The sequence below is a fragment of the Dreissena polymorpha genome, chromosome 13, assembly GCF_020536995.1.
Source record: "Dreissena polymorpha isolate Duluth1 chromosome 13, UMN_Dpol_1.0, whole genome shotgun sequence".
Classification (NCBI taxonomy): domain Eukaryota; kingdom Metazoa; phylum Mollusca; class Bivalvia; order Myida; family Dreissenidae; genus Dreissena; species Dreissena polymorpha.
The window spans coordinates 35,772,762-35,844,850 of NC_068367.1; the positions used below are offsets into that span (position 1 = coordinate 35,772,762).

The window sequence follows — 72,089 nt, forward strand, 5'->3', positions numbered from 1 at the left end:
TTTCTAACTAGATGCATTCAAAGTCTACGTCATATGCTCGTGATAGACCTGCAAACAACTCCGTATATCAACACCAATGACCTGTATATGCAATACCGTATGGTGTTATTTTGATATTTTATAACTGGCGAATCTAAAGCCCTACTTCCCGTTAACATTTCCAAATTTACAATAAACGATTGCATAGAGATTTACATGTTAATAAATTGTAAATGCAGGTTTTCTACATAAACTTCTTTAAGAAACTGTTTGAGTTTTTGCTACTGCTTAAAACACAGATTTTTCAAGCAAAGACTGCACTTGCAATCGATTTGTTTATTGCCATACATTGTGGTAACGCGTGCTTTATCATAATGGACAATGTAATCTTTCGGGGCGGGCAGCATAATTGACATTATCAGCTGAACGAGAATCGGATATTTTTTATATCAAATAATAATACAAGTCGAATGTCGGTTGATTTTTTAAAAACGTGTCAAATAGATACAGCGTGGTCTTAATAACTATTGTTGACCGGTACATGGTGCTAGTGTTCAAGATAATACCCGCCTTGGTTGTGAAATTCTGAACCAATATTGGATTTACATGTAAGAAGATTAATTAGTATAGAATAAAGACCAATTAAATGGGTAAATACCAGTCTGTTGTTGAAATTATTGACAATATTCGCAAGTACTGAGATGATACATTCTATAGTATTGACGTTAGAGGATTATTCACGAAACATATCGAGAAGGCCACCGGTAAGCAACGAACGAGTTGGAAATATCATCTACTTGCAATGGCAGAAAAAATATTGTTCCCCATCGTTTCTTAACCACGACCAAATAAAAAAACAATATTAAACTGTTACCGTAACGGACTCATACCATACGGTATTAACTAGTTTATACATTATGACGTCAGACGTCAATATCAAGGTTAGTATGCATGAAGCGCGGTTCCATATACACGACAGGAAACAGAAACCGATCTAAAAGAATCTCTGCAAATTCGTATATACTAGTGTTGCCCATATTTTTTGGAAATGCCCTCGGGGATTCATCGCATTATGGCCTCTCTACTTTGAGCTCTAACATTTGAAGTCTTAGCGTATTGCTATCGGGTGAAATATCGATGACATATTTTATGCACTAAGCATGTACTGATGCTCTCTGGATTTTCGCATTTATATCGTCGTAGTTTAATCAATTTAATGACGGTTAGTTAGCTGAGCATGTAACGACTAGCAGTTTGATTTTGGATGGTATTATGGGAATGTGCTCGCATTATAATATTGCGCTTGTTTTTGTTCTAACTGTTCTGTACAATCGGGTGTCGCCAAAAGCGCAGATGTGTAGAAAATTTTGCGAGTCTGCTGCTTACGATGAAATCAAACGTTATGTCATGCATTTCGAACAAAGAAAATGTCCGCCTACGGTCACGCCAATAAGTGTTTACAGGTCGGTAACTTCGTATTCAAAGGAAAATGCTTAGTCAACAGGTGAGATATAAGTTGCATTTGTTGTCACTTCTCTTTTATGTTATTAGATTGAAGAGTTTATATGTTCAGAGACGGCTGAGCCCTTGCTCGTATGCGACAGCAGCCCTTCTTGATTCAAAGGAAGGTGAACAATGGCTGTAGAAGAATTTCATAACCAATCCCACACAAGTTATCTTGCAACGCTTGGGATCGAACTGCAATCCTTTGATTTGTGGTCCATCGACCTGGTCAACAATTGAAACAGCTAATTGTATTGATCAACAAGTACAGTTACAAGTTGAAAATCATGTAATATGAGGCCTAATTTTGTTGGAATGAAAACTTAAGTCAATGTTTACAGCAATAGGATGTTTAAGCAAATGTTACTACTGTGTCAAATGGGTAGAGATCTTGTTATATGAGTGCTGACCACCAAATTTAGTATCATGTTTACACACACTGGAAAATGTCTTTTTTGTTTCTCTTTTATATTTGTTAAAAAAAAAATTCAACACATCATTAAATGTTAAATGCAGATGACATAAATGTGTTGCATATGTTCTTTTCATCTTTGATTGCATAACATTATTGTGTTATTGCTAATAGTGTTTATGCATTTGTTTGTAATATTGAAATGAAATGTGTTGAATTTTGTTAAATTTAGTTTCATGGTGCGAGCTTAAGATTCTGGAATCATGAAGACATTATTAAATTAGATGTAGATATGTAACTATTTTCTATAAATAGATATATTAAACTTATTTGTAAGTTTCCTTTTCTATACACTTATTAAAACCAGGTTATTAGGTTACCAGGTCAGCACTCATATAACAAGATCTCTACCCATTTGACACAGACCTGTAGTTTCAACTTTGTGAGGTCTTATTTCAGAATATCAATTTTTGTTTAGACTAAAGCATTTATATTAAGCAAAGCTCTTTTATTTTGAACTCATTATACTATCCACTTTTCTTTATAGGGCAGCGCTATGTTAGGAGTCCTTATGTCGGTCAGATTGTTTGTCAATTGGTCTGTCAGTTGACTACAGTTTATGTTATTGGTTAAGGGATTTAATTGAAACTTAAAATATGTCATCACCAAGCAGTTTGCCCAAAAAATAGTTTTTATTGCAGGAAAGCCAAATTAAGTTCTACTATTAGGTGCCGGATTTAAAGATTTAAGCATTTACTACTGGTGTTACTGAAACTTCAAATTCAAATTTCAAACTCTCGTGCAAAATAATGTACATTCCTTATATAATTTATATTTCAGATTTTCCAATCAAGTTCGACTTTGTTATATTTTTTTCTGGCTTCAAAGGTAGGCAGTCAGCGCACAACGTCTTGTACAAAGAGGAGATTAGCATTTTGTCTTTACACGTTTTAGGGGAGACGGATAAAGTGATCATGAAAGGTATGAATAAATCTTATAATTGCAAGGTTTTAATTTAATTGTAAATATAACATACCAGTGGTGTATATTTTATACCTAGACTGGGACGATATATATTGGCGTTAGGCTGTTGGCATAAGTTTGTGGAGCGAACTACTTCCACATTTCTTAAGCAATTGAATTAAAGCTTTTATAACCTCATCATCATTAAGTGTAGATGTGCAATCCACTTTTTACGATTCCAGTGATCTACACTTACGCCCTTAAATATAAACATGTATGAACTTTATGAGAATCACAGATTTGAAACTTTATCCGGGAACATCCAAATGAAAAGATGTTCATTTAATTGATCCTTTTCTGTGGTTTATCTGTGTAAAAAATCTGTGATTGAAAATTGAAAATTCACTGTTTCAAAATGTGGAAAATAACAGAGAGAAATGTTATTTATTTTCACGGTGAAATACAATTAAATGTAGGTAGGAGTCATGGCATTATTAGATCAACAATAAGTCTCCAGTTTAACCTTTTTAGGAAGAGATAGATCAGCTTAAAATTAAATGATAATTTGTTGGTTTTGGTAGATTTCGATCCATTTATCATTATCTATCAATATTTTCCACACATGAACACCTTTATATTCTTCAATAATTATATCAATTTCTCAGAGAACTTATGAGTTAAAGTCAATACCATACTGGCAACAACAAATATCCTCTCCATGGCTGTGATTTTTGAAACACATTAGGGGAGGAAAAACACTTTGTCTTTAGATGGTTCACCAAAACGTTTCACTTTATAAGCAACATAAATACTCCAAAACAACAAATATTTCGTAAAATATTTCGTAAAATAAAGTTAACCCTCAAAAATTCAGTGTACTTTATAGAAATAGCAAAAATGTTGGCTTCGGAAGAACGACAATCTCGCGTTCGCTCGTAGATGTTCAGATATCACCGCAGGAAATTGAAATTGCATATATTGTCACACAAGAAATAATAATAAGCATTTTGTATGTCGTGAAATCTATGTTACAAGACCACATCTAGTGTTGAAAGTTTGGCTATTGCTATAAGCAACACAGATTTATTTATGTCTTCACGTTATTTTTAGATATATTTTATGAAATATCGTTGATTAATGGGCTTTTAAGTTAATTCTGTAAAGTTCTGAAGTATTGCAGGTATGAAACTAGGATCATGTGCACTAAATTGGACCCTTGTATTTTTTGCGAAAACATAAGTGTGTACAAAACAAAACAAGGTTGAGCAATCATGCTCAAAATGTTTGTTTTTACCCCAGGTAGTGGCTGAACTATATTGGCATTGAGATAGTTAACATGAAAGGGAGAAAGTCACATCCTGAGCCTTTATCAAATCCGTTTTGGTTTGCAGAGATGAACGACGATCTACTGCAGTATTTCAAGGCACCTACAGTGTTGGAACACGAAGGAGGTCACTTCATACCAGTATCAGGTCTACAGAAACCAGTGTACACTGACTTTCTGCAGAAAAAGATGTCCAGATGATCTGGGTTGAACTGTAGTTGCATTGATTAGCGTGTAGCTTTAATTTGTTAACCTGTAATCACTCAGATACGAATTTTGACGTGCTTGTAGTGCCTTAGAAAATGAAATTAAATGTAAGACCTTTCTTTCCTATTTTCGAGTTTTAACTGCTTCATTTTCAAACCTAAGATACTGATGAGTATCATACTTCATTAAACGCTCACCGTCTGTTCCGGTTGTATGCTGGTTGCATGTAGCCATTTTCACTTTGCTTCTGAGTGGGAAAGATTCATCCGAGTAACGTATGATTGTAGCGCCGAGTTTTCAATACATACTGCTTATATACATGTATAATGTTTATTTGCAGAATCAATCGATTGCGTGCGGGTTTAAATATGTCGACCAGTAGAAGATAATTTGTTAAAGCAACACAATATTATTAATGAATTGCAAACAACCAATGTCAAACAACTGTACACGCCACAACAATAACTGTATTCAGCTCAAAACACAATAAAAAACAATACAAACGAACACGTTGAAGGGGGCTTGTACATCAATGAGACCTTGCATTGTAGCGTGTACTATTCGCTGCGATTGTTTATATTTATTTTTAAGTAAGATGATTTTTTTTCTGTAGCCAAACACAGTCCCGCAATGGCAGTTATTTGTAATTATGATCGTTGGTAGCCGAATATGTGTTGCAGTTGTCATAAAGTACTCGAACGAATCCTAGAAAATTTGTCATTTGACAATATCCTGCTTGTATGTCTGAGGAGATAATTAGGGCAATCAAATGCACTGAGAAACATTAACAATACACGGAAGTTTGGCTGTATAATACACGTGCATTAGCGTTCGGTAAACCGAAAGTTAATGGGGCCGCTAATGCTGCATCCGGTGAAAGTCGAAATTGATGGTACAATAACTTAAAACCTTATGTACCCATTTTCACTCACGACAGTCTCAACATATCACGTTAATAAACCCGCCAACCTTCTTTTAGATGATAGAAGATTTTACCCATTGCTCTTCCTAGTAACCCATGATTAAAAGCAACAGTTTGTTAAAACTACCTCATGTACGATGAATAAATGAATTATACATGAATTTATAATAGTAATTAAGGTGTAAACAGTAAGAAGAAGAAAATATTAGCACAAACGTGTGGTTATCTCCTCTCAAAAATCAAGCAAACATACCAATATCTAGTCGTTAGACATTTTTACAAGAATGTGTCAATATAAAACGGCTGTAAAGAAATACACAGTTTAAAAATAGAAGTTTTCTATGAGGCAGGACAAATTTAAAAATAGAACAATATTGTAGTTCCTCCGTTTAATGTAAACAGCTTCAATGACAAGGACGCCATTGTTTGCCACAGTCATATATGCCATAATAATGTTAAGGTTCAGAACTTAAGATGTTAAATAAACATTCAATACACATCTTTTTGCATACATACAAGTAGCACAAACTGCAAACAATTAGGATTTTCATCTAGTACGTCTTTAGTTAACGAAAGCAATCGGGCCCGAAAAAGTTAATATTGCTCACCTAAGCTATAATATTCAGAATTACATGTATATAGAGTTAATAAATATGTAAAAATGATGGATAGTTCATAATTATATCAAAGTGAAACAAACAAAATGTTGACATTGTTCCTACACAGATAAGAACAGAAATACCCACCTAAAACTTTTCATTGTAAGTACGTTTTCCATGATGTAAAATTAAGGGGAACTGTATCGGGGAAAGATTTGATTTGTTCACGTTTTTTCGTTTATGTATTAATTATTTATTTAAAATGGCACAGCAAAAAATAACCAAAGTCCTGTCTATAATCGGATCCGATCCACGCTGTAATAGCGCTAAACTTGATATCCCAACTGGAGCCTATAATGAATAAAAATGATGGTAGTCTCCCCGGAGAGGAAAAAATCACAATACTAGGGAAACCTGGTTGGGGTGGGGGTGGACGGTCGAACTTAGTATACTCTTTCTTGTTTAGCAATGTTACATAGGTTTTTAGTATTGAATACCAGCGAATGCTGCAGATTTTGTAATTTCAAGACCCTGGAACATCCGTCCATACTCCGTACAACTCCCTGCTAGAGGCCGACAAAAAGCCCTCACTAAACCCTCAATCAAAAGAAGACATTTTTTTCAAAATCAATTGGATGCTTTCTAATGACCAGGACTACTGATGAGACGATCGTGATTGTTTATGGAACCAGATTAGGCAGGTCTTTATGACGCAAGACGCACGTTGGAAAACCGTAAAGAGTGTGGTGAGGCGCGATGCCCGGCAGGATTAACGTGTGCTTTATACTATTATTGCTAAGGTGAAGGTCATTACTAGCATCATGTGCATCCCCGAGAAAATTTGAGTGGTTTGAGCTATCCCTTTGTTTTTTTGTTTTTTTTACATTTTATGTTTTCTAGATATAGTAACTTATTACTTGGTTGACTGTTATAAAGTATATAGTTTTACCAATATTCACTTGTCAAGATCCTCTACTTTCATCAACCAGCTTCAGGGTCTCAACTTATGTTCACAATTTTAGTTAAATTTTAAAATCATCTCCCTTGACTCACCTAACAATAATATAAAGAATGGAGTACCTGCTTAAAAGGACTTACAAATCTGTATATAATTACCAAATATTTTATTGCAATAACTATCTTCACAATGTGTATCTGGCAAAGCCCGTTGTAAATACTTTTGCACATTTCGGCTTTTTATTATTCTGGACCTAAGTTTTAAATATGTATTCAAAAGTTTACTGTATATCACACTTTAACTACACCTTTACTTTATAAATCCTTTACTTAACTATACTTGAACTGCATTAATTAAAGTGTGTACGTAAATTTTTATAATTTGAAGATATACTGTATGTATACTAATTATTAGTTGGAAACTTAATAACGTTATTTTGTTCTTTTAAATGATGTATGTGTTTCTTGGTAACTTAGACATCAACGCTGGTGAAACCATGTGTCCTTCTAAAATTGTACTACCATTTTAGAACTTCGAAACACAGTTTAATATTTTAAAAAGAGGTAAGTAGCAAGAGATTTAGTTGTTTGGAGGTATATGGTAATACTTACCATAACCAGTGGCGGCGGGCGATATAGTTTTCGCTCTACCTACCCAGAATAGGTATCGCTTTAATGTTTCTCAAGGTATTAATACTTTCTAAACTGATGACATCAATAGCGCATTATCCTTACATAGAAATAAATCACAATGTGCTTTCAATATCAGACAATCATGTTATTCTTAATGTGAAATTTTACGATGTTATCATAATTTTATTCACAGCGCCTTGAAGGCTTCAAAGCATAGTTTAGATTATATCTTCCCGCGTTACAAATCCACCTATCCGAAACCAATTAATTTGCCGTAAAATGAATTTCTTTGCGCGATGTAAGTGTTATAACGAGATATTATTTCTGATACTTAAGGTGACGAAACGATTGCTTTTTTATCACCACTCATGTGAATCTAGTAACCGTGGAAACATTATGTTTCTTTGTATGATACATAAAATGTTTAGGATATGTGATTTACATTTGTTCACCACTAACAGCCGCCTTAAACTTGATGAATAAGTATTACAAAACTAGAACACTGTTAAACCACCCGGTATAAATTATACTTTATTGATGAAAAAATGTCCCGGGTAGTTTTACAGTTCTTGTAACATGATGAGATTATTTTATATTATAAGTTTTGTTTAATTATACATTTTACCTGGTATGATTTTCGCCTTTTAAGTATAAATAATGCGTTTCTATGTATAACCATCATCAATATAAATATATAAAACCTAAGCTACTTTTGTCGAAGGTAAGGACTACATGAATTAGCTCCCACGGATCAGTAAATTTTCGCTGATAAAGAACTAGAGTTTCAACGATTGCGGACAAGTATGCAACCTTAGCAAGAAGTTTTCAAAGTGAGCTATTGTGGAAACTCTATTTCTGGCTTCCGTCGCCCTTCGTCGTTTGTCACCGGCTTTTAGCTCGTTACAACAACAGAAGCCAGATTGTTCATCAAATCACTAAAATATTGATCTTGACAATATCTAATTTGAGTTCGTATATCAGTCACGTGAGTTTCAAAATATGGGTCACAAGGTCAAATCTTAGAAAAACAATGTTACCCCTCATTCATTACTCGATCTCGATATAATATGTTCTGAAAGTTTTCTTGACAAAATCTAGGCCAAGTTTGAAACGGAGTAACCCTTATCCAAACAATAGATAACCAGGTAAAATCTTAGAAACAAAAAAACACTCAAGACGCAGCATTTACGTCTCAATTTCGAGGAAACTTGGTCAGAATATTTATATTATTATGTTTAGTCCGAATTCGAATCATCTTGGTCACGGGTATTCACAAACTAGTTCACTAGCTCAGATCTAAGATTGACAAAAAACTAGGGATGCACAGGTTAAACATTCAACCTACTGAACCAATTAGTTAACTGGTTCAAGTAAAGGTAAACCTGAAACTGATTTAAGTAATGCATTTTTCATGGACTAAACCGTTCAAATATCACCTCTAGCGAGCGAAATGCAGTCGAATAACGCTGTCGCCTACCAAAAACAACACGCCGCAACGATGACGTGAATTAATAAAGTGTCAATTAACACAGTAATAAAGCAACGAACCAATACCTTTGTTGTTTAACATTTGACAATATATATATTTGTATTGATTTTTAATCTTCGGAATCGCATTTCGTAACAAAACACACAAAGGAGAGTTCGCTCCTTAACTTGGCCTCCCGTACAATATTGAGGATGGGGCGGGAGCAACGAAGATTCAAAATAAAAAAAATGTATATGATCATATGATAGTAAGTTTTACCTTAGACGTTGACCAATTGACCCAATACTCAATATGGAAACAAACTTTGGTTGTATCATCCTAACTTTTATTTTGAAACAGAGACGTGTGTGTCCTATAAAATGTGATTTGTCCACAATTACGTGTATATTTAAATACCACACCACGCCATAGGTTTGACGGGTCCGTAATGGCAATGGTTCACTACGTTTTAGGTAAAATATATCGCTCTCGTTGAAATGGATCGGTTGTGACAAACGGGTATCACGTGTTCAAAACGTAATTCAAAAAGGAGATCTTGGTATAGAGATAAACTTACTTATATTTAACGGCTAATAATAACCCAAATGTAAGATATCCTGCTCACATACTTACATTCCATGTACAGCGCAATTAACTGTATTTGACCCGTATGTATTTTTAGAAATAATAAAGCAATAGTGTTTCATAACAAAAAAAGGTTTTTTTAGACTGAATAAGTGGGATAGTCAAGGTAACATATTTTGAACGATGTGATAGTTGTGAAGGTGAAAATAGTTCTACCGTATATTCGAAGTAATCACGAGGTAGGGCGTAAGAGCTTAAAGTCAGATATATAAGGTACTTACTAAATAATAGTCGGTACCTAATATTTATTTGGGTTCCATCCACATGAACATGTGGGTACCAACTAAATATCGACTTTTAACCTAATGGTATGAATGCGAATTCTTATTTTGAGTAGGTACAACGTTTTTAAGTCGAAAGAAGATACAAACCTAAACCATCAGTCAGTGTTCTCGTTACATTGTGTGACGGATATTGTCTTGAATATTTTAATTGTATAATTTATTGCGGGAATATCGAATGACATGTTTATATCTTACTTTAGGTTAACCGCCGTTAAAGACTTACATTTAGAGAAACAACTTAACAACGTATAATTGAAAAAATCAACAAGAGGTATTGGTGTTTAATAAAACACTGTTGTACACATTTGCATTCCCAAAAATAACACGGTTTTATACAATCGCTAGAGCACAAGCTATGTCAGTTTAATATAGTCTGTATCGCATCATTTTGTTCAAATGTTCAAGCACTGGCAAAGAACGATGCAAGATAGACCCACATTTTGATGGTATACCGAGCTCAGGAAAGCTGAAAACTTCAGATGAAATTATGTTTTATAACCTTCAAATGAATGAGTTATAAGATTTATTTTCAGCTTATACATGTTTTCGACGGCGACAGAAAAGACAAAGTTGTGGAATTTTTTTAAAGTTTTTTATTCCCTGCGTCATTTATATAACCTTGGTAAATTTCATTTAAAGCGCAACTTGTAAAGATGTTATCAAAACTGTGATAATTTGAAAAATGCTACCGGGCTACTGCACACTGAACTACTAAACTGAAACCACTCGGATACGTGGAATGACACTTCAACAGTTTTTCCTTGTAATTCAGTGTCTTTTAAAGCGGCTGATGAGGTAACAACCACCGTCATTAAGTCTCTCAACGTTTTTCTCGTATTCTCGTACACGAGCATTTAACAAGTATTGCTTAACTAAACTATTGACACCAATTACATTCAAAAACAGGTTCAAAAGCCACAATATGAACACTGTAATACAAGCATTAATGTTATTTTGTCTTGAAGCAATATAGGTTAAAGCATTTAATAGTACTTGTTCAAATATATGCAATTTATAAACAAATAAAATATTTTAAAAATCCACTGATAAACATTTACCTACAAATCATTAAAATATGTGGACTAACCTGAAAGTATTATACTAGAACGAAGAATATCAAGAAAACAAGTTATACATGTTTTATCTTTATCGGGATTCGAATGCAGGATCTTTGACAGCAAGATCTAACGCGCTAAAATTGGGTCATTCAGGCGTTTTCATTTATCAGCGAATCTAAAACGCTATGCTTTTAATACACGCATTTTTCAAATTTTCGATCAAAAGCGTTGCACATGTAATTACATGGTTAACATAGCTCTTATTCCGGAAGGGTACTTCGGTTGTTTGAATCAAATGGATACATTTAGAAAACTTGTTATTTTTACCAATCTGTGAACAAGTCTCTTTAATAAAAACATAACGATTGGAACATTCAGATGAATATGCTATAACTGGTCTTGCATGTTTGTTTTCGGTTGAACGTGTATTTTAATGAAAATTGAGTTTGCATTTGAAATTAGACGGTTTGATTTATTGAATAAATTTATTTAGATAAAATTTGGAAAACATGACTGTAAACATACTGTTATAAAGTTATGAGAACGTAATCAAAATTGAATGCTCACCTTATCATTGTTTTCAATATGTCTTGCTATTTATTAAAATACTTATTTGTGCAATACATGTATGTTACTCAAGCACTAACAACTTCAGTTCCGTTAGTACATTGATAATGCAATAGGATATGTACGATCTAAGCAAACATTCATAGAACATCAGCAGCAATTCGAAAGTGCAACGAGAGACAATAATTTATGCGCTATTTCTGATTGTAAGGGTGGTCACTGAAATTGCTGGCCAGAAAGGTTGTATCCGCAAATCATGCTGGAGTGGAGCTAAAGCAACATGTAATGCTTCTGGTATGGGTAAAACGGTGTTTGACGCCTCGTCCTTTCTGAACGTTTTGGCAAGCGCGATAGTACATGGTAGTCGCGCTTGATTACATGAGCAACGAAGTGTTGAACATTTGCAATCGCTTGTTCACTCACATTTTATCATCTTATGAACATTGAGTACATTTACTTTAAAGACTATATACACTTTACATGCCATATATTTTTTACGACTGTACTAAATAAGCCGAATATAATCGTTCGGCGTAATTTTATAATTTTCAATTTCTATGCTAAATATGTTATAATGTTTCATTTTTGTATTTTACGGCTAAAAACGCCAAATACGCTGTAGTGTGTATCCTTTACACTATTTACGCTAAATGCGCCAGATAAGTTGTATTAATTTATCATATTCCCTTATTAGCTGAATCCGCTAAATATGTTGCACAATCTTTTTACTAAATATTATTAATATGCTAAAAGATATTGATCGTACATTTTAGTATTTCGTAAAATATAACATGCTAAACATGCTGCCATGTATGTATTATATTAGTTAAACATGCTTGCTAGGCTATATATGTTAAATAGGCTTCTTAATGGGCTGTTTATTTTATCATGTTTAGTAAAGTTTAATATGATTAATATTCTAAATTGGCTTATTTCAAACACAGACTCGCGCGAACATTTGTCAGTATCAAGGTTTACCGGGTAATATAATGTGTAAAGTATCCTGAATAATATTTATGATATGTTTGCAAATAGTATGATTAAATAAACGGATTCATATATGTATATGAATAATAAAGCATGTATACACAATTAGTTTTGTAACAACAACGTTACAATAATCTTACGCAAATTCATTTAATGTTATTTTCCTTTTAAAATCAGATAGATAAGTAAGCATGGTAACTTCCACCTAGAAGTATTTATGTCATGCGTAGCTAAACTCGCTATAAGGATGGGAACAGTTAGGTATACGCTTACCGACTATTTAAACTGTCATCAGATTATATTTTAGTCTCTACAGCGACTGACGCTTGGGTCCTCAAGATCAGCTGCAATAGCTGTCGATTTAAAACTGTGCATAAAGTACGTTTTAAATTAAATAAGACTCTGTATTTATCAAACAATTACTGACGAATTTGAAATTAATTTTGCGACAAGTGTTAAATTGCATAAACGTGTGGAAATAAACGTGTTTGAAAACGCCGGATTTTATAATTGTTGCAATGATTGTTTACTTAACGAAAATAAGTGTTCCATTATTTTTTTTAAGAATTCAATTATTAATGTAAAATAGAATTGTAATTAATATAATAATATATCAGAAAATATACGACAAGCGTTTATTTTGATTTATTGTGTTCAATAAAAAAAGTCGGCGTACCATTCAGGTCATTTCGGGATCGACGTACTTTGTATATTTTTGCAATTTTTTAATTTAATTTGTTTCCCGCGTGAGAACAGCTTGTGCGTGGATTTTTTAATAACCACAATACATTCTTCACTTACAGCCGTTGCTTTTAATTTATATTTGGAATTGTAGTTTGATGGATGTGCTGGGTTACACATTTTATCCACGGTGTTTGATGGACCTCCATTAAGGTAGGGCTGTTTATAGATCCATAATAAAGCTTAAATTGATTATATATTCTTAATATAATGCCTACACAAATAACACAAGATATCTTTGAATTATTAAGGTCGCTTTTTAACATGTCTGTGTACATTATCGATAAAATATATAATCGATCTTTTGAAGTTATTGCTTTGTTATTAAAATAGAATAATAAAACAAAATACTTATCAAATATTTAAGCTCATATATGTGTTCAAAATGGATTATTTCTTTGGGTCTAAAAATGTTATGTACTATTTTATGAGTCTTATGTTAAAAGCATTGTGCTTTTTTCTAGGTTTCGTATCGAATTCGATGATTGTGAAATAACAATTGACTTTCACAAATTCATAGGCCTAATAATGGATGATAACCTGAACTTAATTGCATTTCTCGGATAAACGACAGTTTTATAAAATATTTAACATGACCCGTTTAGTGAGCTCCTTTTGGTATACATTTTTGAAAAATGTACATATAACTTAGATATTAATTTAAGTACTATTTTATATATAAATTAAATTCACTTATTAAATTGGATATGATTTTTGTACTTAAATAGAACTATGTATGCATGGCTGTTATATGTTTTTATCGGGTTTAATCACTTTTACATTTCAACCGTATATAAATATAATGAAACCCATTTGTTAAAAAAAACAAATGACCAATCTTTTTCTTTTTATCATAAAAAGCAATAATTTCGACAAATGTTTAGTCAAAATGTATATCTTTTCTTTACCATTGTGATCGTTTTGGGGCGATGTTGGGCCGTTTTCACTAGCTTTTAATTGATTATATTTAACAAGAATAGGGCACCAGTAACTGTTCGAGGAGCTTCAATTTAACTGAGTACTAGTGGGTTACAGAAATAAACACAATCAAGGTAAACATAATTGTGTTACTTAATTGCTGCTGTCTGCAGAATTGATAACAGACCGTGTTTTAAGTGATCCGGAAAACTATGGGGTTGTCTATTGAGTTTTTATGTTACAACTCACGTCTTTATAAAGAACAGAACACAATATTATTACACATAAACTTTACAGTTTCTAGTGTTTAACAAAAAATAATATTTCAACATACATGATTCTGGTATGTATATTTTGCAGAACTATTATACAATAGTAATAGATGCACTTTACAGACATTTGAACAAAAACTCGTGTTATATTACATGTTAGCAGTGTATCTTGCTAAATATTGAACCGTATAACTGCATGGATATCTGTAAACGTAATCAATAAAGTAAAACAGTAATTATTAATTTGGAGGAGTACAAAATAAGACGATTCGATTCCAACCCACATATTATTTAAGTAGCAACCTTCTACTATTGCGTTGTTAGCACCGTGAATACAAAAGATCGCCGCTATCTGTTGAGAACAAAAGAACCTTTTTTCCAGACATATAAAATTTAACCCCACTGTAGTAGCATGCACTATAAAAGAGGTTACGCAACAGTCGCGTGATAGTTAATTGGACATCCCACTATACTTGTTTATCAGCAGTAGTTTTATTTTCCCGCATCTAATAGCCTCAAACTATGAATGACCAGTGCTGAGCAAAAATACTACATTATTAACAGACACCAAATAGTGGACTTTTTCAATCATTCATAAACATTCCTTGCGACACTTATAATACAAACATTGTTTATTGATTCTGTTCTATATACGCTCCGTTCAAAAATATTCCATTTAACACGATATTCACATAATGTTTTCATTTGTGAATGAACATAGTTGAAGAACTCAAAGCTTTTGCATAAATTATACAACTCTTTATCGTGCAGATGCGGCAGATGCGGCGGTTATCAGGCTTATCGTAGTTAAGAGCATAATGACTTGAAACGCGTGTTAAAACTCAACGATGATAAGATGCCTGAAAGCTTCTATATTAAAGGTTATAATGATTTTATTGAGAAGTTAAAATTATTTACATCTAACAATAGCAATTATTTCAGCAAGAAAGGAGAAATTGTTTACAGAAACAAGAGGGCCTAAGTGGCCCAGAGTTGCTCACATGAGATACAAAGGTACTGACCTGTTCTGTGCAACCCAAGATATCATGAGAAAAAATGTTCTGACCAAGTTTCAAGAAGAGTGAACTATATATGTAACTTTTAGAGTGCTAACAAGGTTTTACTATAACCATATAAGGATAAATTTCCCGCCCCTGGCGGCCATGTGTTTCTAGAGACCTAAACTATTTATGAACTCATCCAAGATATCATTAAAAGAAATGTTTTGACCAAGTTTTCATAAGATTGGACAATAAATGTGACTTTTATAGTGTTTTAAAAATTTCACTATAGCCATATAAGGAAAATTTCCCCGCCCTCTGGCGGACATTTTTTCTACCAACCGGAACCATTTTCGAACTCGTCCAAGCTATCATTGGGGTAAATCTTCTGACCAAGTGTCATGAAGATCAGACAATAAATGTAGACTCTAGAATGTTAACAAGGTTTTACTATAGCCTTATAAAGCCATATTAGGAAAAATACTCAGCCCCCCTTACTGCAAAGATTTTCAACCAACCGAAACCATTTTCGAACTCATTCAAGAAATCATTAGCACAAACCTTCCGATTAAATTTCAGGAAGACCGGACGATAAATGTTGCCTCTAGACTGTTAACAAGGCAAATGTTGACGCCGCACAACGCACGACGGACGATGGACTAAAGGTGATTACAACAGCTCCCCATTAGCACATTGTGTTCAGGTGAGCTCAAAGTATAAGTATTGTGTTTTATTCCAATTGTCAATTTATCTCTTTTTTCAGCGTTATGTTTTGAAACTTGGAAACAATAATGTAATAAAAACTTTTGTCATGAATCTTCTTGCACGTTCATTAACCACTATTCAATATTCAAAACTATGCGATTTTTCCCTATCCAACAATCACATGTCCCATTTCCAAAATGATGAAACAAGATCGGTTATAATCTTTACATCTTAATGTCGGGCCCTTGGCAGGAATATGACTGGTATCGTCTGATCTATCAATCTTCTGGGTAGGCAACTGGCAACGTCAGAACGAGCCGTATACGAGACTCAAACCTGCGACCCTCTGCTCCATGGGTAATAACACACTTATCACTTGCCATAAAGACAGGTGTATTTGACAAGCCAATGCAAAGAAGAAACAACAGTATTAGGGTTAACCCTTGAAATAGGTGTAAATTTACTGCTAATAGTTTAACTAACTGAAAAAATGGTCTAGCTCTTACAAATTCATAATTTGCAAATATTTTTTCATACATAACACAAAATTGTAAACATTATAATCAAAACCTGGACATAAGCTCTAACGGACAATGGCTACTATTGTAATTTTGACACATAATGACATTGGTTCCTATGTTATTTAAACTACAATGTCAATTAATTTTATGTTACTTTGAAGGCAGGACATTTAAAGTTTCTACATTGTATTGACACCCTGGACTTTTGCTCCTGCATTGGATTTACAGCCGGGATATTTGTTTCTAGATTAAAATGACACCCTGAACATTGCATCATGTCTACATTAGTGCTGCACTAACCATTCGTTTCCAGTTTGTATTTGCAAAGAATTAGTGCCAATTTAAAAACAAAAACGAAAACAATTTTGATAAAGTAAAAAATATAATGAAATGAATATGAGACCAGCATAGAAATCGATGTTTTTCTCAAGTGAGCTTGTAATTATGATGTTCTGCAAAAGACAGTACAGAAACAAAGAGAAGCACAAACTTATATCATTTACATTTTTGTTATACATTGAATTTTATATGAACAAGGATATAAAGAACAGGGAAAAGAAGCACATATGTACATTTATATATATCAATAAACAAAATAAAATATAAATATACATGATGAACATAGCTGCAATGAATACATGTCAGCGCTATTAATAAAAAACACCATAGTTCTAAGCTGACAAAATAACATGACAAAATTGCCCAGATAGTAAAAATAACATAGAACATATTGCCAGTGTTGCCACAAGAAAGTAGGAACCAATGTCTGTTAGTCTAAATTTAGCATAGAAACCCATGTCTATAAGAAGCAATGTCCGGATATAATTTTACAAGACAGTGAACTTATACTCAAGGCAAAGAAATATTGGTGAACTTTTTTTTCTTTCGTTCAATACAGTTCATTATCCTCATGTGTGTGTGTGTGTGCGTCGATTGCATATGAATGGTATTGGTATATTTGATGATTTTAAAATATACCTTCTTGATCAATATCCATCAATTTAAATTGATACAATTATCAACAGTTATTAACAATAGTTGAATACCGTGGACATCACATGTATCATAATTTGTGACATAAATAAACAATAAAAATGATAAATTTCTGGAAGATTAACGCATCAGATTTTTTTTTCTCAAATGTACCAGTTTGAAAATCTTGAAATCCAAGGCAGGTGCTGTTTTATCTTTTTTTTCAAATGATAAAAATTATATTTTATAATTGCTTTACATTACTCCAAACACATGATTTTCTATTGACGCAATAACATAGAAATTTCAAACACAACAGAATTCTGTGAACAGGTCCCTTCACGATATCACTCGCAGTGTATTTAAAACAGCGGGAGTACTTCTGCTGACTTTAAGAAATCATTTTTGTAAGTTACTTCCCTTGTAATTTGTTACTGAAACCGAAAGTTCTATTTGTTTTTACAAATAAGTTGAAATTTAGAACAATTTAATTATCAGCAAAACATACTTTTGACATCATACAATCCTGGGATAACTTGATAATGTATAAAGAGTCAGAGGAAGACCGGTTGTATAAAAAATATTATATATTATAATTTGCATATAATATCTTGGGGGACTTATCTTTTTTCTCTTAAAATAAAATTTTCGTTGGAAGTTTAATTTGGAAAGAAACAAGGTCATTACCAGTTGGTGTAGGGACTTTCACATACTTTGTAACTTTCCAGGGTATCAACAATGTGAAAAAAGATGCAAAAAAGCACAAGCTTAAATTTTGTATATATTACAATTGTATAGAGCAGTATATAATGTGTTCCAATAGATAAGTGGATTTTTCTAGACTCGTGCCGATTCCGGGGTCAGTCTATTATCAGTACATGCATGTTTCTACATCAATAATGTCGATTCATACTTATAACATCTATTGTCTTAAATGTAGGTTGAAACTTTACAACAACTTTTCTTGATCAGATTCTACTTGTTGGTATATTTAATCGGCCAACAAATCCAAAAGTTCACTAGCTGGTTACGTGTACTCTCTTGTGCTTATGTTCAGGGACATAGCTTTGTTATGAATATTAAAAACAACAACAACAAACAAATAAATGACAGTCCTAAACAGTAGCAGCTGCTGCTAATTGTTGAAGTATTTTTTGCACCATGATCATTAACATCCCTTTTTTAAGAACCTACGTCTTGTAGTTGCAATGCCCTGATGCTGTAAATTTCTTGGTACATTCATCTAAATTTTTTTTAATGAAAGTAAAGGTCTAAAAACAGGGATGCAAATTAGATGTTGCCTATGGCGATGGGACGAGTAGATTTAAACAAGTTGATTTCAAACGTTGGTCGTCCAACCACGCAACTAGCTTATCAGAAAAATTAGAGCCTTTTTGCTCCACAGTTTATCACTTTATTTAATAAAAGACTGACGAATCAGGCTCATGAAAGGGCACTATGCATTGAGTCGTGTCAGAATAACTGTTGTCAAATAAAATGTTCTTTAACGCGAGCATCAGATAATTATGTACTTGGTTCTGGAAACCAATGGAACACAAACAGTCGAGATAGTTTTAGTGTTGGTAAACCACTCTTAAAGTTAGTTAACATCCTTGATTAATAGTTTATTTATATCTTCTGATTTCAGTCAGAAATTCACCTCAGAGTTTCTACTCATGACCTTTTAAAATCTGGAGCAGCATGCACTAAAACCGTCCTTAAATTGCCCTTCTCCATTTTTACAAACACCTTAAAATCAGACGTAATCGACCGATGTATATCGACCTCATACTTATAGGAGTAACCTACACCCCTGTTGTTTTGACAATTATGACTTAATGACCAAAGTATTAACTTATAATACTGAAATGCAATTGTACATGCCTTTGAAATTTGCCTTATTTAATAGCAGTACAAGTCACGTCCACTTATTTAACAAATAGAACAGCTACACTTGAATATGATCATATGATCCAAAAGTACAGATAAGTTAAAACCAAAGTCAGTATATACTATGTAAGTTAAATCACTATGTAAGTTAAAGGAGTTATAAACTGATGGCTATAATCGTTGTTTAACAGTGCCGAAGAGCTCAGGTTAGCTATATTTATTTTAAGTAAAGAGCAGAACTAAGCGCATACTGGTCACAATGACGTAAATCTGTTGATATCAAGCGATTTACTTTTTTCGTATCTCAGTTTTATCTTGACATTTTGGCAGGAGAAAAAACAAGGACCAAATCCGAACACAACCGCATGTGCAGAAAGCGCGCGTAATGGGAGATCAATCTGACGCAGCAAAAATGACAGCAAACGCGAAAGCAGACTCCAAAGATTTGTTTCAATATTTAGCTTTGTACGACATAAACAGCGAAGATCATGAAAATTTCGTTAATTTCTCGAACGGAGCACCTGGAGCAGAAAGTCTTGCAGGAATCAACCAGCTGTTAGATAAAGCAACACGCATCTTATTGGTAAACGTTTACGTTTTAATCTTATAAACTAATTTAAGTTTTTGAGACTTTATAAGTTTTGAAGAGAAACATTTTCACAGATTTTGGCATGCATTTGAGTTTGTAATTAAATGCTTTAAATTGATAAATACAAACGTTGGAGGTAAATAGCACCAGTAAAGACAAGAATACAATTAAAGAAAGAAAATTAATCCTAAACTGGGCTCGAACCACTTATCAAAGTAAATAATTTTTTGACAACAATTTTCATTATCCTTTAGTTATCCAACATGTTGGAAGGTTTTTATGGTGTCTTTCAAACTGTACTTTTTTAAGCGCCGTGGCAAACGTACGGTTTGTAAAACATTTAAGATCATTTACAATCAATAAGCTACTTTTTTATTGATAATTTTTGCATGGACAAACTAAATGTGTATGTGAATGTTTATTGAGTAGTGGCACAGTTTTGTGACTTCTTTTGAACTATGCGTTAATATATTTAACACTTTGCACTAAAGTGTAAATTCCTGGGATCATTAAAGCCACTAAACTTATTAGGCATTGTAAATTTGAGTATAAATAATTGCGCTTTAAAACTTAAAAATAATCGCGTTTGTCGAAATGGACGTATACGTCTAGAAATCTTACTTTCGGTTTTAAAAGCGGTACCGTTTGAAAAATAATAATTTACTTGCTAACTAGGCTATAGATTTAATTTTATCTATGCCAATCAGATTATATCTGGTGGTTACAAGGTAGAAATCCGTCTTTTTGCGCTTCTTAAACATAATCGCGTTTGTTGAAATGGACGTATACGTATAGAAATCCTACTTTCGGTTTTAAAAGTGGTACCTTTTGAAAAACAATAAATTACTTGCCAACTAGGCTAAACATTTAATGACAATTTTGCACACTTTCAAATTGCATCTATATGTATTGATTTAAATGTTCCAGATGAATGACGTCAATGTTTTTCCTTTCATCATTTTGAATTTAAATTCATATCCACATCGTGCCCACAATAAGTGCTTAAAGTTATAAGTATGCCTAAATTTGCAGATTTAGTAAAAATTCTTGTTTAACATCTCTACAAGCCTTAAGAATGATTGAGTTGCAGTTTGAACCAGCAATATCATGCCTGTTTTCGTATTTGATCTTTAAGTGCAAATTTGACTTTTGTTAGAGACATGGATCGTTCACGCTATATGTGTTCACTTTATAGCGAACATAAATAAATAAATATTTAATTCCTAGGAACATATTTAGGTAAATGTTATCTTTCACGCGACATTTCTTCTCTTCAACATAAAACATAAATAATTAATTTATAGGCTCATTTTTGTTTTCATTTTTGGCTGAGATATCATACAAACATAGAAACACATGTGTTTTGCCCAAGTTTGAGTAATTTTGTGCATTTTTATTGGCAGTCAATGTCCAAGCTGCATTTAATTATCACATGAAAATGAAGTCACAACAAAAATCTTGTTTGTATACATGTTTGAATCATAACAGACAGGAACACGTGTAGCAAAATACATAACGGTTGTCTCAAATATTCAGTGTTGTAAATTAAAAAAAAAATTCAGTTAAGACTTAAAGCGTCGTCCCTGATAAGCCTGAGCAGACTGCACCTGCTAATTTGGTATGACCCTCTATGCACATGCATTAAGCCCAGATTCCCCAGAACGAGGTTCCAACGTGTTTAAGGGCACACAGGTATTTTATGGGACCGATGACCCCATTACCGTTTCAGGCTGATGATGCGGAAGAGAGGTTCACATTCCAGTATGGGCCGTGTAAAGGGGACCCAGTCTTCTGTAGGGAGATGGCAAAGTTTCTGTCATCAGAATATGGGCACAATGTCAGCAGGTAATTGTATTATGTAACTGTTTCCAACTCAGAAGCAAAGTGAAAATGGCTATATGCAACCAGCATAAAACCAGAACAGTCTGCAAGTAACTCACAGTCTGTTCAAGTTTTAGGCATTTTGCTACTCATTTGTACCTTAGGGCTGGAAATAAAATCTTAAAACTTGAATCTTGTTAGAAAGGTCTATAATTTAATTTTAATTTTCTAAAGGACTACAAATGGGTAAAAGTGCATATCTAAATGGTAAAGATTTGAAAGCAGGTTTTTCAATATCAGTATGTTTGGGCAAAAGTGGAACCAATTCAACAGAAAGCTTTTCTTATTTGAGTGTTGCATGAATACATTTTTAATACTGTGTATACTGTTTGAACGTATCAAAATAAATCAAAACTACACAAACCATTTAAAAATTGTGTCAGTGATTTTTTATTCCAAAGTTGGGCTATAATAGATTCCCAATGAAAAAAGTGTGTCCATTTTCCCCAAAATGGGAAGATTTTGGAAAACACACAGTGTGGAACACTATATATCAGGGGTGTCATAAAGGTTCAAATCTTCTACCTTCTAACTTCAAGCATAACATAATAGTCACGACCTGTGCCACTCAGCGCCCTTCTTAACATTGAATACTAAACTTCAGGAAAGACATAATCATGGTAACACATGGTGCCACCCAAGACCTGTTTAAACATACCAACAATTAAAGAAAACTACTACAAGCCTTCTAAACATCCAATACTCAACTTCAGGTGTGATGTTATGGTAACATTGAATATTTGACTTCAGGGATGACACAATGGTAACATTGAATACTTGATGTCAGGTGAGACATAATGGCAAAACTGAATACTTTACTTCAGTGATTACACATTGGTAACATTGAATACTAAACTCCAGTTGTGATGTAATAGTAACATTTAATACTAAACTCCAGGTTTGTTGAAATGGTAACATTGAATACTAAACTCCAGGTGTGATGTAATGGTAACATTTAAAACTAAACTCAAGGTGTGTTGTAATGGTAACATTGAATACTAAACTCCAGGTGTAATGTAATGGTAACATCTAATACTAAACTCCAGGTGTGATGTAATGGTAACATCTAATACTTAACTCCAGGTGTGATGTTATGGTAACATTAAATACTTTACTTTAGGTGTGACAGGATGGTAACATTCAATACTTTACTTCAGGTGTGATACAATGGTTACATAATGGTAACATTGAATACTGAACTCCAGGTGTGATGTAATGGTAACATCGAATGCTAAACTTCAGGTGAGATGTAATGGTAAAATTGATTGCTAAACTCAAGCTGTGATGTAATGGTAACATTTGATACTAAACTTCAGGTGTAATGTAATGGTAACATTGAATGCTAAACTCTAGGTGTGATGTAATGGTAACATTGAATACTTAACTATAGGGGTGATGTATTGGTAAAATTGAATACTATACTGTAGGGATAACATAATGGAAACATTAAATACTAAACTCCAGGGATAACATGAAGGCTGATATTCTTTACATAAGGGATGACATAATGGTAATGGTGGGGGTCGACAAAAACATTGAATACTAAACTTCATGGATGACAAAGTGGTAAATTAATCAAAACTTAATCAACATTTGAAACATTGAATACTTAATTTAAGGGATAACATAATGCTTACCGTAGGTGTCTGGGTATTCTACACTAACCATCTTATAATGTTATACTTCAGGGAAGACATTATGGTAACAGCGGGTGCCACTCAGGGCCTGCACCTGGTTGCCACGGTGATGTTCAACAAGGACACGCCCGTTTTCATGGAGGATCCAACTTACTTCTTAGCTGTGAATATCATCCGGGAAGACTTCGGAATGAATATCAAACCAGGTATCAGGCTTTTTGGGGACCATTTTGGGCGAAATGCAAAAATTTGAATAAAAACTGTATATAATTAAATCACACATGTGAGTAGTAATAGTACTTATTTTCTTAATTTCTTATAAATATCAATATTTTTAAAATTTCGGATAATTATTTAATGTTCTGTAAGATAATATAAAATACTTATTTTCTTAATATCTCATAAATATCAATTTGTTTGAAAAAATCGGATAAAGTTAGGTTTGTGTACATGTATATCGTACGACGGACAATTTAAAACCATTAAATTTCGTGTGGTACGAATTTTCGTGGATTTCGTTGGTCCGCAGAACCATGAATTCAATTACCAACAATTATTTATACATTTTAAATCCAAAATCGGTCTTTTCCGAATGCCATTTCCGACATTTTTTTTTGTTGTCGGTTATCCGAGATATTGTTTTTTGTAATAGTTACTTCACTTCAGTAGGTAACATGACACTATATCTTGATTAATTAAAATATTTCAGAATTGAAAATATTGTTGTTATTTTTTACCCATTTGACGTAAATTATATATGTTTGAACAAAGGTGTTTATGATTATTAGTATGATAAGAACTACGATGTTAATGATTACTTAGTATGAATAACAAGTAGTGTGTTCATATAAAATATCAAATATCAAATTAACAGTTTGCAGATTTATCACATATGTTAATTAGTGCCAATAAAAGTGTAATGAGACATAACGATTTTCACACGTGTATTGTTGGGACCTTATTACTCAATTGTTACTACTAGGGGACCGATTGCGCTGAGAGAATTGCAAATATTGTCAAAACAGCATTGATGGCAATTAGCGAGCGACACTTTCATGCTTCAGTGCACATTAACCTCAAGTCTTGCTGTCAACACAGATTAGCATATTATGTTTCGTTATTATTCTGGTTGTCTTAATAAAAGTTTAATTACAATGACGGTCAGTCTATCCCGAAAATTTGAAATCAACGAAATTACGTATTAACGAAGCAGTTGTTTTTTATTTGAAATACACGAAATTACGTGTCAACGAAGTAGTTGTTTTTTATTAAAGCACGAAATTTCATATCGAACGTACAAAAAACCTTTTTTGCCACTGCAGTGGCCTCGCATAACAATCAATCTTGATGAAAATTGCCCGGACTGCTTTCTATGTCAAAACTTGTTACCGCTCTAGAGGCCTTATTTATGACTCAATGTTTATGAAACTTGGTCTGAATAATTATCTTGACAATATAGAAGCCATTTATGAATCTGAGGCAAGTGGGCCTAGTGGGGTCAAAAACTAGATCACCACATTATGTCGTACACATTTGGTAGGTGCTTAAGGGCCATTATGGCTCTCTTGTATGATAAGCCTGGCAGCAAATCTCAGTTATCATAGCACATGTTTACAGGGAGGAGTACCACAGGTTCGATTCTTGGCCCGGCCATATAACTTGTGTGGATATTTGTTATGAAATTCATTTGTATGGCCTTTTTATTTTAAACTATAACCTGGCTGGTGCTGTGGTAAGTTGTTGCCATTATTATGGGCTATATGTATAGGTTTAGTTTAAACGTATTTATTTTAGCTGGATTGCGTCGAAAGCCCCAGGCTTATAAAAACGCTCTAGAGTCCTTTTCCTGAGCCTATAACCAGTACTTGGTGTCTTTGCGGGAAAATCTAGAGAACAGACCCCGAGTGGGGATCGAACCCGTAACCTCCCGATCGCTAGGCGGACACCATATCCATTACGCCAAGGCGAACTTAACAATATATAGTTCGTAAAGGTAATCCAGCTATCCCGGGAAAAGTGTGAGTTGGTTAATTGACCGCTGTGATATGACTAAACATACTGTTGAAAACAGCAGAAACTTAAAAAAAATGCATTTTTAGGAACTCTGTATTATAGTGCCAACAGACAGTGAAGGTATCGATACAGAGAAGCTGGAGTTAATGCTGGTCCAACACAAGCCTGCCTCCATGGCTGGACAGAAGACGCCGTTCTGGAGCATGGTCTACACAATACCCACCTTCAATAACCCGAAAGGCTACTGCATGTCACCAGGTATTGCCGTGGGTGAGAGTTTTGTTTATTTAAACCTATTGAATTAAATGGTACTGTATGTCACCAGGTATTGCCGTGTGTGATAGTTTTGTTTAAAGATATGTACCTTTTAAAACACAAAGCTACTGCATGTCCCCAGGTATTGCCATGTGATTTAAACCATTTATTTAAACATTCTCACCTTCAAAAACCCTAAAGGCTACGGCTTTGCGATGTGTGATAGTTTCGTTTAAACATATTTATTTAAGCTCAATTGTTGCATCAATAGCCAAATACTTATTGAAACGCATCTGAGTCCGTTTCTTGGTAGAACCATTACCGGTACTTGGTGTATATGGATGAAATCTTAAAAATGCGTCCACAGTTGGATCAAACCCGTGAGTTACCTGTCGCTAGGTTGACACCATATCCAATATGCCACAGGGACCTTATGGTATTTTTGTGTGTAGTAGTTATGTTTATAATTTAAAAAATATGTCATCACCATGAAGTCTTTATGTTCAATACAATTTTCATTCATGGGTGATTCACACAATTATAAGCATTTTGTCCTAAAACATAGCTTAAAAATCGGTGCTTAGATATAAGTCATGTTTGTTACAAAGCTGAAAGTTTTGCTAATGGCTTTATTATATTATTAGTATATGTTTAAGACCTGGCAAAATGGCGTGTTTAGAGAGAGAGTTTGAACCATGAAATTGTAACACAGATGTGAAATAGTTGTCACTGAATTTTTAACCCTTTTCCGCTCAGAAGTAAAGTGATTGTTTTCGCAAACAGCATAAAACCAGAACAGCGTGCGAGCAACCCACAGGCTGTTCAGGTTTAATGTTGTCTGCTGCTCATTAGTATCCAAGTGTAAGAAAACTGAAGCCTTTTAATCTTGTGAGAAAGGGGTTTAATTTTATTTGTTTTTCTTAAATACTTCAAACACATCAAAATGCATTTCTAAGATTTTCCAATATTTTGTAGAGCGTTTCAAAACACTTATTCGGTTAGCAAGGAAACATGACGTCCTGCTGTTCACGGAAGACATTTACAACATTTTGCATTATGACAACAGTCCGGTATGCCCACCAAGACTGATGTTGTATGATGATCGGTAAGATTCTTACATGACAGTGTTAATTTACCTCTCACACAGACGTCGACTAAACCCAATTGTTGTAGTGCAAGAATACACCACAGTCCTCGCTGTACTTACTTCCGAAGATTATAACCATTATTATACAATGTATTGATTGGTTAGTGTTTTTTAATTGCTGTGTGGATATTTACAACCCCACTATATATTCCCCACGACCAAACTCAACCCACCCCATAATTTATGTGATTTTATGTGATAATTGGTATGTGCTTGAATGGTTGTCTTATTTACCTTCCATCCAAAATCTCAACTTTGCACTAATGTTTTATCGTTGTTTTTCAGGATTGGCCACATGTTATTATGCCCCACAGTAGGGTGGCATTTAGTAGTCACTCTGTCCGGCCGTCTGTTAAACTGTCCTCCATTCCTTTTTCTGAGATTTTTAAGCAACAATTATTGAGCTGAGTTTTGGTATCTGAGTCTACCTACATGACTTACAGATGAAGTGTGGTAATTTTGACAAACATCATTAAATGAATTAAGTAACAAAACTGTTATATTTGGATTGGTTTTTAACCACTATAACAACAACAAATTATATTTTGTATTGGCCTGCCTTCATGTTTAAATATTGTACCTACTGAGGAAAAAGGTAGCCTTGTTACCTCTACAAATTTGCATAGAAGTAAAACACTGCAGTTTTGCTAAATTATCCATGGAAAGAGTTAAACACACTTACGTTTCCATTATTTGTTTATTATTTACAATAAACCAACATATAATTTCAAGTTTTCTCATTCATCGTGAGTGGTATTGTTGCTTGTTCGAATTTAAAACATACATTCTTTGTTGTATGTAATATAAAATTGCATGGAGTCATCAGAGTAACATTCCTGTGAGCTTTTCTTAAAATCAGCCCAGATGTTTAGGAGATTTTGTTTTAATGAAAAGCTAACGGACAGCTGAAAAGAAAAACTGACGACGAACAACATTCAAAATGCGGTCCCAAAAGCTCACTGTGTCTCCACAAAGAGTTGTTTTTCCGTGCCCTCACATTTAATCTCTGCCATCTCACAAAAAACCTTCCTTATCTGAAAGGATTTTATTGTTGTTTAAGTATTAGATTATGAAAATTAGTATTTTGAAAATAGTGTATAAATTTAGGTTTTATAATATAAAACGAATAACTTTAATTTAAAAAAGTAAAAACAGCAATCGGAAAATTATTGTACCACGTGGCTCGGCTATCATCACATGGTTGATAAATATGACAGGGATTTGATCCAGCTATGCTGGTTCCAGTCAAATCTCTGCGCTAAGGTTGCCCCTCCACCTCATCGAATTATGGTAAAGCATTATGTATCCTCCAATTACCGTAAGTCGACCGGTTAAGGAAACAAGTAAAAGAATTTCTGAATTTACGCAACAAAATGCAGCAATATACTATTTACCTTCAGAGATGTGTTTAATTCCCGTTAAATCAATGTCAAAAATGATAATTTACAGCATGTTTTACTACGCAAAGCCGATAGTTCCATACACACTACAAGAACATTAACTCCGCGCGTTGTTTACCTTAAGTCGATACGTCACATCCGGGAAAGGGACAGCACTCTTATGAAAATGGATTAGGCCAACTTAACTAAAAACTTCGCTTCTTTGAACAATTTTAACAAGAACTTAAACAGTAAATACATATTAAATATGTTTTCAATATTTTATAAATACAATTGAACAAGTTTCTTTCACTTTTCTTAAGAACAATTTTCACTCTTCTTTAGCACAGCATGGGCACATAAATGTTGCACCTCTTCTGATGACTTTAATTTCTGTAAAAAATGACAGGTGTACCCAGTGGTTGCAGGCTCTATTGTCACACTGTGCCCATTTTACAAAAGTCGTTTTGGATAAGCCTTTAAAAAAAAACAAGTAAATAAAATCACCATTAAGAAGAGATCTGAAAACCAATTTAATAAAAAAAAGCTTTGCCTTAAATTTTCTACGATTTACTACTATTTCCGATATGAAGCGCTGTCAATGAAAGTGTTATGCTAAGATCGTCTGCTTTACATTTCAATTTTTGTGGGAATTTAATAAATAGGACCAATAAAATGTATGGGATATAATTAAATTTGTGTACTTTTAGTTAAATTTTTATTTTGAAATGCAATTTTACCTGTTTTTTCCTCATTTTGTTTTTATTTGTTTTTGATTATAAGCGTAGTTATGTCACTTCATCGAAATACTCGGAGCGCTTGCGTGTGACGTCATCCTAATGGCCGCGTTCTTAATGTAAACAAAGTGGTCGAAATTAGGTCATGGTCGGCTTACGGTAATCGTACGATATTATTGAAGTAGGTCGTTTTAATAAGCATACACCGTCAGATACATTATTACAAAAAGCTAATAATGCTGTACACACCACAAAAAGGTGCCCTGCTTTTGCCCCATCTATGCCTGATTAGGATTGAACCATTTTTTTATTTTATATATCACACACCTTTACAGTGTTTACCGTTGACGCATTTAATCAATTTTTCAAATCATTAACTAGGACATCATGGTTGGATCTTTGATTTGTGAGTTTTTTATGATATCTGACATAAGATTTCAGACATATACATCTGTTTGATGTTCGATCTCATGTTTCAGTAGATCCAATAAAATGCATTGAAATGATCGTCCCACAAATAATAATGATTTAACAGTTAGTTTCTGAGGTTTGAAAACTGACTGCAAATAATTGACCCTTTTTTAAAATACCAATTTAAAAATACATATTTACAAGTCATTATGCAATCAGAACTACATTTAAGTTGTCATATATTTACGACGCTAGGAATTCACACTGTAGATTATTGGACGCATATATACGACGCTAGCAACTCCATTGTAGGTTATTTGACGCATGTATTCCACGCTAGAAACTCCGCTGTAGATTATTTGACGCGTATGTACGACGCTAGCAATTCCACTGTAGGTTAGGCGACGCATGTATTCCACCCTAGCAACTCCACTGTAGATTATGTGACGCATATATACGACGCTATCAACTCGACTGTAGATAATTGGACGCATATATACCACGCTAGCAACTCCACGGTAGATTAGTAAACGCATATGTAAGACGCTAGCAACACTACTGTAGATATTTGGACGCATAAATACGACGCTAGCAACTCCACTGCAGATTATTGGACACATATACGACACAAGTGCAGAATAGGTAAAACATTTTTATTTAATCGCAATTGAAAACTCTTATTGAAACAATCAAATCAGTTTCCTGGGTAGAACCAGTACTTGGTGCCTTTTGGGGGAGATCTTGAGGACACTCAAATAGTTGGGATTGATTCTTGAAACTCCTGATCGCTAGATGGACACCATATCCATTATGACACCGAAACCTATTTGTATTTGAAACCAAAACTAATGCCCATTGAGCATGTTCATTCATGGCTGCAGTTGCAAAATTACAAGGATTTGCAACTCTAAACCTACTAGTATCTCAATTCTTTCCCTATCAGAAGCAAAGCGAAAATGTCTGTTCAGGTATTGTGCTGTTTGCTTCTAATCAATATCTAAGGGTTTGAAATGAAGACTTTAAAACTTGAATCCAGTACAAAAGATCTATAATTAAATTTAACTTACAAAGGGACTACAAATGCGTCAAAATACGTATCTTAGTGGTAAAGGAGTAAGATTTTTGTATAGATTGCTGTTAATCAGTTAATCCCAGCTTAGCTTAGATCATTAGTTTGAAGCAATTATTTGGAACTGTATTAAGCGTCCTTTTTTCAGGACGGATGAAGATTTCCAGGGCCATGTTCTCTCCAACTGCTCGTTCTCAAAAATTCTGGCCCCTGGACTTCGGCTGGGCTGGATTGAGGCGTCCCCTAGGATTATGAAGTATTTAGAAAAAAGGTGACATCAATCAATAATGCTTATTGTTAGTTTGCCTTTTCTTCGATGATATTAGCCTCGGCATAGGCTTTCAAACTAGGTTAAAGTTTTTCGTAAGCTACTTTCTCAGTGATAGCTCGGGGGATTTCATTCAGACTTCAAACATGAAATTTCATTTGAAAATGGTCCCAAATGCCAAGTTTGGTAACTGTAGTTTTATTGAAAAATATGTTGAAAGTAGTGGCCATTTTACAATTAGAAATGTTTATATACACTATATAGGCAGGTTGCATGTTTTCAGTAAGCTAGTTTCTCAGGAAGGGCTAGGCATTTAATTCAAATTTGTAACCTGCATTATCCATATTAAAGAAACCCCATAGGCCAAGTTTGGAATTTGAAATTTGCATGTTTACACAAAAGGAACATTTATGTTTTTGTGAACCAAATTTCTCAGGAATGTCTTGCACGATATTATTCAAACTTGCCATATTTATTCTCCATATTGAAATGACGCCATTAGTTTGAACTTTGTCAGAATACGGGTTGTTTTACCCTTTGAAATGCTACATATTGGCAATATAGACTGTCTACAGCTAATCACTTAGAATCTTTGAATATAAAACATACTCCACTATTAATATCGTTGCTTGTGATAACCATGCATTACAGACTAAAATGCATATCACTTTGTGTCTGACCATGAAAGTAAATGTCCCAACAATTTTCTCGATTTTGTTTTTATTTTTGCAGAACAAATAAATATGGCATGTACTATATTAATTCATTGATAATTGGCAGAGAATTTTTAACAAATGCAATTTAGATTGCAAGAAACTGCATCAACAAGTGGAAATGCATGCATAACATTTTATGTAACATAATTCACTAGAAGGGTTCTTTATAATAACGTTAATATTTTCTGTATAGTGCTACAGCCTGGAGTGGTGGGGCATTTAACCATTACACATCAAAAGTGATAGCATCAGCCTTGAAGGAAGGCTTGATAGCAGAGCACATGATTAAGCTCAGAAAAGAATATGGGGTAAGTGATATCAGGGCACTTGAATAAGCTCAGATAATATAGCGAAGGTGATAGCAGAACACTTGAATATGTTCAGAAATGAATATAGTGTAAGTGATAACAGCCCACTTGAATAGTTTCTCAGATAAGAATACAGCCTCTTTGATAGCAGAACACTTGAATAGGCTCAGGAAAGAATATGGGTAAATGATTTCAGTGCTCTTGAATATGCTGAGGAAGGAATAAAGTGTTAGTGATAGCAGAATATTTGAGCATAAAAAGGAAGGAATATAGTTTAAGGAATAGCAGTCTTTTAATACGCCCAAAAATGAATATAGTGTACGCTACATAGTGTTATATGGGCCTGGTATTAGGAACAGCATTTAGTTTGTATTCTAACTCAACGTAGATATTTTTCAATGTTTGAGTTGAGTTTGATCAAAATGCTCAATTAAGTGTTCACATAATTATTTTTTTTTAGTTTTGTGTCGGACTTTTTACAATGTCATGATGTCGAGGAGGAATATGCACATATTCTTTCAGCACAGATTTGAGATGTTCATGCGCTTACTAAAATTCTCAATATTCAGTTGAGTGGAAACTAAAATCTCACATCCTGAGTTGAGCTCAACAATTGAGAATGTTCATGATACTTGGTGATGGTCATTGGTGTTGATGTACTTAACACTAGTTTGTAGTACCTCTAGCCCACGTGGTTGTCATCTTTATCTTCAATACCTGACACAGGAGCGCATGGATATACCATGTTTACAAGCTTGATTTCACATGGTAGTCACATTTTATATTTAATGCTCGACACAGGAGGGCATGGATATACCATATTGACAAGCTTTAGTTCACATGGTAGTCACAATTTATCTTCAATGCTTGACACAAGAGCGCATGGATATACAATGTTGACAAGCTTTAGTTCATATAGTGTTCACAGTTTATCTTCAATGCTTGACACATAAGCGCATGGATATACCATGTAATCAAGCTTTTGTTCACATGGTAGTCATATTTTATCTTTTATGCCGGACAAAGGAGGACATGGATATACCGTTTTTACAAGCTTAATTTCACAGGGTGGTCACATTTTATTTTCAATGCCTGACACATGAGCGCATGGATATACCATGTAAACAAGCTTAAGTTCACATTGTGGTCACATTTATCTTCAATGCTTGACACAGGAGCGCATGGATATACCATGTTGAGAAGCTTTAATTCACATGGTATTCACATTTTATCTTCAATGCTTGACACATGAGCGCATGAATATACCATGTAGATAAGCTTTAGTTCACATGGTGGTCACGTTTTATATTCAATGCTTGACACAGGAGCGCATGGATATACCGTGTTTACAAGGTTTATTTCACAGGGTAGTCACAATTTATCTTAAATGCGTGACACAGGAGTGCATGAATATACCATGTAAACAAGCTTTAGTTCACATGGAAGTCACATTGTATCTTCAATGCTTGACACAAAAGTGCATGAATATACCATGTAGACAAGCTTTAGTTCACATGGAAGTCACATTTTATCTTCAATGCTTGACACAGGATCGCATGGATATACCACATAGACAAGCTTTAATTCACATGGTAGTCACATTTTATCTTCAATGCTCGACACAGGAGCGCATGGATATACCATGTTGAAAAGTTTTAGTTCACATGATAGTAACATTTTATCTTCAATGCTTGAAACAGGAGTGCATTGATATACTTTGTAGACAAGCTTTGTTCACATGGTAGTCACATTTTATCTTCAATGCTTGAAACAGGAGTGCATGGATATACCGTGTAGACAATCTTTATTTCACATTGTAGTCACATTTTATCTTCAATTTTTGACACAGGAGCGCATGGATATAGCGTGCTCGTCCCTGAGGAAGTATTTGCCCCAAGACGTGAAGGTAGACTACCCTAGGGGTGTTTTTTTTATCTGGCTGGAATTACCTCCCTCAGTGGACACAATTCTGCTACTGAAACTGGCTGCGGAGAAGTACAAAACCAACTTCATATTTGGTGCAAGGTATGAACACAATCTTAAGTAATATTGATTTTCCAAATATTAAACTCAGAACGAAATCGTTAAGGATATTCTCCAAAAAAAATTATCAGTTTCTGTGATAAGAAGAAAATCGAGAAAGGCATCGTCGCATTCTGTGAGGCCCTTCAAGAGATGTTGGAAACAAGCAAGGGGCAGTAGCCAACAATGTGTTTATTCAGGCTTTTTTGTGGTATTGTATGTTGAGGTAAATTTTTTTGCTGACATAAAATGTAGAGAATAAGCCTCATGCTACCGTGGTTCTAAGCCTCGCATGATAAACTTGATCTTTATTCAAAACTCACATATATTCTATTTATCCTATAATTACCAATATTATACGAGAATATTATAAAAAAAGTGTGGATGTAATAGTTCGTTCATTGTAATTGTTTTTTAATCATAGTATCAAGTCCGGGAAATTCCCTCACAGCTACGCAACGGCATGATTATCCGCGCAACGGCATGATCATCCGTCTTTGTTAAAAAGGCGACCCCTCAAGATCCAACAATTACCGAGGAATAACCCATGTGAGTTGATTTGCGAAGTTAATTACTACTTTACTCAACGAACGCTTACATTGAGCTACAGCTAACGAAATTTTAACAGACGCAAATTTCGGTTTCATTCCGGGTTATAGTACAGTCGATGCAACATGTGTCCTTCAATCCTTGATGGAAAGTCATATCAATAATTTACAACAACTGGTTTGCTGTTATGTCGATAATTTAAAGAAATAATGACTTAACGGATCATATGCATAGCTAATCAATGAGAAACAACCTCATTTTACTGGCATACCGGAAATTGACGGTGAAACAACAGAAGTCACAGAAACTAAACTCCGAGTGCATCTACAAAATGCCATGAAGATTTCCAAGGAGGTCGTCGATTCAATGCAGCTCGAGAGGGTACACCGCTCTCCGGGACACCCAACACCAGGGAAGACCCGTTCAATCGTGGCGAAGTTCTCCTTCTTTAAGGAATCCGAGGCTGCTCGGCGGCAGTGGAAGCAACTGAAAGGAACAAAGTTAACGTTTTCGAATAGTCCCCACCGGAAGTGGTAGCCAAACGTAGACGACTGGTATCGAAAATGAAAGAGGTGAGGGGGTAAGGCAAACGATCCTGGATAGCCTACGATACCCTCTACGTTGATGGTCGTCCAGTCAAGGAATAGGGAAACGATGGGGAGAATTTGCGATCATGTCGTGTAATGTGAATGGTCTGTCACAATCCAAGATCGATAATACTTTATTTGTTGACGTTTTGTTGAAATATGATATTTGTTTTTTGTTCGAAACTTGGACCAAGTCTTCACGTAGCATTTCTTTAAACGGTTATATTTCGCACAATTGTCATAGGAAATTCCAGAACAAGAACGCTCGTAGATGCAGAGGTGGGGTAGTTTTATATTTTAAAGAATATTTAATAGATGGTATTGACATTATACAAAATCATCATGATTTAGTTATATGGTTAAAATTAGATCGACATTTGTTTGGTTTGAATGAAGATATTTATATTTGCGGATGTTATGTTTGGTGCGAAGATTCATCTGCATACAATATCATATGTGTTGATTTTTTTTATCTATTCGAAAATGATAGATCTATTTATGAAAATAAAGGACGTGTTTTACTTTGTGGGGACTTTAATTGTAGGATTGGGTCCATATCGGATCGTGTTATTCATGATGTTGTAAATAGTTTTATAGATGATGGTGATTACAATCCAGATATTTACTCTGTTAGGGCCGCCGATGACAGATCTCAGAATTATCTCGGAATGAAATTGCTTGATCTATGTAAATCATGAAATTATCGTGTTGTCAATGGAACAATAGGAGATACGAGTCAGTTTACATAATACTCACATAATGGTTTATTTACAATTGATTATTTGATTTGTCATGAACGACATTTTGCACTTATTCAAGAGTTTGAAGTGCACGTTTTTAATGAATACAGTTACCGCGCACTGTTGTCATTTTCATAATATTGTAACAACAAACCAGTGTATCAATTATAATACCCTGAAACGAAGTTTAACTTGGACGATTCACTGCGTAACCAGATCAGGCAGTAATCGGCAACCTACCTATGTTTAACATAATTGTAGAAGATTAAGATTGTTCAAGTTGTGATTCTATAAATAGTGCGTTAAATAAATTACTTTTTTGGAACAGATTTGAGAATTTTTCTTTTTGATGATTTTGATGATGAAAATCCTGATGATGTATGGCCACAGGCAAAATTGAAGGCACCAGAATTGGGTGACCCAGTGTCCGAGTCCTTGGCTAAATGTATCTATGATTGCTGCACTTATATGTTTAATGTAATTAAACGGTAGACACATACCAAATACCGTCCAATTGCCAATTTATGTCGGCACCAAAAGTTAATGAGGAAATTTGGGGTGATCTCGCACGTCACCGTAGAATTCAAAACATAGACCGTTTATGACCGGATACTCAGAATCAGGTTACTGTGGTTATGACACCCATTTTAACATTGGCTAAACTCTTAAAGCCACATATTGGCAAAGCTCCAGAAACTAGAACACTTATTGCAGATTCATTGAAAATGCTTGTCCAATTAAATATGAGTGTCCGGCGAAGGTATTTATTGAGACCTTTCCTTAAACAAAAATATTAAAGTATTTTCAATATCAATACACCTTTTACAAGTTACTTGTTTGGTGATGATGTGAGTAAAGAACTGATAAAGTGTGAAACTAGTGTTAGAGTTGGGAAATATCCCATGATAAGGCTCACTTATGTTGGTCCTATTAGAGGCCGACGGGGCAGATGGCGGGCTCGCCCATATGGTCGTAGAACATACGGCTCCAGCAGACAGGCGGAAGTGACTGACTATGCGCAGTTTGGCCATAAACATGAATTCAAAAGCCAGAAGAAGTCAAGCACAACTGCGCCTCAAGCCCCAAACTAAGCAAGGTCTTCAAAATAAAGGTAATTGAAAGCAATTCTGATAGATTAAAGGCATGTTACAATGAATGGTTGACAATAACATCAGATAATGGGTACTTGAAACCATACAAGCATATAGAATTGTATTTGATAATCCTCCACATCAAAAGAAATCTCCAAATAAAATTTGATTACATGATTATGAAAAATTATTAATTGATAATGCAATTGAAAGATGGGGCTTTTATTCCAACAGTTCATGAAAGTAATGAATTTATTTCAAATAGTGTTGTGTACCAAAACTTAATGGAGAATTTAGACCGATAATACATTTACGAAGTCTAAATGAATTTGTTCATTATGAAAAATTTAAACAAGAGACATTTAATTTGTTTTGGAATTAGTACAACCAAATGATTTTTTCACAAGTTTGGATTTAAAAAAGGCATATTGGTCAATACCTATTGACAAACAATATTTTAAATATCTAAAATTTGAGTGAATGAATACATTTTATAATTTTGGTTTAAGCTCAGCCCCTTATTTTTTTACCAAGGTATTAAAGCCAGTGGATGTTTTTTTCCGAAAAATGGGCATTAGATGTTCATACTATATTGATGATAGTATCAATATACATTGAAAAAGGAAATATGTATAACCAGCATTGACATGATGAGTAAAAAATTGGAATCTTTAGGATTTATCATAAATGATGAAAAGTCAGTAAAGAATTCCTACTCAAAGTATAACCTATTTGGTTACATAATTGATTCGGTCTTGTTGATGGTTTTTCTGCCTAAAAATAAAACTCGTAAAGTAAACAGTTTTGGTGAACTTTTATTGACAACGAAACTGGTTAAGATCGGAGATCAAGCGTCCTTTATTGGTTTGATAATAAATACATTTTTTGCAATATTAGAAGGACCACTCCATTATAGAACTTTAGAAAGATGTAAAGTTTAGGCATTGAACGTTACAACAGATTTTTAATCAATTATGACTCTGGATGAAAAAGCACACAAAAAAATCCATTTGTGGGTTATGAACATGGATTCAAAAAATGGCAGGAAAATAAGACCAGGCCGTATATCTTTAACTATACTACCTATGCTTCGTGTGAAGGTTATGGCTCTTTTTTTGTTGATACGAAGCAAGCTTCTGGTGGGCGTTGGTCAAACGAAAAATCACTGTTTCATATTAATTATTTAGAGTTGCTTGCAATTTTCTTTGCATTGAAGACCTGGCTTTGCAAAAACACATGTATTCATGTAGCCATTCAGTGTGATAGTACCACAGCTATATCATATCTTAATAACATGGGTGGTATGAATTCTAAAGAAATGTATAAATTAACGAAAAAGATATTGAAATGGTGCATTAAAAGAGACATATATCTTTCTGTTTTTCATTTTCCAGGCATCTCCAATACTGCAATAAGTTTTCAGACACCTCTGAATTGAAATTAAAAACATCAGTTACTAAAAGATTGTTTTCACAGTTGATGAATCCAAATATAGATGTTTTTGCATCTTGATTGAATAAACAACTGGCCAACTATGTATCATGGACCCCAGATCATGAAGCCTTATATACAGATGCTTTCTCTGTAGACTGTTCAAAATGGAAACCCTGTATGTTTCCGCCATTTCATTTACTCGGCATGGTGTTGAATAAATTAAATGCCCATTATGATCTTATCAGACATGTTTACCATTGTTTTTGGAGTCACTTGTTTCTATTCCTGTCAGATTGCTGCGACACAAGGACTTACTTACCCTTCCTCACAAAACGAGTTGTTTCCAATGTAAAAAACATCTGCAGTTGTTTGGAGCGAAAATGTCCGGAAAGAATTTCAGAATTGTGGCATTCCGCAAATCGCTATCGACGAAGTCTTCCAAAGCTGGGTACTAGGAACAAGAAAACAGCACTCATCGGCATGGACACGATGGCATATGTGGTGTAATCTCCGGATGTGCAAGTCCATTAAACTGCTTGAAAATGACATAATAGCGTATTTGCTTTATTTAAAACAGTTGAAAAAAATCGTACAGTGTGATATGTAGTTACAAGTCAATGATTTTAGACGGTCAAGAATTTAAATCCTAACATTGTTTTGAATTTTAATATATTAAATAGATTTATGAAGGGTCTAAATAGAGATACCTCCCAAACCTAGGCATGTTGACACTTGGGATGTAGGAAAAACAAAAAGTGGTATTGCAAAATGGATGCCTTTACACTCTCTTTAATTGAAACTTTTAACATTTAAACTTGTGTCTTTAGTGGCTTTGTGTACTGCAGCTAGAGCACAGTCTCTGAAGGTTTTGAATAACGTTCGTTTGTGTATAAATGAGGATGTTGCAATTTTTGATTGTGGTGATTAGTTGAAAACCACTAAACCAGGTAAAAAATTTGTTCTAAAATTATGTTCCTATGAGGAACATGAGTTGTGTCCAGTATCGACTTTAAAGTATTATTTGAAATGTACACAGTTTTTGAGAAAAGATTCTCAATTGTTTGTTTCTTTTAAAAATTATAAAGCTGTCTCTACAAGCACTTTGGCTCGTTGGTTTAAAACATGTACTTTTATTAGCAGGAATAGACATTGTTAAATATAAAGCTCATTCTTATCGGGGAGCTTCATCATCTGCAGCTTCTGGGGCTGGGTGAAATTCTCAAGACCGCTTATTGGTCTTCAGCAAAAAAAATTAAGGCATTTTATCGTAGAGATGTGCAAAACGATGACATTGTCAGTAACTACCAGAATTGTGTAATGTGTTAATGGTAGTTGGATTTTTAATTATTATATTCAAGATGTTTCATATTGCTATAAAATTGTTTTAAGCAAATTTTTTTTTTTTTTATTTATAGCTCTTTTCTGCATAATAGTGTTGTTATGATCAGATGATGATTGAGTATATGAAGCAAAGTAATATAGACTGTATGTGGCATCTGAAGTGAATTAAATGTAGTTGCTTATATATATGTTGTCTCCACTTTAAACATGCTTGTATATGAGAGCCGTAGGCCATCGAAAATAATGACCCCCCCCCCATCCAAGCATTTTGTGCTGGATTGATTGGTATTATTGGAGAATGGCCGGAGACCGAAATATACAAGCACCCTCCCTTTTACTTCCACCCTGTTTTTATTGAGTTTTGTGTAACAATTCTTACAATGATAAAGTTGAAATAAGGATTAACATATGCTTTTTTCTAATAATTTAATATGCATATGTTTATCTTTTTTCTTAGAAGTCAACATACATTTCTTTAAAACTATGAGATTTGCACGTAAGCTCGAGCTTATATGTATGATTGGTCACGTGGTGTAAGGTCATTTTTCGACCTTTAACGTGCGACTATTTTGCGGGTCATTAGATTGATATGTTTGTATATTTCAACCTCCGGCCATTCTCAAATAATGCCCTTCCATTCAGCGCAAAATGCTTGGATGGGGGGTTCATTTTCCAATGAAATGGACGGAAGGTATAATAATCCCTTTATATAAGAAAGGCAATAAATCTGATGTGATCAATTATAGGGGGATTACTCTTCTTAGTTGTTTATATAAGTTATTTACTTCAGTTGTTAACAATAGAGTATAATTGTTTTTAGTAACTTTAATATAATTTCGGACGCAAATTCGGATTCAGAAAAGGGCGCTAAACAATTGACGCTATAAACATTGTTATGTCATTCGTTCAAAAATATGTTTATTAAAATAAAAGACTTTATTTTTCTATGCGTTGACTTGATGAAATGCTTTGACACTGTTTATCGAAATGCATTGTGTCTTAAAATATACAAAGCCGGCATAGAAGGTAAATTACTTAGGATAATATAAAATATGTATGAACCTGTTACGTCATGTGTTAAACATTGTGATTCATACTCTGAATATTTTTACTATGCTGTAGGCTTACGGCAAGGTGAAGTTATGTCCCCTTTGTTGTTTTCCCTATTTGTAGAGGACTTAGAATTGTTTTTGCAGAATGACCCCTCTTCCGGTCTAAGTATTGATGACATTGTATTGATATTGTTGCTTTTCGCAGATGATATGGCCATAATCGGTAAATCGCCCGGGAAAATGCAGAAACAGTTGGATCTTTTATCAAATTGCCGTAAATGCTGAGGATTAAAGTTTAACACTGATAAAACTAAAAGAATGTTTTTTTGCGAACGGGATTATTTATTTCAATCTGAAACATGGACCTTCGAAGGTCAGAAAATAGAAGTAGTAAATTATTTTAATTATTTGGAAACTTTTAATTACACTATAAATTTTCAGCTAAATGAAGAGCATTTATGTGGAAAAGCACTTAAAGCTATGAATAATATATTTAACAAATGGAAAGAGCTTGACTTCAAACCCAAAACACAATGTCAGCTATTCGATGCTTTAGTCAGATCCATACTCACGCCGGGTATGCGGATACTTTGATAACAGATGGCACTTCGATACCAGATAGAAACACAAGACACGCGCGAAAGGTGAGTTCTTCAGCTTTTTTGTATTTATGTTCTGTTCATTTGGTTTTCAGACACGTAACATTGTTTGGTCGATGAATGGTATAGTACTTCGTAACAACTCGTGGAAAAAACAACAGTGGATTAAAATAAAAAATCAATCGATATTCATCATTAGTTCGATGATCAGGACGAATTTCAACAAAATAAAAATACTTGGAAATAAAGGAAGAACGTGCCAACTAATCGAAATAAATGTTCAATATGTCTAGTAATGTTACAACAAGTTATGTTTTAGTTAACTAACGTATTTGAGGAAATTCAAATGTTTTAAGAGTCTGATGTCAAATTTTCATCGGCACTTGTTTTACCGATCATCTCAAAGACAAGGGCACTTCGATTTCAGATTACTCGACATTTTTTACCAGATACAACATACTCTGTTTAGTGCATCAGAAATGCAGAATTTGCCGTGGAATACTGTTATAGTAAGCAGGCAATAAAAAAATGTATGTACTGACGTAAATTAAAAACGAATTTACGACATATGCTCTTATTTCTTTGGAATATGATAATGATTTCGTATATATGTGATAGACACACGTGAAACTAATTCGATATGCCTCATGAGATTCGATTCATACAATACTTTACATGGATGGCGAGCTTTATACAATACTTTAAATGGATGGCGGGCTTCATGCAAAGCTATACATAGAAAACGGGATTCATATCATACTATACATGGATGACGGGCTTCATACAATACTTTACATGGATGGCGGGATTAGTGGATGGTTAGATTGGAGTGCGGGTTTTTGTCCTACCTAGCACAAACTGTCGATTTTGTCCGATTGATATTCTTAAACGGTTTAAATGAGGCCAATTTATGTATGGCCAACATTTGCAGATGATATTTATCTACAATTGTATATATATATATATATAGGTTTATTCATTTTTAACAATAATGACTTTGTAATTTGCACTTTTGTTGAATTTATGACATTCTGCCTATTTAGCAGGTTCAACGCTTTGCCTATGGTTAATTAACGTTGGAACTTAAAAGACAGCTTAACACTTCAAAGCATCGACATGCCCCATATCTAAACCATTATTAAGAGATCTGTACTTTTACTTTGGATGCTATCTCGATCGCATCCACAGGGCAACTGACTGCTTGGTAATTTGCTGGCTTTATAGACACCACATAGTCAGTGAATCAGACAGTCACGAATAGGACACTAAAACATTTTCAAATACCCTCCGCAATCGACGATGATAATCCTAAAATATCAAACACTCTATTAGCTTTATAAATCACAACTTATAATATTATGGAATTAGTTTTTGAATTACGGATACCATTTTTATATTGTATAATTGGCAAATTTAGGGAAGAAATAAAAATTCCATAGCAACAAACGTAAAGCATAACATTCGGTAACAAAATCCTTTGTCACAAGAAATTATTGTGGCACAATGCTTATTATGTATTGTACTTTAATTTGTTTTGCCATGTAATAATTTTATAGGTATTTCATTAACACGCATTCAAATAACACATTTTTGCAAGTATTCACACACCACAAATATATAGGACGGTCTAGTAAGCGCAGTGTTTGGAATACGAGCTTATCGCCAAGGCGCATTGGTTCAACCCTCGATAACTCAAGCATGGATTTGGTTGGGTATCACCATATCAGACAGTTGCGGATTATTTCGGCTACTTCGACTCCTTCCCCCACAGAACACAACACCAACTCTGAAATGACAATCTTAGAGTAACATCAAGAAATAGCTGGAAATTGAAATAATTAAAAACTCGTCCCATATTTCATGGTGTAATAAGTTAATATATAGGAGAACAACGGAACACTCCAGGTCCAAGCATAACGCAGAATCAGGTGAAGGAGCCCCGGGGCAACCTTCGGGTCCAAACATAACGCAGAATCAGTTGAAGGAGCCCATGGGCACACTCCAGGTCCAAGCATAACGCAGAATAAGTTGAAGGAGCCCAGGTGCACACTTCGAGTCCAAAAATAATGCAGTATCAGTTGAAGGAGACCATCGGAACTCTCTGGATCAAATCATAATGCAGCCTCAGTTTATAGAGCCAAGGGCCACACTCCGGGTCTAAGCATAACGCAGAATCAGTTGAAGAAGCCAAGGTGCAAACTCCGGGTCCAATCATAATGCAGCATCAGTTGAAGGAGCCCAGAGCCATACTCCAGGTCCAATCATAATGCAGCATCAGTGTTAGGAGCCCCAGGGTCACACTCCGGGTCGAATCATAATGCAACATCAGTTGAAGGAGCCCAGGGTCACACTCCAGGTCGAATCATAATGCAGCATCAGTTGAAGGAGCCCTGGGGCACAGGACGGGTCAAAAAATAAGTTAGCATCAGTTGAAGGAGCCCACGACCACATTCCGGGTCCAATCATTATGCAGCCTCAGATGAATGAGCCCTAAGGAACACTCCGGGTCCAAGCATAATGCAGCCTCAGTTGATAAAGCCCAGGGGCACACTCCGGGTCCAATCATAATGCAGCATCAGTTAAAGGATCACAGGGCCATTATGCGGGTCCGACCTTAAAGCAGCTTCAGTGTAAAGAGCCCTTGGGCACTTTCTGATTTCAGCACAATGGAGCCTAGGGGCACATTTCGGTTCAAAGCTGAATGCAACCTCAGTTGAAGGAGCCCAAGGGCACTTTCCTGGTCCGAGCATAATGCAGCAGCAGTTGAAGAAGCCCAAGGGCACAATCCAGGTTCAAGCATAATGCAACCTAAGTTGAAAGAGCCCAGGGAACAATCCGGGTCCAGTCAAAATACAGCATCAGTTGAAGAAGCCCAAGGCCACACCCCGGTTCTAAGCATAATGCAGCCTCAGTTTATGGAGCCCATGGTACATAGTCCGGGTCCAATAATAATGCAGCCTCAGTTGAAGGAGCCCAGCGGCACTCTCTGGATCCAAGCATAATGCAGTCTCAGTTAAAGGAGCCCATGGATCACACTCCGGGTCAAAGCATATTGCAGCCTCAGTTAATGGAGCCCATGGGTATCACTCTGGATCCAATCATAATGCAGCATTAGTTGAAGGAGCCCAAGGCCACAGTCCGGGTCCAATCATAATGCAGCCTAGTCTATGCAGTATCAGCTGAAACAGCCCAGGCCACATTCAAAGTTTAATCATAATGCAGCATCAGTTGAAGGAGCCCATGGCCACACTCCGGGTCCAATCATAATGCAGCCTCAGTTGAAGGAGCCCATGGCTACACTCCTGGTCCAATCATAATGCAGCATTAGTTGAAGGAGCCCAGCGGCACACTCCGGATCAAAGCATATTGCAGCCTCAGTTGAAGGGGCCTAGCGGCACTGTCCGGATCCAAGCATAATGCAGCATCAGTTGAAGGGGCCAAGGGGCACAATCCAGGTCCAACCATAATGCAGCAATAGTGTGAAAGGAGCACAGGATCACGCTCCGGGTCCAATCATAATTCAGCATCAGTTTAAGGGGCCAAGGGGCACACTCCAGGTCCAATCACAATGCAGCATCAGTTTAAGGGGCCAAGGGGCACAACCCAGGTCCAATCATAATGCAGCATTAGTGTAAGGAGCACAGGATCACGCTCCGGGTCCAATCATAATGCAGCATCAGTTGAAGGAGCCCTGGGCCACACCCCGAGTCCAATCATAATGCAGCATCAGTGTAAGGAGCCGCAGGGTAACACTCTGGGTCCAATCATAATGCAGCATCAGTTGAAGGAGCCCATGGCCACACTCTATGTCCGAGCATATTGCAGCCTAAGTTGAAAGAGCCCAGGGGAAAAATCCGGGTCCAAGAATAATGTAGTATCAATTGAAGGAGCCAAAGGCCACACTCCAGGTCCAATCATAATGCAGCATAAGTTGAAGGAGCCCAGGGGAATATTCCGGATCCAATCATAATGCAGCATCAGCTGAAACAGCCCAGGCCACATTCCCGGTCCAAGCAATATGCAGCCTGAGTTAAAGGAGCGCATGGGGCGCATTCCGGGTCCAATAATAATGCAGCCTCAGTCGAAGGAGCCCAGCGGCACTCTCTGGATCCAATTATAATGCAGCGTCAGTTTATGGAGCCCAGGGGAACACTTCGGGTCCAACCATAATGCAGCATCAGTTTATGGAGCCCAAGGGCACACTCCGGGACTAAGCATAATGCAGCCCCATGCGTCGAAGAATCTCGTTTAAACTTCGAAATACGCACACATCACGCATTGGTATCTAATTGCGTATCTATCTAGGATACTTAACGTAAGAAAATGTAAGTCAGACAATGCTATATATGGCATAAGGGCTAATTCCAACACAGTGGGGTTAGGGATTTTGTTCCGAAAATAAGGGGTTGCTAAGGGATGAAAATTTTGGGGATTAATCTCTAACAATCCGGGTTTTTTAGGGATTAATCCCTAACAATTCCTTCTATGGTTTTTTAGGGATTTTTTGGGTTGAAAACGTATTATTTGGGATTGTAAGGGATGCTAGCACTCTGCGCATGCGTACGGGTTAAAAGGCGGAGTTTATAATGTGAGCTTTTGCTAGGACTGCGCATGCGTAGGGCTTAAAAGGCGGAGTTATTATCGCGAGCTGTAACGCGCGATCATTTCTCCGCCTTTTCAGCCCTACGCATGCACAGTACTTTAATGTATAAAAGCAACGATCTGTAAATAAACAAAGATGGGAAACATCAATTCGGACCAATAAAAAGTATCTGGAATTCGCGCTACGAAATCGAGATCAATATCACGTGACATCAATCGAGCAGCCGCTAGTCTCACTATGTTATCTGGCGATATCATTCGCCACTGCAGCGGGTCTGTCGCTTGATTCCAATACACAACATTTCATTACTTCGCACAATAGAACAGAAAACATTATAAACATGAAAATGTTTCGATATTAATAGCAGCGTTGATAAATTAAACGTGATTTAAATATAAAACATAATAGATTTGAAAACATGAGTCTCTGAACCAATATTAAGCAATGAAACGTAAGAATGGTATTTAAGGCCGAGATAGCATTTTAACAAGTACACCTTTCAATTGCCTTAAATTATTTTTTTTCTTTCTGGAAATAATGTATCAAGAATAAGTATAAAAGTGACATCAATATCTACAGTCTATAACTTTAACTTTAATATTTTCGCGGGTATTAAATAACAATACTTAGAGAGATTATCGGCGAAGTTAGACTATTTAAAAGCATATTTATACGTCTTATGTACATGTCATTTAAAAGGTAATATACAATGTACAAGAATAAGATTTTTTAATGTGAACAGTCTCGGAGATATTCATTACCGATGCATGTTTTTTTTATTGAAAAGTACATATCCGCCTTTGCCTAAAACTTAACTATTTCTAAAATAACATTTTATGTTGGAACATTTAGAGGAAATATGAAAAGCTATGGCCGAAAACAAACTAATTTATATTAATCTGTTCTGGTGATGTTCTCTATATTTCCTAAACTGATATATTTCTTTATTAAATTTTCCAAATCAAGTGTTAATTTTAGAATAAACTATTAAACAGAAAACAAATATATTGATTTTAGTTTCGTTTATAACGTAAAAATAATATTAGCAATACACTAAACATTTTGAATACACTACTCTTCAAGGGATGTCCCCAATGTGGATTAAGTGTGTTAATGTATGTGACACCACATGTCTACGCATGTGTTGATAAGATTATCACGATAAGATTATTGGAATCTCGTCGCCGGGCGTGCACACCCAATAAAACTAATGTTTGTTTATTTATAAATCTTTGATCATCATCAAACATTTTTACTGCAAACAATTGGTGTGAATAAACTGTTAAACATTGTTACGTGTGATAATGTTCTCATAATTATGAGAAAATTTATTATTCTCTATTCTCAAAATACTATTAAATTCTCCTCATCTTTATCAACCATATCATCATCATCCTATTAACATCATTATCATTATCGTACAAATAATAACCCAAATACAAAATACGAGTGATTGCATGTATTTGACAGGACTTCGACATTTAAATGCAAAATAAAATTCTTCTGACGCCCGTATATGTGTTCCATGTTCAACATAGATCGCCCTCAATGGCACCGCTCAGTTGATTAATCTCGAGAAGACTGTAGACGGGGTAACATCCTTGTTCAGATATCTAAAGAACTGAAACGATACTATTTAAATGATGTAAGGCATATCATTATTAATAACTAACACGCACATGTGTGACATGTGAAAAGTACAAATATGTTCATAACAATTCGATGCCCATCAATCACGTTAAGTTGCTTGAATATTATAAAGGACGTGGTTCACTAACCACCAAAAAGCGCCCAACCTCAGATTTTCCCAATATTTATGCTGTAGTGATTGCAATATGTCTAAAAAAAAATTAAATGACGTTCGTTTTGCAATATACTTAACTACGACGTCAAAACTGGTGAATAAACAAGCCCTAGTAACACAACGAAATGGCGTTCATTTATGACATCATTTAACATGCCGTTATAGCGCTTAATTACGTTTGCACTTAAGCTTCATTTTCCACTGTCAAAACATTGTCTAGATCGATCCATATCAGATTTTTTGGTAAAAAAGGCCGATTATAGATTTCCATTTCATTATTGGTTATATTTCTCGTATATTTTGTCAATTTCTTTCGGTAAGAAGCATTAAGCGAGTAGAATAAACAGTCAACTTGTGTATGTGAGAAAAATCGGTATTTACATGCGTCCCAGTTTCCGGTCAAATACATTTGAAGGTGTAAGTCTCTTTCATTGAATATCATGAAAATAAAGCCTATTTCATTTCATATATTTATGAAGAGTTACAAGATAAATAGAATATTATTATACTGAGTTGTGGCAAGACACTCTAGTGCGTTCAGTTACAGAGAACTTTCGCGAACGTTCGCTATTGAACGATCGGTTTGCCGCGAACGTTCGCGAACCGAAGCGAACCCTCTTGGGAGGTAGTTCGCTAGCGAAACCAAAGTCTAGTGCGGTCAGTTACGCTCGAGTGATCATTGTCGACTCGGGTACTACTTACATGTACCCCGGGTACTCTTAAGTATACTTACATGTACCCCGGGTACGGTAAATATACTTAATCGTACCCGGTCGATATTAGACTGTACCCGAGTTGAATTCCCATCCAAAATCCGATGTCGTTAAAGCGCTACCGATTATCTTAAGCAAACTTCTTAAAAAAACTGCATCAACATGCTTTTTGGGTACGAGTTTCAATAATATAAAGGCCATTATACAGAAAATTAACATAAATGTAAATATAATTAATTTAAAAAGCCGACAATGACCGATTTAGCGTTAAATTTCCAGGGTACGTTTAAGTATATTTTCCGTACCCGGAGTACATGTAAGTATATTTAAGAGTACCCGGGGTACATGTAAGTAGTACCCGAGCCGACAATGACCAATCGAGCTTCAGTTACAGCGAACGTTCGCTATAGTTCGCGAATGTTCGCTATAAAATGCTCGGTTCGCCGCGAACGTTCAGCCAGGTCGGACCTCAAAGACCTCGTGAAGAGGCCGGTAGGATCTGTAAATAAACTCTGATTCAAACACACGAACGTTCGCGAACCGAAGCGAACCGTTTCGGGAGGTAGTTCATTTTGGGGTGTTCTTTATCTTGTCAGAAAGATGATTATAGAGATCTTAAAACTGGGCTCGATTTAGCTTCGTAAGTGACTGACAATCTGCATCACTTAAATTGTCAAAATTCAAACGTTTTGAATGTTGCTGATAAAGCTTTCTATTTTTTTGTAACAAGTCGTTGACGCCTGTTCTATTCATTTGAGATGTTTCTGTAATAGTCTTCATATCCTTTATTGCTGCCTCGGCTAATATTCCTTCATAGACGTGAGATGGACAACATCTGGAATCCGCGGGAATTATAATATTGTGATCTAAAAAGGCGGATAAACGACCGTCTGCTGGCAGTGAGATCAGTTTTGGACCTGGGCGCTTACATACAAAACATCTCAAATGGCTTCTTATGGTTGATGGAATTTTCAGAGTGATCTGAGGAAAGGAAAAGAAAGATCGTGTTCTAGAGCAAATTGCGACATATGAATAGCAAGAACAACCGCACAATTAGGTATTATTACTTGTTTTCCACAAAGTCTGTGGAAGGCATATTGATAACTTTTCTGTTAAGCAATGTTCAATACCCAAGCTATAACGGTGCAGTAACGTCCCTTGTAATGGATGCACGTGTGATTTGTTATCTGACAAAATCTGGATTATTTAAGCCGAATTTAATCATGGGTGTCGATTTAATGACATATAGACAGCGGGTGGGATGTTTTACGATGCCACGACGTGACCGGAGTCGTATGCATGGGATAACAATGTCGAGGAGTAAAGTTTCTTTGTGCTTGAGGTTAGCCATCGTGCTAGCCATGCTCGTTGTTACATGTGGGACGACCGAAACAAACCCTGGGCCGAGGTCTAACAAAAACTCCGCCGAACCAGTACCATTGTCGCAGAGTCGCCAGCACCGTAGTAGTAGTGGGCGCCAGACTACATTGTCTGCAAATGAGCATGGTGTCTTGGGGGTAGAACCAGCCGGAGAAAAGGACTTGTTCGGTCTAATAATGTCACTGAAATCTGACTTCAATAAAGGTATGGCGGACATTAACTCTACTTTCTCTTTATTTAACTCAAAAATTGATGATGTTTCGTCAGTATGCAGTGAGTTAAAGTCTGATAATGATCGATTACGTACTGACAACAAAATATTAAAGGATAAATTGAATAAACTTGAGTTGTCCGTTGAAAAGCTCGAAAATCAAGAACGACGTAAAAACTTGTTTATTGATGGGTGTGCAGGTGACCGAAACGAATCAATGTCCACTACCGAAGTCACGGTTCGTCGGTTCTTATTCAATACACTATGCCTACCAAATGTTGACACATTATATATTGAAAATACACAGCGCACTTCCCGAGGTGGGACTAACACTAAACCTACTATTCTCGTACGCTTTGGGTGGACCAGAGACAGGGACCATGTTCTTAGCGCTGCATGCGACAAATTGAACAATCAATCAGATACCAAGGTACACGAAGATTTCTCGCCCCGAGTCCGAAAACATCGCTATGAATTAGGAAAGCGCATGATTGAAGCACGAAAACGTGGTGAATATGCCGTTGTGCGATCTGATAAACTGATTATCGATGGCAATGTGTACTGCTATGATGAAAACACGAATGGCATTAAATTCATTCGTAAATACTACACAAGGTCAACACGTAGTCGAACACATGGTGACCTTTCCCAACAGCAAACTACGTCACTCCCGAATAGTCAGCGCAACCAATCCGAGCAGCGTGTTCACCCAGGCGAGGAGCGCGAACACGAGGATTCCGTCCACCCAGGCGAGGAGCGCGAACACGAGGATTCCGTCCACAGCGACCCGGAATAGGATAGCGGCCGAAGCCTATTGAATCGTGGCACGATTTTCACGGATAGCTACAGTGACAATACAGATGTGTCTTTGCAGGCAAAATTAAATCTTGACTTTTTAAGTTGGAATATAGCTGGGCTGAAAAAACATACTGATAACCATGAACTGTTAACTTTTCTCTTACAGTTTGACATAGTACATCTAAGTGAAACTTGCATGTCAAGCAACAAAGTCTATAGTCTGTATTAGAAATTATCAAAAACAATATGGATATTTTCATTTTCATGAGTGTTTTAAATTGTTTGATTCTATGGTTAAACCTATTCTACTCTATGGTTCAGTGATATGGGGTTTTAAATTTTCGCCTATAATTGAACGTGTTCAAACGCACTATTGTAAATTGTTTCTTGGTGTTTCACGCTCGACAAACACAGATATGGTCTTAGGTGAATGTGGCAGATTACCTCTTTATGTTGATTATGTAAGTCGTTTTATCAAATACTGGTGTAGAATACTCCAAATGAGTTCAAATAGGTATCCTTAACAAACCTATATTATGTTATATGATCTTGACTCAGTAGGTAAGCATACATGGGCATCAGAAGTAAGAATAATCCTTTGTAAGTACGGTTTTGGACTTGTTTGGCTTTCTCAAGACATCGGAGACATTGATAGTTTTATACATTGTTTTAGGCTTAGAGTATCAGATTGCCTTAAACAAGACTGGAGAAATCATATTGACTCTTCTCCTAGATGTGATCACTATAAACATTTTAAATCTTTATTAGAGACTGAAAAATATGTATTAATGGACTTGCCTTTTTCTCTTCGGAATAGCTATGCCAAGTTTCGATGTTCTAGTCACAAATTTGCAATTGAAACAGGAAGACACTTTGGTATATCAAGAGCTGAGCGGTTTTGTACATACTGTTTAAACCACAATATCGCTGTTGTTGAGGATGAGCACCATGTTTTATTTGACTGTAAAAAGTACTCAGATATACGCTCATTCTATTTGCCTAATATACAACCTAATCATTTTACAGTTGGTAGATTTTACAATTTACTAAACTCTGGAAGAAATTATGAAATTTTAGCTGTTTGTAAGCTGATAAATAATATAATGAGAAGATAGTATTAATATACTGAAGATAAGTAATACTTATGATCAAGTACACCCTTCGTAGTATGTCAACTTTGTAACCACTTTGTTTGCATTTGAACCATTGTTTAGTTATATATAAAACTGTTTATTTTTTATTTTTTGTTCCGACTCTGTCAGATAACAATTATTAATGTATGTACATATATGCTTATATTCAAGTCAGTATATATGCATTTTGTTATGGGCCGGTGGCCTTGAATCAAAGACAGAATAAACTTTACTTTACTAATCGCTAATTGCTTGTTACCTTTTTTCGAAAAGTATGAATTTCAGCTTGTTGCAAGCTGACGATACGTGGTTTTTTAACACTGCATAGGATTTAAGATTCCTTTATATACTATTTCAGACGGGGTAATCACGTGATAGACAAGATGGCGACGTCCATACCGAAACAGTTATTTTTCGCCGTTTTATACTTCTGTTTATTTTTTAAATGACGCTCACTTTCCAGCCATATCAGTAAGAAGGTGATTAGCGTTTACTTCGTATTTTAATTCGCTTTATATCTCGACTTTACTCGGTGCAAATTTTCTTAGTGGAGCCCTAATTAGGTCATCCCGCTAAGAAATTTTGCACCGAGTAAAGTCGAGATATAGAGCGAATATTACCTCGAAATAAAAGCCAGTGAGTAACTTTCTTCCCAATATGGCTGGAAAGTGAGCGAAATAAAAAATAAATAATACAAGTAGTAAAGGGTATAAAACAACGAAAAATACCTGTCTCGGCATGGACGTCGCCATCTTGTTTGTCACGTGATTACCCCCTCTGTATTTTACAGCGGTAAAAACACTGTAATTAGATCTAAGGGCTACCTACTGATAATGGACTAAATGGCTGTCTGGATGTAGATGGTTGGGGTTGGTCATCCGGGTCATTGCTGATGTTGTCTGAACATTGCCTAGGCTTTGGGGCATTCTTGTAGCTTTTGACACGACATGGAAGACAAATGACATCACTGTCTGTTGGATCTACAGCAGGCAAGACCTTTCGCAGATAGTTATTAACAGTGTCAGTCAATGGGCGACAATCTTTTGGTTTTACACGCTTATTGCAGCAAATGCATTTGTAGTCTTTCACCATCCTAAAATTAAAATAAGATTTAGAAAAAATAATCTACGCGGGTACGACCTCGGATAGCTTGGACATAGAGCAAAAGAATATGAGTATCTTACCCACTACGCCACGGTGATCAATAAGAGTGGAGAGTATACAATATAGTTATAGTTAACTCATGAGTAAAAATAGATTTGACAGCTATTTAAAATAGATTATACTTTCAGCTTCAAAAACACACAATTAATATCGCAATTATGAATATATTAATAACATATGTATCGTAATGTATACATCGTCCAAAATCAGCACTTTTTCGATATAAAACGACCAGACTGTACATACTGAACCCCGACCTGTGTGCTTGTGATTTTCGTTCGTCTAATACAATAGAGCACGTCTCAATTAGTTTACTTACAATCTTTTTTATAACCAGAAGCTGATCAATGTGGCCATCACGCATACAGTATTTAAATTGTTGCTTTCGTACATTAAAACAACACTTTTTGGTGTATACAGATAGCTGAATTGCTTTCAAAATGTGCCAAGTAAACATTTCAAAGAAATAGCAGAAAATCTTATTTAACAATATAAATTCAATGTTTGTATTTTCTCCCTTGAAAAGGGATAGTATCGCTTGATCAAAGATCTTTAAATAAACGTGTTTATTAATAGATCTTTGTTTGCACTGATATTGGAGAACAAATTATAACTCTATTTACACACGCAGAAAACGACATATTCCACCATCACATTAATGTATTTACGTCATCTTAACGTTAATATTAAGCAAAGTTTCATTTTAACTCTAATTTGTTTCCAAATACTCAATTTATATAAATATTCGGTAAATACTTATGTACAGTGGAAAATTACCTCCCTTTAATGACCCCAAATACGGCCCTCGTACAAACGCATGCGTAGATCAAAAATGTTTTGTTGGTACTTGTTTGTAAATGAAGAACCCAGGATGTATCAGTACCTTATTTATAAAATGTTTCGTATTATTAAGAAAGTTATTAAACAACACATAATTCGTCCGAGAACTACTCGCTAACCAGTATACATCTTCTTTAACAATGCAAACGTTCATGATTGCTCGAATGGATTAATTATATCATAATCAAACGATATAGTAAGCCATAATTGTGGATAATGACATGGGTAAACCATTGTGTTTTGAATAGAAAAATAATTGTTTATCTAAATGCTAACTTACCTTCAAGATATCGGTTATCTCCGACTTTGGAAATCGCGTCGTCTGCACTTTGTCTTTGATTACATTAGATACCGACGCTATTCGTACCCAGTTATTTTCGAATGACGCGTACACAAGATCGTTTCGTAAAGCTTCTTTTTTAACATCGACATTGATAAGATCATTATTTTTCCATTTCAGACTTAAAACCTCTAATAAATTTCGGAAATAAGTGGTATTTTAAGCATTGTTTTTGATATTATAAGGTTAAACAGATAGGTTCAATCGAGCATGGTGGGTTCTCGGAGATCAGCACTGGGTTACACATTTGTTTAAAGTTAGATACGAGCGCGCAATAACACCACCACAAAAATATAGCATTTTGTCTTGAGTTGTTTTTATAAATTTTTAAGACAAAGTGTGTGATGGTGTTCTCGCGCGCTGACAGTTTATTTGTTGATGAAACGAAGAAATTTAGTGTAAATTCGCCATTTTCTTGTGTGTGATGTACTTTTATCATGATTTTTTTTACAATTGAAAACACGGCACACTTATAAACTTTTACTTTTTGTGCAATTTAAATGTCATAGAAGATAAATAAAAAATAAAAAAATTGACATTTTTGAAATTTTGATTTCATTGACTTTTTTGGGCAAATTTTGTGGGTTAGTGAACCATGTGAAACATTAATTAGATTCAAGAAGCTGCATTATCTGCAAGATTCATCCTTCTACACCAATAAAGAGAAGTGTACATGACTTCTGCATATGACGAATTTGTTTTAACGGCTATACTTAAGTTAACCGACGTCAACATCTTACCAGTCACACCAAAACGAAAAAAATAAGTAATCGTACAATAAGAATATCTTTTAAAATTAAACGTTAATAATGTTAGAAAACAACAAAGTATAACACAGACATTTAAAGATACCAATATTTCAATAAATATGCTGGAAGTACTCTCCAGGAAGTGTGAGTCTCAAACATGAAACACATACCTTAAAAATCCACAGTAAACCACAATATGAAGTAAAAGATTAATAAAATAATCAATAAAACTTAACTGCTTCGGACTTAAATGAAAATACACCCATCGACTTTGTCAGTAAAGGAATTGGTTCGTGTTTAGATCCCATCTCACATGGACTAAAAACCGATTTGAATAAACTTAATATCGACTTTATAATTGCAAAATTATAAATGTAAAAGTATTGTAACCGAGTATTTAGACACACATATGTTCAGTAAGGGCGGACGGGCGGGTAGGGTTATCACCCTTTCGTTTTCCTGTTCCATTATTTATGCCTGTCAAATACACGCTTGAATGGCGACTCAGTAGATTTGCAAATCATATATACCCCAAAACAAAAACCTCGTGCACTTTCGCGCCAAATCTTAAACACAAAACCCGTGCATTACTCGCGCTAAATCATTATCATAAGCTCTGTTCTTAATAACATGTATAAAACCATACTATACCGTATTTATCAAACCAAGAATAGTTTCATTTAAATGCAAATGGTGAGCAATTAATTACTTATGGCGAGTAAGTTGTGAAAACAATTACCTTTAACAATTTTACGCAGTAGCAATTTAATTTCAGTACAGGTTTATTTCATCATGTCCCTTTATAGAACTGATTTACACCGTTTTTTACAGCAACGTGATAATATGAAACATATCTTGTATTGTTATAAACTGCGACATTATATGTGGGGAGCTTCACTTTTTTGCAATAAACATGTACTATTAAGCAGCATAGCGCCCTTTTTGAAGGGATATTATATTCTGATGTTATCTAATCGACTTACCGGTTCGCAATCCATTTTACTCTAAATGGCGGGTGCACACAGCAGCGGATAATATGCCAGGTTAAAAATAGATTTAACATCCGGTGATGCTGATTTTGACACCCGACGAATAAACATTTATGAATGAAAGGCTTCATGAACGTTGACGTCGCTCTTGGTTACCAGAAAAATTCCCACGCACGGATTTCAACCGTCATCGTTTACAATCAATTAAGTGCACAAGTACTGGAATTTGTATAGCGTTTTTTAAAGGTGCATGTCCAGCGCGTGTTCTGGGAAAACAGGGCTCAATGTATAATTTTGTTCAACTCCATAATATTTATATCAAATCTGTGTTAAAAAAATGTCGGTGAACATTATCCCGGTGTTAATCTTTTGAAAATATTGAGGCGTTCATTAATTATGGATCTAAAACGGAGCATTAATCCGCATATAAAAAAACACCGGGCGTATTGCATATTAGTTCGGAGACATGAAATTAGTTCGAAAGAAAGAAATAAGAGGTTCAATTTCTTTATAAGCAAGTCTCGATGCACACGATTACGCTCTTACGTCTCATATATATTTGACTCTAATGGATCTTGGCAAATACCTAGTGTTTTTGTGTTGCTTAATCTATATTAAGGTATGCATCAATATGGACTTTAAGCAGCATAGCATGACTCCCAAATGACCAACAAGTCTTTCATATGTGAAAGAGATTGACACGAAATACCTACCCATATATAATAAAGTGTATATGTGTACTTCAATATTATAGTTTTATAGCATTTTATGTGGTGCAATATAAGTGTTTTCTTAATCATTTTTCTGTAGAATTATAAAAATGCTGTACACAAAACCTGCCGACCAACTGAATCAATTCATTCACCGATTTTTAAGAAGATGGGTTGTGGGTTGGCTGATGTACGCGATAATATATTGTTTATCAGCCCTTTCAGTAATATTTTAATTAATTAAATATATTGTATTACATGTCGACCTTATTCCGATATGAAACTTTCTTTAACCATTATTTAACTGTCTTTTCAGATGATGAAGGTTAAACGGCGATAATATGTGCATACATATATTTATTGTGATTTCACTTATTACGGAAACATAATATATAAAAGACATTTTGAATTCAAATCTGCGATAGAGGCGCACACGCATTCTTTTCAAGGTGGATGTCCTCATTTTTAATTAAGCGTGTACTGGTATGCCTGTGCCACCACATGACGGCACATGTGCAGATAAGATAAGATGCGTCATCTTTATCACTTGACTGAAATATCGGTTGCCGCATTAGGTGCAGCACGGCAAATATTACGTATAATCCAACTTGTACCGTGTTAAAAACACATACAGTTTCGTTTTCGATTCTTCGGTGTTAATACACACAATTTTTGTGTTGAGTTTACAAATGACGTGTATTTTAGGCTATGAAACACTATGATGTATGCAGCTTATAAATTGTAATATGTGTGTGTGTTTGTAATTCAGAGTTTATTTACAGGTCGTCGCTGAGTCTTCAAAACTACATGATGTGCTCTTCAGGGGAAAATATTTAATTTTGAGCTAAAGTAGGTCAAGTTTACCTCGGCTGCCCGGGTGTTCGCCAAAGAAATAATTTTGATCCAAAAAGACCAGTGCGTGATGACAAATGAGACCTTAATGTGCACTAGTATACAATTTATTAATTGTATTATGCACAAAACCGACAAATTGAAATCCTCATCTAAAAATAGTTGTCTACGCCCCGCCTACTCGTTTACGGCAGCGATTAACTCCGCCTTTTCATCCGTATTCCCCGCTGACATCGACTGCGAATGTGTAGAGATTAATTAATCCCTTGAAGAGATGAATTCATCCCTTGCGCTGAATTGACATGACGCCGCCTGTCAATCAAATCCTTATCTAAGAATTGATCTACCAATCAGCGATCGATTAATCGGGCGCGCGAGTTAGCAACGAACTGTCCGCCATTTCCTAGACAAGCTATGTCTAGGTTCAATTTTATTTCAACGAGTTTCTTTTGTTTTCCTCTTTAAAAAAACGTAGATTAAAATGGTAAAACGGTGTCAATGGGGATTATGTAACTCGAAAAATCGATATCCTGACAGATTAGTTGGTGGCATTGAATTTGTATCGTTTCCAAAGCCGAAAAGAGATCTTGAGAAATGTAAGAGATGGATGAATGCAAGCGGTCGTCATCACGAAGAACTGAACGTCAACACTGTCAAAGACAATTACAATATCTTATTATCGAATATACTAGCAGATTTAAATAGTTTATGTTGTTGATCTGATTATGACATAATAGTTCATGTATTTAATTGTTTTGTCAGTTACTAGGTGATAAATAGAAGCAAGGTTCATCTGCATTACTTTAAAAGAAGTAAAACCCGAGCATGAAGCCTAATTCATGCTGTTTTATTACTCTGATAGTAATGCACTTTATTGTCATTATACATGTTATTTGAAGGTGATATCTTATTTTAATAACAGTATCTACACATGTGCAGACATGTGATGTCACCACTGAACGCTTTAAATCCATACTTGGAGAACGAATGCCTAGTTCTCATTTTTTTCCAACGAGTTTCGTTTATTTTGTTTAAAAAAAACGGAAATGAAATATCGCAAAACGGTGTAAATAGGGATTATGTAACTCTGACATTCGGTGTCCAGAAAGATTTCCAACGCGGAAATGCGGTCTTGACAAGAGCAAATGGAAGCTTCTAATGTGTAGATGTTTATTTCAAAAACTGGAAATGTCATATAAGCAATTACTAAGCATTATTAAGTATGAATTACATAACGTGTGCATGTCAAATAACAGAGAATATTGGTACCCACTTTGCGTTACTTAACGAAATCCCCGTTATTAATCGAGTTTTTGTGTGTGTCAGAAACAATTGAAAACTATTTTATGTTACTATTTTAATAAAAACGTATCAATAATGCCATTATATAAGAGTTATTGTTACTGATATAACCAATAAATGCGGTAACTTGGGGGAAGTCGGTACCTGCGCGTGGGTCTGATACTGGTAGCTTTATTAAGTACTTCATTGTCTGATATAAATTAGCGATATAAATAATCATACAACGCTAATTTATATCAGACAATGACCAAACTGATTGTGTTGTGCACTTTCAATGATAGTGATTGATGAATGTCAAACAGCAATGTTATAATATTATTAATATCACTTTTATACGTAATAACATGTGGGATTTAGGTACCCACTCGGCGTCAGAAAGCGCGTGAAACTTCAACGAAATCGCAGTTGTAAAGCGATATTTCGTGTCAAATACACTAGGGAAAATGTTTCGTTAATATTTTCGTAAATAACATGGGTAAATACTGGTGTATAAGTGTTAATTTATTGCTAATAACACCATTACACGTAGTAACAGGTTCGATTTCGGTAAGCGCGCAAGCGTTTGAGAGCGTGTTTAATGTACCGAAAAAAAACGTTAAAATTAGCTGATGTTCTCTATAAACTTATATTTTTGCATTTGCATAATAACTAAATGACACAACCCCCTTTTACAAGTGTTATATGGTGTGAAAAAGTCCATAAACATCATCCGGAATATCGCGTAAATCTATATGCAATCTATAGGCAAAGAAGCCATTTTGGTGTTAGCTTGTCTAGGTTTGCTACCCGCTGAGGCACGTGATTTAGTGGGAGGAGCGATCATCGTCCATGCGTCATGTCAATTGCGATGAATTCACTGACTAATGGGGTTATTTACCCTCGGGACTTCGGTTAAAAACCATTGCCCGAGCACACTGCTTAACATAAAACTCTGCATAAAAAAGCCGAAAACGGCCATAAAATGGACAGCCCGATTTTACTGGGCTGTACCATTGGTATAAATATAAAACTTTGCAGTGTTGGTGCGGTGCCTTAATACAAATCTATAGGTTTAAAAATATCTAACATTTATAAGAAGCGTTAAAAAGACGCAGTGCTTTACAATGAATGGGCCTAACGCTGTTTAAAAAGCGGCGTTTTTATTGGTTGATGTACTTTTAAAAAGCTGGCGCGGATTGGCCGAAATTTATTATTAAGGATTGCAAGTAGGTCAATCCGTTTAAAAATAGATTTTCCCACGGCTGACGATGTACTTTAAGAAAAAGTAAACAATAATAGTTTAGATGCAAAAATATAAATGAAAGAAAAGGATGAATTAATCCAAAAGAACTTGGAGTTGTTTTATAGTATTAGATTACTATGTTTTGTTATGTTACTGTACTTATTATTTATTATTATCATTAATATGATGTTGTTATTGTATGTTATTGTTTGTATTGTTTTTAAGGAGGAGAGAGAAAGAATAGCCCAATTTTTATAAGTAAAGATGGTGAAAACACACATACTGTTGTATGTGGCATCATCATTTCAGTATATACTGCAATGGGTTTGTTGGAGTCTTTAAACTTTGTGATCTGTGTTTTAAATGTTTGAATCCAAATAGGACTATTTTAATATAATACTTATAGAAAAAGGGATACACAGATGTGTAATATGTTTGTGTAACAAAATAATAATATTTGAGGGTTTTCCAGATCACAAAGTGGTTGAACATTGCCACAATATGTTTACATACATAGTCAAGTACCATTTTTATGTGTATATTTAAAGTTTAAACTAAATGCCACACAACAAGATCTAATCATAGGAGGGATATGTTTATATCTATGAACATTAATTAATAGGGATGCCAGAGCCTGATTTAACAGCTCTCAAATGTGGAGTGGAGCTGCATGTGTAAATGCAATTATATGAGAAGGAAAGGAAAAAAAAGACAATATATAATAACACATAGGGAGTGTAACTCTCAATTATATATTAATATTGCAATTGAGTATTGAGTTGTTAAAAAAGTAATGAGTACAAGCTTATGTGTGTGGCTCAATGTTGAACACTTGCAGACAGGGAATATAGCCGTAATGCTCCAACATAAGACCCTGTCTGTATGGAACTTAAGGAGGATTGGGCTATGGAGAACAAAGGTCCCCCCAGAGTGGCATTAAAACAATATTTAAAAGTGGGTTTAGTAATAAACCCTTATATGTTAAGGGCAATAACTTACGTGTCTCCAAACGGTCACCTTCATAGGGCCACATAAAAATTAAGGGTAAGACAATGTGCTTTACAGTTAAAAATGAGACAAAAACAGCTAAATTGGTACAAGAGGTACATTATTTACAATATGTACAGAACTATATGCATTTATATATTTAAAATACATGTTGCCACCCTGGAGGGTTGAAAGAAGGAGAGATTTTTGGAAGTGTAGGCCGATGTGGGTGGGGGAAAAGAAGAGCCAGCAGAGGTGGTATCACACAGTTGTACTAAGGGAGGTAATTGTGGTGATGGAGTCTACAGTGGTTGTTTCCCCTGGACCAGAGGGAGTGCACGGTAAATGAAAAATAGTTTGTATACTATTGAAGGAAAATTGATAATGGTAAGATGTAAAATGGTAAAAAGTGTATAGTATGCAAAATGACAATTAATCAGAAAAACCGAGGCAATTTGCTATATAAAATAGCAACTTAATATAAAAATTAGGATATTTGCTATTAAAGTAGCAATTTTAACATGAGTTAATGCAATACAAAGTAAAATGGTTGCTATGGTGTAGGAATAGCAATATTGTGATAAAAATTAAGGCAATTTGCTATATAAAATAGCAGTTTTCACAAAAATAAGGAAATTGCCACACAAAATAGCAGTTATAATAATACTTAATGTACAAAATTAGCAGTTTCAACAAGGTCGACAATACTTTGTCCTAGTTAGGCTAAATAGGTGTTTATAATGGTATAAGGCCCTGCACCGTGCACTCCAGTCCGACATGGTTCTTCGAGTTTGAAGGGGAAAGGGTGGGGTGTCAAAGAGGAAGGGAGGGGGTGCAATGCAGCCAACAATCCCAGGTTACTGGACAGCCTCGTCCTTTCTGAATTCATCCTGTATAGGGCTTTATTTATCCCTTGCGATGAATTCATTCTTTATAGGGCTTTATTCACCGCATTTTATCCCTAAAAACCAAAGGAAAAGGTTTAATACATATTAATTCGGATGAAAACGGATTAATCCCTAAAAATCGGCTGAATGAGGGTTATTTTTTAGGGATTCTAAAGAGATTAATCCCGGAACAAAATCCCTAACCCCACTGTAGCATTTAATGGTTTCCTTTGAATAAATCTAGAAAGGATGACCGCGTACTGGAATTGGAATCCTTCAAGTATTGCATTTAAAGAAATTGCGTATGATTTGTGATTGAATGCTGGCTTATGCAAAGCCGACCATAAATTTATATTTCAAATGTGGGCTTGTCAATATAAAACGGTATAACACGAGTTTTATAAATATATAATGGTAGATTACAAAAGCCAATAGCCATTGTAACATGATATAGAATATGTGAGCACAAAATGCAATATTAACACGATGAGTAAATATGAGCCTATAACTATAAATAATCTTACTAATAAAAAGGGACACGCAAAATGTATTGATCCTTTGCAGCATCATTTTCATTTTTAATTTGCTCAACGCAAAACTTTTTTTTCATTTTTGCCTTTGCTAAGCTATAGTATTGGCTATTGATAAAGAACAATACAGATCAATACAGGTTTATAATCATGGTTTTGACAGCCAAGTCAAAAAAGATAAAAGCTATTCAACAAAGATGCATGCTTTATTATATTCGTTTGTTATTAACACATAGCGGAATAATATATATAAGCAGTCCACTGGTGGCCATTTCACACCCGGCAACCACAAATGGAAAGATGTAACTCTGCGAGAGATCAAAAAGTGCGCCTGAAAAGAAGAATATGTTTTGAATGAAAATTTCTCAAAGAGAGTTCAGAAGCACGTGCACGGTTACAAGTGAAAATACATAAGTGAGGAAAACGAGTATTATACCCAGATCCACTAACATATAAATGAAACCATGTTTGTCTTATCCCATTTTCTAACAATAATCTCGACAGATGTTTAAAATAACATTGCGAGTAAATTGATCGCTAACAATATGCAAACACTCGTTTCCGTGACATACATCCACCGAGTAATTATAAATGAATAAATAATGTTGTTGCTATCTAAAACATTTGTATGCATCGTTGATTTTCACAGACATTTCATTAATTCCTTCTTAATGTATAATCTCCATCGTTAATTCGATCGTTTACGACGTTATTTGCTATTTTTGCCGAGTCACACTTTAATTCTGTATAGTCCGCCATGTTGATAAAATGTCAAATGATGTAAGCAACAGGTGCGCATAGCAACGTTAAATCGTATACGCGATTCGCATTTTGTTAAATTAGTATACGTCTCAGTAATTATTTAAATAATTAGATCTAATTATCTTAAGAACGAAAACGATAAAGAATAAATTTGTTTGTGATTTTTCAATGTAATTATGCGTATAAATTTATGTTTTGATGTAACTGAATAATGCATGCAATGCACAATTGCCAAGAGAATAACATCAAGTTTTTCATCAAAAGTCTCCGAAGTAATGATTTTATCGTGATGGAGTACATTGTGTCACACCGGTCTTACTAACAATAACGTAGTGACGTCACCATCTATGTATAGAATGGATGGAGTACACATTGCCGAGCGAAAAGTGCGCTTGGTATAACATAGCCTCCGGCATTATCGATTGATACTGACACGGGGTTATTCACGCATGACTAATTCACAGCTTTGGAGCAGTCAGTAAGACCTACCTATAAATCGAGCACTGTTATAGATTAAATCTGCTCAATTAATATAGTCTATTAGACGTTGACGTCTCTCGAGTAAATCAAGCACAGTCGGAGCGTCACAGACAATCAAGGAAGCTGATTTTGCGGACCAAGTTAGATCGTAAGGCAATAAAGATGTTATCGATAAGGGCGCGTGGCGTGGCGAAATTTGCCTTTGAAATTTGCCTTTGAAAAAAAGGGCGCGTGGCGAAATTTGCCTTTGAAAAGGGCAGCGTGGCGATCCGGGAGGGCGGCGTGGCTTTTCGCCACGCTAAAATGGCCTGGGAAAAACACTCATATTATGATGGACCCCGAGTGGCAGTGCCATATGGGGCAGTAGCAGCGTCATATGGGGCATTGTGAACACATCGGCCTTAAAGGATAGACCTCGATTATCAGTGTCATATGGGGCATGGAGTACACACCGGTCTTATAGGGTAGACTACGAGTAGCAGTGTCAAATGGGACATGGGGTACACACCGGTCTTATAGGATAGACTCCGAGTAACAGTGTCAAAAGGGGCATTGTGTACACACCGGTCTTATAGGGTAGACTACGAGTAGCAGTGTCATATGGGGCATGGAGTACACACCGGTCTTATAGGGTAGACTACGAGTAGCAGTGTCAAATGGGGCATTGTGTACACACCGGTCTTATAGGGTAGACTACGAGTAGCAGTGTCATATGGGGCATGGAGTACACACCGGTCTTATAGGGTAGACTACGAGTAGCAGTGTCAAATTTGGCATTGTGTACACACCGGTCTTACAGGATAGATCCCGAGAAGCAGCGTTATATGGGGCATGGTGTACACACCGGTCTTATAGGGTAGACTACGAGCAGCAGTGTCATATGGGACAAGGAGTACACACCGGTCTTATAGGGTAGACAACGAGTAGCAGTGTCATATGGGATATGGAGTACACACCGGTCTTATAGGGTAGACAACGAGTAGCAGTGTCATATGGGACATGGAGTACACACCGGTCTTATAGGGTAGACTACGAGCAGCAGTGTCAAATGGGACATGGAGTACACACCGGTCTTATAGGGTAGACTACGAGTAGCAGTGTCAAATGGGGCATTGTGTACACATCGGTCTTATTGGGTAGACAACGAGTAGCAGTGTCAAATCGGGCATGGAGTACACACCGGTCTTATAGGGTAGACTACGAGTAGCAGTGTCAAATGGGGCATGGAGTACACACCGGTCTTATAGGGTAGACTACGAGTAGCAGCATCATATGGGGCATGGAGTACACACCGGTCTTTTAGGGTAGACTCCGAGTAGCAGTGTCCAATGGGGCATTGTGTACACACCGGTCTTATAGGGTAGACTACGAGTAGCAGTGTCATATGGGGCATGGAGTACACACCGGTCTTATAGGGTAGACTACGAGTAGCAATGTCAAATGCGGCATGGAGTACACACCGGTCTTAAAGGGTAGACTCCGAGTAGCAGTGTCATATGGGGCAGTGTGTACACACCGGTCTTACAGGACAGATCCCGAGAAGCAGCGTCATATGGGGCATGGTGTGCACACCGGCCTTTACTGACGGGTGTAAAGCCACCCTTAGTATGATGGAAACGCACTACTGTTAATTTGGTGTGACGAACACGAAATGGACAGTAGTTACAAATGACAGTTTTGAATTTATGTATTGTATGTATGTATTTATTTTGACCTTGCGGTCAAGGATAACCTATGAAAGTGCAAGCACTTATTTCCTTTGGTTTTGCTGAAGAGACAGCAAGCAGATGAGACAGTATTGGGATACAAGGAATCCGGGTGCGATACCCTAGCTCTTTGCGAATAGATACCTCGGTTCTTTTACGTGCTCAGTGCAAAGCACCGATACACGCGAGAATTACCTGGGTTTCGTACCAGTACATCTAGTTGGGTGGGAAACACTTGAAGCATTTCTGAAATGTCCAATGCCCCGGCCGGGATTTGAACCAGGGACCTCTGGAATGGTAGACCAGAGTGTTACCACTCGACCACCGCACCACCCTCACTTATCTATGAAGTGTGACCTATACTACATATATTGTTTATATATGTTGGTCATGTCAATGCTCGTTAGTTGCATAAAACAAAATGACATGCTTGCCTATAGACGATGTACTTTAACTAAATATGTCGATTTCTATACTTTCTTACTTCTTGGCGCTAATTAAGTACTATTTAAAATATGTTTGCTGATGTTGCATAAGCAATATTATGGCAAAATCTCTTCCCTTACCGTATATTGTATATTTTAGAACCATTATTGATATATATTTTAGTAGTTATAATATGTTGCCATTGTAGGTTGGAATAGTTGCCAATAAAAAAACACACACACGCTGGTACCAACCTTTGCTTGGTTAATGTGATTATTGATAATAAATTAAATATTCCAAGAACCTGATCAGCACTTAAAATATAACCATTCAACGATCATGCGGGTTTCATATATAGCAATTCATCAATTAAGTGGATGTCAAAAAGTGTGTATTTACATTTAATAGTCATCTTATCCAGGGTGTAATTAACTAAAGAATCGTTATCATCAAAAATGCAGAATAAATAATGTCGTACTCGATTAAAACCGAAAGTGAAAGTTTATTGTTCAGCAATAGATACATTTTATATTTTTATTTTTTTTATTTATAGGCGTTTAATTGTTTCGACAAATATAAAGAACTTAAGTATATATAAATACTTACATCGGTTAAGTATGTTAATAATGTACGTTTATAACAGAATCGTCAACGCGCCGTAGACTTTTTTCAGACTCCTAATGCTACCAAATTGGTCTAAATAAAGTTTGGTAACGTAATAGTCATAACGCAATGACGTTACCATTTGTTTGAAATGAGGTTTGTATGGTAGTAGTATTAGTATTATAAATAGCGTCGCGGTTTCTTAAATATCATTTTAGCCCACACATGCTCAAACAGTTCTAGTTAAATTATCAGTTTGTCATTACATGTAAAATACAACATCTATATAATCGTTTAGAAAGGTCGTCTTATGTGTTTTATAACACGGTTTACCAAACCTTTTTTGTCTGTGGTCGAACAAACAGACCCGCAAACGCTCGGGTATATATACCACGGTCCTATACAGCTGCTACTCGGAGTCTATCACAATACTGCGCCTTTCTTCAGTGGAGTGTGGGATACATGAAAACACGTTTTCTTGTCTTTGGTTGGTCGGATGATGAAAAGCCGTGTACTAGATCACTTTGCAACATGGATGGAAACAATAATATACATGGTCGAAATGATGCATTGATGTATGGGCATGTGCAAGCCTGGTTGAATGAAAAGAGAGATATATGAACGGTTTGGAGGATGGAGGGATGCATTCATGGACGCATGGACGCAATGACTTATGAACGGATGGATGTAGCGACGCATAAATGGATGAGCCCATGAACGGCTGGATGCCTGTATTTAAAGCCAAAAGGACGACTTTATACGTGCATTTGTGTCGCCTCACCTGCAGCGGGAAGGCCGGTGAAGGCCGCGACAGCGCTGAAAAACCTGTTTATGCCGCTGAAGTCCGCTATCTGCGCCTCGCCAAACAGGTCTGGTACCAGGGAGCCACGCAGAGAGCTGGCGCTTCCTGAAAGAAAGAGTGCACGTCGTGTAAGGGTGATATACACGGCAAAAACATTGAAGTCAAGTGTGATATGTGTGCACGTCAGAACGTTTATTTACAGTAATAACAAAAAAGTGTATTTTGAGGAGAACCGAAATGTATGATGAAACTTGCATGTCCTTTAGGATGAACAACGTCTATTTAAAAAGTATTCATTTCCGGATGGCCATACGTGTCTTTATATATACACTGGTAAAGCGAAACCATCACCGTTGCATTTCTTCATGAAGTAATATTACAATGTGTAAACAATAACGTTTTCCTTGTTTGATGTTATCACTTGCAAATACCAGTCTATATGCAAATGTAGTAGTTTTTATGCATTTGTTGTCCGTTCACACGAATTAACGCATTGCAAAAGAAGATCTACAACAACATGAAAGCGTTCGGTAAAACTATAAACGCCTATTATAATGTTAAATCCCACATGTACAGTAACTGTAAGGCCTATTCCTACCGGTGGATAGTCCAAAGAGGATTCCGAACGCCAAGAAGGCGGTGCGGCTGGCGCAGAAAGGCGCCATGGTGATCAACACGCCATTGATAACAAGCACGAGGCTGCACAGGCGCGCCCGACTGACCCATTTCCGGTCCGCTATCCAGCCAATTACAACTCGTGCTATCGTACTGAGGAGACCTGGCGACACATACAGCAGGTATAACAATTGAACATCCGCTTTACAAAACGACACTAAACAAGCGGTTATTTGGAAGTAGTCAAGGCACAGTCAACCCCCTGGCTAGAGGTGCAGCTTACTATGTAGTATGCATACTTACTACCGCGGCGTACAGCTTTCCGTAGAAACATTAAACAAATGCGCCATAATGAAGTAAAATCAGAAAGTGGGAATAGTTGGGTGTCGGTGGTAAATAAGAAAACACGGTACGACAATAGAATATAGTAATTTAACCGCTTGTTGCATTAGTATCTTTACCTATACAATAAGCTATTTTCGAAGGACAGGCTTATACGGGACAACACTTTCCTTTTATGGATTGTTTTTATATATATTTTTTTTGTTAAAAGGAAATCTCTTCATAACGAAAATCCATTTAAGGCGGATATTGTTGCCCTTGATAAGCCTGTGCGAACTGCACATGCAAATCATTGATGGCACTGTACGCACATGCATTAAGCCCAGTTTTCTCGGAAAGAGGCAAATTTAATAACAATTTAGTATATTTACAGTTTGAATGAGCATTACTGACTGGGGGATGGCAGACTATAATACACCATATAGCAGTGATCTTATAATTATATAATCTTTTAACCACAGTGATTGTCATTTCTAGCTAACTACACAAGTACATTAGGCTTAAGTTAAATGAATCGCGAAAAAATTGCGAGAAACTGATTAAGTTTTTATAACATTCTAGATGTAATACATTATACATTAAATACACTCTTATTCAATGTAAACGCATCTGATAAACCATGGTACTTTGTTCAAAAGTTTTTCGTTAGGCAATGGTCATAGCATTGAAATAGTAATGTTGGGGAAATAGCGTGTGAACAAAACATTTGGGAATTACTGTAACGTGGGACGAATTGACAGAGGAAATTAAGTTCATAGTTGTAAATTTTATTTTGTGTGAAAACTAAATGAGTTTTAAGACATTTTCAGAAAGGACGAGTTCAGTATTCGGCTACATATACAGAATATAAAAAATCATGATGGCGGTACACACTTAAAGCTATGCTGTATTTCTTTTTCATTCTCGCGCGTGTATTGAATTCCTCTCTCAGTGCATTTTATGGAAACAGTCTCGCTTTTAAAGTCATTTTTTATCAGATAAAAGTATTGACAGTACTAGTGTCACGATGCTTTTTAAGAGTATGGATATAATAGCATCAAAACAGTGTATCTACATCACCACAATTGTGTATGTGGGTACGAGCCTTTTGGGTGCGAACAAAAAATTGGGTACGAAATCTTTGGGTACGAACAAATTATGCCAAAACAATGGGAAAGAAAAACATTCGGGTACGAAACAAAAATTGGGTACGAAAAAAAGGGTTCGAAAAATAATTTAGGTTGGAAAAATATTGGGTACGAAACAAATTGGGTACGAAAAAAAATGGTTACGTAAAATTTTGGCTACGGACAAAATTGGGGGTACGGGGAAGTAGTACTCGTGGGGAATTTGACTCATTCAACGAAACTGGGAGGCGGTTTACATTCTCGATCAAATCTAAAAATAATTACATTAAGGGTTTTCCCAGCGTCACAGCGTTTGAAGTGCCACCTGGCAGTTTCGTGTCTGAGTCTTGTCCCGAACCTCACGATAAATTTGACAGAGGACGGGAACCAAGCTGCCTTTACCTTTATCAATGATAATCAGCGAGGTATGCCGATTTAAAAAAACCTAACTCAATCGGAGTGGCTCGGTCTTTTAAAAAGTTCGCCATTGTAAAGAATGTATTAATGGTATTATAACTTAGACGAGCTGCTTCACTGAAGCAGCATCGTCAAAAATGGCATTTTATTAGCAAGGGAAAAACTTGCCTTTCGGCTGTAAAAAAAAATTCAACATGACTTTCCCATGTTAACCATGTATGCGTATTGCGAAATAATTAAGTAGAATTAAATATTTTAAAAACAAATTGCTCAAACCCACGTCGATATCTTGTTACTTCAATTTTCCATATGACGCCCAAAGTGACGCCTTAGAGGTTTAATGTGCATTTAATCATGCTTAACTATGAACGTATATTTATCAATTCAAGTTATGTATAACTCATGTACAATAAATGGTTATAATACGAATGGTAAAAAATGCTTTTATTTAAAATGCGCCAAAACGGTAATGCAACTTTCTAATTCTAGTTCGCTTACCAATACAGAAGATCACAGTGACTGCATCCTGTTTCGGGAACCCTTTATCGACCATCATATAGGGCACATACGCGAAGGGGACATTATGTGCCAGTTCTGTTAGCAAGTTGGAGACAATCAATATCACAAAGCCCGGGTTGCGTAAGGGGGCGATACTAAGCCATCGTTTCTGTCCCGTGTAGTTGCGTTGCACGTCTTCGTTTAAAGCACGTCTTTGGTTAATCTGTAGTATTGACTCTGCAAGAGTAATTTCAATAATTTCAGTACATGTGTTTGTATCATCTTCCTCGATACCTTGTTTTTCCAGCAACTTGGTTTCGAAGACCACCTTTTTAAGATTTGAATTTGAAATTAACTTCAACGAAACATTTTGTTGAAATGATGTAATTTCAACACTATCTCCATTGTGCAAATCCCTTTTTTTATTTAGCTCCGTGTCTGTAATTGTTTTTCTCTGCCCGCGATTGTCTGGTTCACGAGCTGTGTGGTTAAGCGGACGCAGGACGAGCGAGCAGGCCAGTCCGTGAAGGATCATACCCGCCTGTATAACAAGCGTGCCCCGCCAGGAGTACTCGTCGATAAGCATCTGAAGCGGCACAAACAGTATACTGTATCCGCAGAGAACTCTATACTGTATCAGCAGCGTGCTCTATAATGTATCAGCAGCGTGCTCTATAATGTGTCAGCAGAGAACTCAATACTGTATCAGCAGCGTGCTCTATACTGTATCAGCAGAGTACTCTATAATGTATCAGCAGCGTGCTCTATAATGTATCAGCAGCGTGCTCTATAATGTATCAACAGAGTAGTCTATACTGTATCAGCAGAGTAGTCTATAATGTATCAACAGAGTAGTCTATACTGTATCAGCAGAGTAGTCTATAATGTATCAGCAGAGTAGTCTATACTGTATCAGCAGAGTAGTCTATACTGTATCAGCAGAGTACTCTATACTGTTTCAGCAGAGAACTCAATACTGTATCAGCAGAGTAGTCTATACTGTATCAGCAGAGTGCTCTATACTGTATCAGCAGAGTACTCTATACTGTATCAGCAAAGTAGTCTATACTGTATCAGCAGAGTTATCTATACTGTATCAGTAGAGTAGTCTATACTGTATCAGCAGAGTACTCTATACTGTATCAGCAGAGTTATCTATACTGTATTTACTTTAATATTGCACAAGAATAAGACAGTTTTGGTGGAAGGGCATGCTAAAAAAATTATGTAAATTCTTCATACATTTTAAAGAAAATAGATTTTAATTGATAATGGGGAGCACAGTATAAGAAAAGAGGGTTTTAATGTCTTCTTTGAGCTTGTTAACACATATATAAATGTACGAACCCACGACATGCATTGAAGATGACTCAACAAATGTAGGGGTTAAAGATGACCTAGCACACGTACCATAGACATGGGGCTATACATGAGCTTCACACGTGCCATGGACATAGCTACACAAGTACCCAAGACATGGGGTTGAAGATAAGCTACACACGTACCGAACACAAGTGTTGTATAGTAGTTACTCACGTACCTCAGACATGGGGTTCAAGATAAGCATTCCAAGTCCTGAGCCCATGGAGCCCAGTCCGATAGCGAGGGAAAGTCGCCGGTCGAAGTATCGGGCGATCATCACGTACGGGGGCATGTTCAGCAGACCGAAACCCAGCCCTGTCCGAAAACAACTGCTTAGCAGGGCATACGTACAGAGTATATATATATATATATATATGGGATAACTTTGTTTTGAAATAATGCA

The 72,089-nt window shown here is 35.6% G+C and overlaps 2 protein-coding genes and 2 long non-coding RNA genes across 4 annotated transcripts in view; 2 read left to right on the plus strand and 2 right to left on the minus strand.

Annotated features, from left to right (window-relative positions):
* Positions 1–1,367: 1,367 nt before the first annotated feature.
* On the plus strand, positions 1,368–4,506 carry LOC127856643 (uncharacterized). The gene is made up of 3 exons (XR_008038156.1): positions 1,368–1,483; positions 2,735–2,875; positions 4,249–4,506. It is a non-coding gene; the product is annotated as an uncharacterized LOC127856643 (long non-coding RNA).
* A 15,434-nt stretch (positions 4,507–19,940) lies between these two features.
* LOC127854579 (uncharacterized) lies at positions 19,941–36,927 on the plus strand. The gene is made up of 9 exons (XM_052389642.1): positions 19,941–20,111; positions 21,847–21,962; positions 23,687–23,876; positions 25,735–25,906; positions 26,879–27,008; positions 30,795–30,917; positions 31,824–31,938; positions 33,788–33,963; positions 36,771–36,927. The coding sequence occupies exons 1-9, from the start codon at positions 19,941–19,943 to the stop codon at positions 36,925–36,927; spliced, it is 1,350 nt and encodes a 449-aa protein (XP_052245602.1).
* A 10,503-nt stretch (positions 36,928–47,430) lies between these two features.
* On the minus strand, positions 47,431–54,337 carry LOC127856641 (uncharacterized). The gene is made up of 3 exons (XR_008038154.1): positions 54,280–54,337; positions 52,824–53,088; positions 47,431–47,577 (listed from the first exon to the last, which is right to left on the minus strand). It is a non-coding gene; the product is annotated as an uncharacterized LOC127856641 (long non-coding RNA).
* Positions 54,338–66,953: 12,616 nt separating this feature from the next.
* LOC127854581 (monocarboxylate transporter 12-B-like) overlaps positions 66,954–72,089 on the minus strand; it is a 5,747-nt gene continuing 611 nt past the window's right edge. Inside the window, exons 3-7 of the mRNA XM_052389643.1 lie at positions 71,865–72,001; positions 70,325–70,910; positions 67,945–68,124; positions 67,326–67,451; positions 66,954–66,985 (exon numbers count right to left, since the gene is read on the minus strand). Coding sequence (XP_052245603.1) covers positions 66,954–66,985; positions 67,326–67,451; positions 67,945–68,124; positions 70,325–70,910; positions 71,865–72,001 — 1,061 coding nt within the window. The remainder of the gene's footprint in view (positions 66,986–67,325; positions 67,452–67,944; positions 68,125–70,324; positions 70,911–71,864; positions 72,002–72,089) is intronic.

Coding starts and splice junctions, on each gene's coding strand:
- LOC127854579 (XM_052389642.1), top strand. CDS start 19,941: ATGACAGCAAACGCGAAAGCAGACTCCAAAGATTTGTTTCAATATTTA. Junction 20,112..21,846: donor AAGCAACACGCATCTTATTG/GTAAACGTTTAC, acceptor TTACCGTTTCAG/GCTGATGATGCGGAAGAGAG. Junction 25,907..26,878: donor AGGCTACTGCATGTCACCAG/GTATTGCCGTGG, acceptor AATATTTTGTAG/AGCGTTTCAAAACACTTATT.